The following is a 60,948-nucleotide window of genomic DNA, read 5'->3' on the forward strand; positions in this document are numbered from 1 at the left end:
AGGGAGAAAATACATCTGGGTATTCTGCGTGGAGGAGTCTCGGGCTGCTAGCCATGGTCAGGCCTCCCAAAAATAGAGTTGAGTAGACTCCAGGACGTGCCTGGGAGGAATCTTGGTTGTATCGTGGAGGTGGGAGAGTTTCTCAGAAGGTAAAAAATGATTCAGGTGGCATCCTGGGAGGAGTTTGACGGTGCTACGTGGGATCTTATATGCCTGCAGCAGGGCTCAGTAGAGTCTGGGACATGTCTGGGAGGAATCGTGGTCAGATCCCAGATAAGTGACCATTAATCAGGGAGTTAAAAACATCTGCCTATGTTCCTTGGAGGAGTCTGGATCTCCTACCTGGAAACTCAGGGCACTGCAGCAGCTCTTAGGACAGTCTGGGACATGTGTGGGAGGAATCTTGGTCAGATCCAAGAGAATAGACCATTATTCATGGAGAAAATACGTCTGGGTATCTTCCTTGGAGGAGTCTGGGGCTGCTTCCCAGGATAATGCCTCTCTAAAGCAGAGTTGAAAAGACTCGAGGACATGCCTGTGAGGCATCTTTGGTGGATGGAGGAGTTGGGAGAGTTTCTCAGAAGGTAAAAAATATTTCAGGTGTCATCCTTGGAGGAGTCTGAGGATGCTACGTGGGATCTTATATCCCTGCAGCAGGGCTCAGTAGAGTCTGGGACATGTCTGGGAGGAATCTTGGTCAGATCCCAGATAAGTGACCGTTATTCAGGGAGAAAAAAATCCTGGGTATCTTCCTTGGAGGAGTCTGGTGTTGCTACCCAGGATTAAGCTTGCAAAATCCCTGCGAAAAGACACTAGAATATGCCTGGTGGAAGTGTGGGATGATGCTGAAGCCATAATCTTTCTTTACAGGAGAAAACACATCTCGGGTGTCTCCCTTTGGAGGTGTCAGGGGCTGCTGCCTGTGATGTGATGACCCAGAACCAACTCAGAGAAGAGAGCAGGAGATGCCTTTCAGAATGTCTGGGTACATGCTGGAGATGAGGTTTCCCCGGAAGGTAAAAAATGTTTCATGTGGTGCCCTTGGAGACATCTTGTGCTGTACTTGTGATCTCAGGGCCCAGTATCAGCGTCAGGTCTGTTGGGGACATGTCTGGGAGGAATTGTGGTCAGATGGGTGAGAAGAGTGTGTGTTATCAAGGAGATGAAAACATCTGGGTATCTTCCTTGGAGGAGTCTGGGGCTGCTACCTGGGATCTCAGGGCACTGTAGCAGTTCTTACGAGAGTCTGGGACATGTCTGGGAGGAATCTTGGTCAGGTCCCAGAGAACAGACCAGTGTTCAGGGAGAAAATACGTCTGGGTATCTTCCTTGGATTACTCTGGGGCTGCTACCTGGGATCTCAGGGCACTGCAGTATCTCTCAGGACAGTCTGGGACATGTCTGGGAGGAATCTTGGTCAGATCCCAGATAAGTGACCGTTATTCAGGGAGAAAAAAATCCTGGGTATCTTCCTTGGAGGAGTCTGGTGTTGCTACCCAGGATTAAGCTTGCAAAATCCCTGCGAAAAACACTAAAATATGCCTGGTGGAAGTGTGGGATGATGCTGAAGCCATAATCTTTCTTTACAGGAGAAAACACATCTCGGGTGTCTCCCTTTGGAGGTGTCAGGGGCTGCTGCCTGCGATGTGATGACCCAGAACCAAAGCAGAGAAGAGAGCAGGAGATGCCTGTCAGAAGGTGTGGGTACATGCTGGAGATGAGGTTTCCCCGGAAGGTAAAAAATGTTTCATGTGGTGCCCTTGGAGACATCTTGCGCTGTACTTGTGATCTCAGGGCCCAGTATCAGCGTCAGGTCTGTTGGGGACATGTCTGGGAGGAATTGTGGTCAGATGGGTGAGAAGAGTGTGTGTTATCAAGGAGATGAAAACATCTGGGTATCTTCCTTGGAGGAGTCTAGGGCTGCTACCTGGGATCTCAGGGCACTGCAGCAGCTCTGAGGACAGTCCTGGGACATGTCTGAGAGGAATCTTGGTCAGATCCCAGAGAATAGACCATTCTTGAGGGACAAAATACGTCTGGGTATTCTGCGTGGAGGAGTCTGGGGCTGCTACCTGGGATCTCAGGGCACTGTAGCAGTTCTTACGACAGTCTGAGACATATCTGGGAGGAATCTGGGTCAGATCCCGGAGAATAGACCAGTGTTCAGGGAGAAAATATATCCGGGTATCTTCCTTGGAGGAGTCTGGGGCTGCTACCTGGCATCTCAGGGCACTGTAGCAGTTCTTACGAGAGTCTGGGACATATCTGGGAGGAATCTTGGTCAGATCCCAGAGAACAGACCAGTGTTCAGGGAGAAAATACGTCTGGGTATCTTCCTTGGATTACTCTGGGGCTGCTACCTGGGATCTCAGGGCACTGCAGTATCTCTCAGGACAGTCTGGGACATGTCTGGTAGGAATCTTGCTCACATCCCAGAGAATAGACCATTATTCAGGGAGAAAATACGTCTGGGTATTCTGCGTGGAGGAGTCTCGGGCTGCTAGCCATGGTCAGGCCTCCCAAAAATAGAGTTGAGTAGACTCCAGGACGTGCCTGGGAGGAATCTTGGTTGTATCGTGGAGGTGGGAGAGTTTCTCAGAAGGTAAAAAATGATTCAGGTGGCATCCTGGGAGGAGTTTGACGGTGCTACGTGGGATCTTATATGCCTGCAGCAGGGCTCAGTAGAGTCTGGGACATGTCTGGGAGGAATCGTGGTCAGATCCCAGATAAGTGAAAATTAATCAGGGAGTTAAAAACATCTGCCTATGTTCCTTGGAGGAGTCTGGATCTCCTACCTGGAAACTCAGGGCACTGCAGCAGCTCTTAGGACAGTCTGGGACATGTCTGGGAGGAATCTTGGTCAGATCCAAGAGAATAGACCATTATTCATGGAGAAAATACGTCTGGGTATCTTCCTTGGAGGAGTCTGGGGCTGCTTCCCAGGATAATGCCTCTCTAAAGCAGAGTTGAAAAGACTCGAGGACATGCCTGTGAGGGATCTTTGGTGGATGGAGGAGTTGGGAGAGTTTCTCAGAAGGTAAAAAATATTTCAGGTGTCATCCTTGGAGGAGTCTGGGGATGCTACGTGGGATCTTATATCCCTGCAGCAGGGCTCAGTAGAGTCTGGGACATGTCTGGGAGGAATCTTGGTCAGATCCCAGATAAGTGACCGTTATTCAGGGAGAAAAAAATCCTGGGTATCTTCCTTGGAGGAGTCTGGTGTTGCTACCCAGGATTAAGCTTGCAAAATCCCTGCGAAAAGACACTAGAATATGCCTGGTGGAAGTGTGGGATGATGCTGAAGCCATAATCTTTCTTTACAGGAGAAAACACATCTCGGGTGTCTCCCTTTGGAGGTGTCAGGGGCTGCTGCCTGTGATGTGATGACCCAGAACCAAAGCAGAGAAGAGAGCAGGAGATGCCTGTCAGAAGGTGTGGGTACATGCTGGAGATGAGGTTTCCCCAGAAGGTAAAAAATGTTTCATGTGGCGCCCTTGGAGACTTCTTGCGCTGTGCTTGTGATCTCAGGGCCCAGTATCAGCGTCAGGTCTGTTGGGGACATGTCTGGGAGGAATTGTGGTCAGATGGGTGAGAAGAGTGTGTGTTATCAAGGAGATGAAAACGTCTGGGTATCTTCCTTGGAGGAGTCTGGGGCTGCTACCTGGGATCTCAGGGCACTGTAGCAGTTCTTACGACAGTCTGGGACATATCTGGGAGGAATCTTGGTCAGATCCCTGAGAATAGACCAGTGTTCAGGGAGAAAATATATCCGGGTATCTTCCTTGGAGGACTCTGGGGCTGCTACCTGGGATCTCAGGGCACTGCAGTATCTCTCAGGACAGTCTGGGACATGTCTGGGAGGAATCTTGCTCACATCCCAGTGAATAGACCATTCTTCAGGGAGAAAATACGTCTGGGTGTCTTACTTGGAGTACTCTGGGGCTGCTACCTGGGATCTCAGGGCACTGCAGTATCTCTCAGGACAGTCTGGGACATGTCTGGTAGGAATCTTGCTCACATCCCAGAGAATAGACCATTATTCAGGGAGAAAATACGTCTGGGTATTCTGCGTGGAGGAGTCTCGGGCTGCTAGCCATGGTCAGGCCTCCCAAAAATAGAGTTGAGTAGACTCCAGGACGTGCCTGGGAGGAATCTTGGTTGTATCGTGGAGGTGGGAGAGTTTCTCAGAAGGTAAAAAATGATGCATGTGGCATCCTTGGAGGAGTCTGAGGGTGCTACGTGGGATCTTATATCCCTGCAGCAGGGCTCAGTAGAGTCTGGGACATGTCTGGGAGGAATCTTGGTCAGATCCCAGATAAGTGACCATTATTCAGGGAGTAAAAACATCTGCCTATCTTCCTTGGAGCAGTCTAGGTCTCCTAACTGGAAACTCAGGGCACTGCAAAAGCTCTTAGGACAGTCTGGGACATGTGTGGGAGGAATCTTGGTCAGATCCCAGAGAACAGACCCTTATTCAGGGAGAAAATACGTCTGGGTATCTTCCTTGGAGAAGTCTGGGTCTGCTACCTGGGATCTCAGGGAACTACAGCTGCTCTTAAGAGGGTCTGGGAGGAATGTTGGTCAGATCCCAGAGTATAGACCAGTATTCAGGGAGAAAATACGTCTGGGTATCTTCCTTGGAGGAGTCTGGGGCTGCTTCCTGGCATCTCAGGGCACTGCAGCAGTTCTTAGGACAGTCTGGGACATGTCTGGGAGGAAACTTGTTCAGATCCCACAGAACAGACCATTATTGAGGGAGAAAAAAAACTCTGGGTGTCTTCCTTGGAGGAGTCTGGGGCTGCTACCCAGGATAATGCCTCTCTAAATCAGAGTTGAAAAGACACCAAGATGTGCCTGTGAGGGATCTTTGGTGGATGGTGGAGGTGGGAGATTTTCTCAGAAGGTAAAAAATATTTCAGATGTCATCCTTGGAGGAGTCTGAGGATGCTACGTGGGATCTTATACCCCTGCAGCAGGGCTCAGTAGAGTCTGGGACATATCTGGGAGGAATCGTGGTCAGATCCCAGATAAGTGACCATTAATCAGGGAGTTAAAAACATCTGCCTGTGTTCCTTGGAGGAGTCTGGATCTCCTACCTGGAAACTCAGGGCACTGCAGCAGCTCTTAGGACAGTCTGGGACATGTCTGGGAGGAATCTTGGTCAGATCCAAGAGAATAGACCATTATTCATGGAGAAAATACGTCTGGGTATCTTCCTTGGAGGAGTCTGGGGCTGCTTCCCAGGATAATGCCTCTCTAAAGCAGAGTTGAAAAGACTCGAGGACATGCCTGTGAGGGATCTTTGGTGGATGGAGGAGTTGGGAGAGTTTCTCAGAAGGTAAAAAATATTTCAGGTGTCATCCTTGGAGGAGTCTGAGGATGCTACGTGGGATCTTATATCCCTGCAGCAGGGCTCAGTAGAGTCTCGGACATGTCTGGGAGGAATCCTGGTCAGATCCCAGATAAGTGACCGTTATTCAGGGAGAAAAAAATCCTGGGTATCTTCCTTGGAGGAGTCTGGTGTTGCTACCCAGGATTAAGCTTGCAAAATCCCTGCGAAAAACACTAAAATATGCCTGGTGGAAGTGTGGGATGATGCTGAATCCTTAATCTTTCTTTACAGGAGAAAACACATTTCGGGCGTCTCCCTTTGGAGGTGTCAGGGGCTGCTGCCTGCGATGTGATGACCCAGAACCAACGCAGAGAAGAGAGCAGGAGATGATTTTCAGAATGTCTGGGTACATGCTGGAGATGAGGTTTCCCCGGAAGGTAAAAAATGTTTCATGTGGTGCCCTTGGAGACATCTTGCGCTGTACTTGTGATCTCAGGGCCCAGTATCAGCGTCAGGTCTGTTGGGGACATGTCTGGGAGGAATTGTGGTCAGATGGGTGAGAAGAGTGTGTGTTATCAAGGAGATGAAAACATCTGGGTATCTTCCTTGGAGGAGTCTAGGGCTGCTACCTGGGATCTCAGGGCACTGCAGCAGCTCTGAGGACAGTCCTGGGACATGTCTGAGAGGAATCTTGGTCAGATCCCAGAGAATAGACCATTCTTGAGGGACAAAATACGTCTGGGTATTCTGCGTGGAGGAGTCTGGGGCTGCTACCTGGGATCTCAGGGCACTGTAGCAGTTCTTACGACAGTCTGAGACATATCTGGGAGGAATCTGGGTCAGATCCCGGAGAATAGACCAGTGTTCAGGGAGAAAATATATCCGGGTATCTTCCTTGGAGGAGTCTGGGGCTGCTACCTGGCATCTCAGGGCACTGTAGCAGTTCTTACGAGAGTCTGGGACATATCTGGGAGGAATCTTGGTCAGATCCCAGAGAACAGACCAGTGTTCAGGGAGAAAATACGTCTGGGTATCTTCCTTGGATTACTCTGGGGCTGCTACCTGGGATCTCAGGGCACTGCAGTATCTCTCAGGACAGTCTGGGACATGTCTGGTAGGAATCTTGCTCACATCCCAGAGAATAGACCATTATTCAGGGAGAAAATACGTCTGGGTATTCTGCGTGGAGGAGTCTCGGGCTGCTAGCCATGGTCAGGCCTCCCAAAAATAGAGTTGAGTAGACTCCAGGACGTGCCTGGGAGGAATCTTGGTTGTATCGTGGAGGTGGGAGAGTTTCTCAGAAGGTAAAAAATGATTCAGGTGGCATCCTGGGAGGAGTTTGACGGTGCTACGTGGGATCTTATATGCCTGCAGCAGGGCTCAGTAGAGTCTGGGACATGTCTGGGAGGAATCGTGGTCAGATCCCAGATAAGTGAAAATTAATCAGGGAGTTAAAAACATCTGCCTATGTTCCTTGGAGGAGTCTGGATCTCCTACCTGGAAACTCAGGGCACTGCAGCAGCTCTTAGGACAGTCTGGGACATGTCTGGGAGGAATCTTGGTCAGATCCAAGAGAATAGACCATTATTCATGGAGAAAATACGTCTGGGTATCTTCCTTGGAGGAGTCTGGGGCTGCTTCCCAGGATAATGCCTCTCTAAAGCAGAGTTGAAAAGACTCGAGGACATGCCTGTGAGGGATCTTTGGTGGATGGAGGAGTTGGGAGAGTTTCTCAGAAGGTAAAAAATATTTCAGGTGTCATCCTTGGAGGAGTCTGGGGATGCTACGTGGGATCTTATATCCCTGCAGCAGGGCTCAGTAGAGTCTGGGACATGTCTGGGAGGAATCTTGGTCAGATCCCAGATAAGTGACCGTTATTCAGGGAGAAAAAAATCCTGGGTATCTTCCTTGGAGGAGTCTGGTGTTGCTACCCAGGATTAAGCTTGCAAAATCCCTGCGAAAAGACACTAGAATATGCCTGGTGGAAGTGTGGGATGATGCTGAAGCCATAATCTTTCTTTACAGGAGAAAACACATCTCGGGTGTCTCCCTTTGGAGGTGTCAGGGGCTGCTGCCTGTGATGTGATGACCCAGAACCAAAGCAGAGAAGAGAGCAGGAGATGCCTGTCAGAAGGTGTGGGTACATGCTGGAGATGAGGTTTCCCCAGAAGGTAAAAAATGTTTCATGTGGCGCCCTTGGAGACTTCTTGCGCTGTGCTTGTGATCTCAGGGCCCAGTATCAGCGTCAGGTCTGTTGGGGACATGTCTGGGAGGAATTGTGGTCAGATGGGTGAGAAGAGTGTGTGTTATCAAGGAGATGAAAACGTCTGGGTATCTTCCTTGGAGGAGTCTGGGGCTGCTACCTGGGATCTCAGGGCACTGTAGCAGTTCTTACGACAGTCTGGGACATATCTGGGAGGAATCTTGGTCAGATCCCTGAGAATAGACCAGTGTTCAGGGAGAAAATATATCCGGGTATCTTCCTTGGAGGACTCTGGGGCTGCTACCTGGGATCTCAGGGCACTGTAGCAGTTCTTACAAGAGTCTGGGACATGTCTGGGAGGAATCTTTGTCAGATCCCAGAGAACAGACCAGTGTTCAGGGAGAAAATACGTCTGGGTATCTTCCTTGGATTACTCTGGGGCTGCTACCTGGGATCTCAGGGCACTGCAGTATCTCTCAGGACAGTCTGGGACATGTCTGGGAGGAATCTTGCTCACATCCCAGTGAATAGACCATTCTTCAGGGAGAAAATACGTCTGGGTGTCTTACTTGGAGTACTCTGGGGCTGCTACCTGGGATCTCAGGGCACTGCAGTATCTCTCAGGACAGTCTGGGACATGTCTGGTAGGAATCTTGCTCACATCCCAGAGAATAGACCATTATTCAGGGAGAAAATACGTCTGGGTATTCTGCGTGGAGGAGTCTCGGGCTGCTAGCCATGGTCAGGCCTCCCAAAAATAGAGTTGAGTAGACTCCAGGACGTGCCTGGGAGGAATCTTGGTTGTATCGTGGAGGTGGGAGAGTTTCTCAGAAGGTAAAAAATGATGCATGTGGCATCCTTGGAGGAGTCTGAGGGTGCTACGTGGGATCTTATATCCCTGCAGCAGGGCTCAGTAGAGTCTGGGACATGTCTGGGAGGAATCTTGGTCAGATCCCAGATAAGTGACCATTATTCAGGGAGTAAAAACATCTGCCTATCTTCCTTGGAGCAGTCTAGGTCTCCTAACTGGAAACTCAGGGCACTGCAAAAGCTCTTAGGACAGTCTGGGACATGTGTGGGAGGAATCTTGGTCAGATCCCAGAGAACAGACCCTTATTCAGGGAGAAAATACGTCTGGGTATCTTCCTTGGAGAAGTCTGGGTCTGCTACCTGGGATCTCAGGGAACTACAGCTGCTCTTAAGAGGGTCTGGGAGGAATGTTGGTCAGATCCCAGAGTATAGACCAGTATTCAGGGAGAAAATACGTCTGGGTATCTTCCTTGGAGGAGTCTGGGGCTGCTTCCTGGCATCTCAGGGCACTGCAGCAGTTCTTAGGACAGTCTGGGACATGTCTGGGAGGAAACTTGTTCAGATCCCACAGAACAGACCATTATTGAGGGAGAAAAAAAACTCTGGGTGTCTTCCTTGGAGGAGTCTGGGGCTGCTACCCAGGATAATGCCTCTCTAAATCAGAGTTGAAAAGACACCAAGATGTGCCTGTGAGGGATCTTTGGTGGATGGTGGAGGTGGGAGATTTTCTCAGAAGGTAAAAAATATTTCAGATGTCATCCTTGGAGGAGTCTGAGGATGCTACGTGGGATCTTATACCCCTGCAGCAGGGCTCAGTAGAGTCTGGGACATATCTGGGAGGAATCGTGGTCAGATCCCAGATAAGTGACCATTAATCAGGGAGTTAAAAACATCTGCCTGTGTTCCTTGGAGGAGTCTGGATCTCCTACCTGGAAACTCAGGGCACTGCAGCAGCTCTTAGGACAGTCTGGGACATGTCTGGGAGGAATCTTGGTCAGATCCAAGAGAATAGACCATTATTCATGGAGAAAATACGTCTGGGTATCTTCCTTGGAGGAGTCTGGGGCTGCTTCCCAGGATAATGCCTCTCTAAAGCAGAGTTGAAAAGACTCGAGGACATGCCTGTGAGGGATCTTTGGTGGATGGAGGAGTTGGGAGAGTTTCTCAGAAGGTAAAAAATATTTCAGGTGTCATCCTTGGAGGAGTCTGAGGATGCTACGTGGGATCTTATATCCCTGCAGCAGGGCTCAGTAGAGTCTCGGACATGTCTGGGAGGAATCCTGGTCAGATCCCAGATAAGTGACCGTTATTCAGGGAGAAAAAAATCCTGGGTATCTTCCTTGGAGGAGTCTGGTGTTGCTACCCAGGATTAAGCTTGCAAAATCCCTGCGAAAAACACTAAAATATGCCTGGTGGAAGTGTGGGATGATGCTGAATCCTTAATCTTTCTTTACAGGAGAAAACACATTTCGGGCGTCTCCCTTTGGAGGTGTCAGGGGCTGCTGCCTGCGATGTGATGACCCAGAACCAACGCAGAGAAGAGAGCAGGAGATGATTTTCAGAATGTCTGGGTACATGCTGGAGATGAGGTTTCCCCGGAAGGTAAAAAATGTTTCATGTGGTGCCCTTGGAGACATCTTGCGCTGTACTTGTGATCTCAGGGCCCAGTATCAGCGTCAGGTCTGTTGGGGACATGTCTGGGAGGAATTGTGGTCAGATGGGTGAGAAGAGTGTGTGTTATCAAGGAGATGAAAACATCTGGGTATCTTCCTTGGAGGAGTCTAGGGCTGCTACCTGGGATCTCAGGGCACTGCAGCAGCTCTGAGGACAGTCCTGGGACATGTCTGAGAGGAATCTTGGTCAGATCCCAGAGAATAGACCATTCTTGAGGGACAAAATACGTCTGGGTATTCTGCGTGGAGGAGTCTGGGGCTGCTACCTGGGATCTCAGGGCACTGTAGCAGTTCTTACGACAGTCTGAGACATATCTGGGAGGAATCTGGGTCAGATCCCGGAGAATAGACCAGTGTTCAGGGAGAAAATATATCCGGGTATCTTCCTTGGAGGAGTCTGGGGCTGCTACCTGGCATCTCAGGGCACTGTAGCAGTTCTTACGAGAGTCTGGGACATATCTGGGAGGAATCTTGGTCAGATCCCAGAGAACAGACCAGTGTTCAGGGAGAAAATACGTCTGGGTATCTTCCTTGGATTACTCTGGGGCTGCTACCTGGGATCTCAGGGCACTGCAGTATCTCTCAGGACAGTCTGGGACATGTCTGGTAGGAATCTTGCTCACATCCCAGAGAATAGACCATTATTCAGGGAGAAAATACGTCTGGGTATTCTGCGTGGAGGAGTCTCGGGCTGCTAGCCATGGTCAGGCCTCCCAAAAATAGAGTTGAGTAGACTCCAGGACGTGCCTGGGAGGAATCTTGGTTGTATCGTGGAGGTGGGAGAGTTTCTCAGAAGGTAAAAAATGATTCAGGTGGCATCCTGGGAGGAGTTTGACGGTGCTACGTGGGATCTTATATGCCTGCAGCAGGGCTCAGTAGAGTCTGGGACATGTCTGGGAGGAATCGTGGTCAGATCCCAGATAAGTGAAAATTAATCAGGGAGTTAAAAACATCTGCCTATGTTCCTTGGAGGAGTCTGGATCTCCTACCTGGAAACTCAGGGCACTGCAGCAGCTCTTAGGACAGTCTGGGACATGTCTGGGAGGAATCTTGGTCAGATCCAAGAGAATAGACCATTATTCATGGAGAAAATACGTCTGGGTATCTTCCTTGGAGGAGTCTGGGGCTGCTTCCCAGGATAATGCCTCTCTAAAGCAGAGTTGAAAAGACTCGAGGACATGCCTGTGAGGGATCTTTGGTGGATGGAGGAGTTGGGAGAGTTTCTCAGAAGGTAAAAAATATTTCAGGTGTCATCCTTGGAGGAGTCTGGGGATGCTACGTGGGATCTTATATCCCTGCAGCAGGGCTCAGTAGAGTCTGGGACATGTCTGGGAGGAATCTTGGTCAGATCCCAGATAAGTGACCATTAATCAGGGAGTTAAAAACATCTGCCTGTGTTCCTTGGAGGAGTCTGGATCTCCTACCTGGAAACTCAGGGCACTGCAGCAGCTCTTAGGACAGTCTGGGACATGTCTGGGAGGAATCTTGGTCAGATCCAAGAGAATAGACCATTATTCATGGAGAAAATACGTCTGGGTATCTTCCTTGGAGGAGTCTGGGGCTGCTTCCCAGGATAATGCCTCTCTAAAGCAGAGTTGAAAAGACTCGAGGACATGCCTGTGAGGGATCTTTGGTGGATGGAGGAGTTGGGAGAGTTTCTCAGAAGGTAAAAAATATTTCAGGTGTCATCCTTGGAGGAGTCTGAGGATGCTACGTGGGATCTTATATCCCTGCAGCAGGGCTCAGTAGAGTCTCGGACATGTCTGGGAGGAATCCTGGTCAGATCCCAGATAAGTGACCGTTATTCAGGGAGAAAAAAATCCTGGGTATCTTCCTTGGAGGAGTCTGGTGTTGCTACCCAGGATTAAGCTTGCAAAATCCCTGCGAAAAACACTAAAATATGCCTCGTGGAAGTGTGGGATGATGCTGAATCCTTAATCTTTCTTTACAGGAGAAAACACATTTCGGGCGTCTCCCTTTGGAGGTGTCAGGGGCTGCTGCCTGCGATGTGATGACCCAGAACCAACGCAGAGAAGAGAGCAGGAGATGATTTTCAGAATGTCTGGGTACATGCTGGAGATGAGGTTTCCCCGGAAGGTAAAAAATGTTTCATGTGGTGCCCTTGGAGACATCTTGCGCTGTACTTGTGATCTCAGGGCCCAGTATCAGCGTCAGGTCTGTTGGGGACATGTCTGGGAGGAATTGTGGTCAGATGGGTGAGAAGAGTGTGTGTTATCAAGGAGATGAAAACATCTGGGTATCTTCCTTGGAGGAGTCTAGGGCTGCTACCTGGGATCTCAGGGCACTGCAGCAGCTCTGAGGACAGTCCTGGGACATGTCTGAGAGGAATCTTGGTCAGATCCCAGAGAATAGACCATTCTTGAGGGACAAAATACGTCTGGGTATTCTGCGTGGAGGAGTCTGGGGCTGCTACCTGGGATCTCAGGGCACTGTAGCAGTTCTTACGACAGTCTGAGACATATCTGGGAGGAATCTGGGTCAGATCCCGGAGAATAGACCAGTGTTCAGGGAGAAAATATATCCGGGTATCTTCCTTGGAGGAGTCTGGGGCTGCTACCTGGCATCTCAGGGCACTGTAGCAGTTCTTACGAGAGTCTGGGACATATCTGGGAGGAATCTTGGTCAGATCCCAGAGAACAGACCAGTGTTCAGGGAGAAAATACGTCTGGGTATCTTCCTTGGATTACTCTGGGGCTGCTACCTGGGATCTCAGGGCACTGCAGTATCTCTCAGGACAGTCTGGGACATGTCTGGTAGGAATCTTGCTCACATCCCAGAGAATAGACCATTATTCAGGGAGAAAATACGTCTGGGTATTCTGCGTGGAGGAGTCTCGGGCTGCTAGCCATGGTCAGGCCTCCCAAAAATAGAGTTGAGTAGACTCCAGGACGTGCCTGGGAGGAATCTTGGTTGTATCGTGGAGGTGGGAGAGTTTCTCAGAAGGTAAAAAATGATTCAGGTGGCATCCTGGGAGGAGTTTGACGGTGCTACGTGGGATCTTATATGCCTGCAGCAGGGCTCAGTAGAGTCTGGGACATGTCTGGGAGGAATCGTGGTCAGATCCCAGATAAGTGAAAATTAATCAGGGAGTTAAAAACATCTGCCTATGTTCCTTGGAGGAGTCTGGATCTCCTACCTGGAAACTCAGGGCACTGCAGCAGCTCTTAGGACAGTCTGGGACATGTCTGGGAGGAATCTTGGTCAGATCCAAGAGAATAGACCATTATTCATGGAGAAAATACGTCTGGGTATCTTCCTTGGAGGAGTCTGGGGCTGCTTCCCAGGATAATGCCTCTCTAAAGCAGAGTTGAAAAGACTCGAGGACATGCCTGTGAGGGATCTTTGGTGGATGGAGGAGTTGGGAGAGTTTCTCAGAAGGTAAAAAATATTTCAGGTGTCATCCTTGGAGGAGTCTGGGGATGCTACGTGGGATCTTATATCCCTGCAGCAGGGCTCAGTAGAGTCTGGGACATGTCTGGGAGGAATCTTGGTCAGATCCCAGATAAGTGACCGTTATTCAGGGAGAAAAAAATCCTGGGTATCTTCCTTGGAGGAGTCTGGTGTTGCTACCCAGGATTAAGCTTGCAAAATCCCTGCGAAAAGACACTAGAATATGCCTGGTGGAAGTGTGGGATGATGCTGAAGCCATAATCTTTCTTTACAGGAGAAAACACATCTCGGGTGTCTCCCTTTGGAGGTGTCAGGGGCTGCTGCCTGTGATGTGACGACCCAGAACCAAAGCAGAGAAGAGAGCAGGAGATGCCTGTCAGAAGGTGTGGGTACATGCTGGAGATGAGGTTTCCCCAGAAGGTAAAAAATGTTTCATGTGGCGCCCTTGGAGACTTCTTGCGCTGTGCTTGTGATCTCAGGGCCCAGTATCAGCGTCAGGTCTGTTGGGGACATGTCTGGGAGGAATTGTGGTCAGATGGGTGAGAAGAGTGTGTGTTATCAAGGAGATGAAAACGTCTGGGTATCTTCCTTGGAGGAGTCTGGGGCTGCTACCTGGGATCTCAGGGCACTGTAGCAGTTCTTACGACAGTCTGGGACATATCTGGGAGGAATCTTGGTCAGATCCCTGAGAATAGACCAGTGTTCAGGGAGAAAATATATCCGGGTATCTTCCTTGGAGGACTCTGGGGCTGCTACCTGGGATCTCAGGGCACTGTAGCAGTTCTTACAAGAGTCTGGGACATGTCTGGGAGGAATCTTTGTCAGATCCCAGAGAACAGACCAGTGTTCAGGGAGAAAATACGTCTGGGTATCTTCCTTGGATTACTCTGGGGCTGCTACCTGGGATCTCAGGGCACTGCAGTATCTCTCAGGACAGTCTGGGACATGTCTGGGAGGAATCTTGCTCACATCCCAGTGAATAGACCATTCTTCAGGGAGAAAATACGTCTGGGTGTCTTACTTGGAGTACTCTGGGGCTGCTACCTGGGATCTCAGGGCACTGCAGTATCTCTCAGGACAGTCTGGGACATGTCTGGTAGGAATCTTGCTCACATCCCAGAGAATAGACCATTATTCAGGGAGAAAATACGTCTGGGTATTCTGCGTGGAGGAGTCTCGGGCTGCTAGCCATGGTCAGGCCTCCCAAAAATAGAGTTGAGTAGACTCCAGGACGTGCCTGGGAGGAATCTTGGTTGTATCGTGGAGGTGGGAGAGTTTCTCAGAAGGTAAAAAATGATGCATGTGGCATCCTTGGAGGAGTCTGAGGGTGCTACGTGGGATCTTATATCCCTGCAGCAGGGCTCAGTAGAGTCTGGGACATGTCTGGGAGGAATCTTGGTCAGATCCCAGATAAGTGACCATTATTCAGGGAGTAAAAACATCTGCCTATCTTCCTTGGAGCAGTCTAGGTCTCCTAACTGGAAACTCAGGGCACTGCAAAAGCTCTTAGGACAGTCTGGGACATGTGTGGGAGGAATCTTGGTCAGATCCCAGAGAACAGACCCTTATTCAGGGAGAAAATACGTCTGGGTATCTTCCTTGGAGAAGTCTGGGTCTGCTACCTGGGATCTCAGGGAACTACAGCTGCTCTTAAGAGGGTCTGGGAGGAATGTTGGTCAGATCCCAGAGTATAGACCAGTATTCAGGGAGAAAATACGTCTGGGTATCTTCCTTGGAGGAGTCTGGGGCTGCTTCCTGGCATCTCAGGGCACTGCAGCAGTTCTTAGGACAGTCTGGGACATGTCTGGGAGGAAACTTGTTCAGATCCCACAGAACAGACCATTATTGAGGGAGAAAAAAAACTCTGGGTGTCTTCCTTGGAGGAGTCTGGGGCTGCTACCCAGGATAATGCCTCTCTAAATCAGAGTTGAAAAGACACCAAGATGTGCCTGTGAGGGATCTTTGGTGGATGGTGGAGGTGGGAGATTTTCTCAGAAGGTAAAAAATATTTCAGATGTCATCCTTGGAGGAGTCTGAGGATGCTACGTGGGATCTTATACCCCTGCAGCAGGGCTCAGTAGAGTCTGGGACATATCTGGGAGGAATCGTGGTCAGATCCCAGATAAGTGACCATTAATCAGGGAGTTAAAAACATCTGCCTGTGTTCCTTGGAGGAGTCTGGATCTCCTACCTGGAAACTCAGGGCACTGCAGCAGCTCTTAGGACAGTCTGGGACATGTCTGGGAGGAATCTTGGTCAGATCCAAGAGAATAGACCATTATTCATGGAGAAAATACGTCTGGGTATCTTCCTTGGAGGAGTCTGGGGCTGCTTCCCAGGATAATGCCTCTCTAAAGCAGAGTTGAAAAGACTCGAGGACATGCCTGTGAGGGATCTTTGGTGGATGGAGGAGTTGGGAGAGTTTCTCAGAAGGTAAAAAATATTTCAGGTGTCATCCTTGGAGGAGTCTGAGGATGCTACGTGGGATCTTATATCCCTGCAGCAGGGCTCAGTAGAGTCTCGGACATGTCTGGGAGGAATCCTGGTCAGATCCCAGATAAGTGACCGTTATTCAGGGAGAAAAAAATCCTGGGTATCTTCCTTGGAGGAGTCTGGTGTTGCTACCCAGGATTAAGCTTGCAAAATCCCTGCGAAAAACACTAAAATATGCCTGGTGGAAGTGTGGGATGATGCTGAATCCTTAATCTTTCTTTACAGGAGAAAACACATTTCGGGTGTCTCCCTTTGGAGGTGTCAGGGGCTGCTGCCTGCGATGTGATGACCCAGAACCAACGCAGAGAAGAGAGCAGGAGATGATTTTCAGAATGTCTGGGTACATGCTGGAGATGAGGTTTCCCCGGAAGGTAAAAAATGTTTCATGTGGTGCCCTTGGAGACATCTTGCGCTGTACTTGTGATCTCAGGGCCCAGTATCAGCGTCAGGTCTGTTGGGGACATGTCTGGGAGGAATTGTGGTCAGATGGGTGAGAAGAGTGTGTGTTATCAAGGAGATGAAAACATCTGGGTATCTTCCTTGGAGGAGTCTGGGGCTGCTACCTGGGATCTCAGGGCACTGTAGCAGTTCTTACGGGAGTCTGGGACATGTCTGGGAGGAATCTTGGTCAGGTCCCAGAGAACAGACCAGTGTTCAGGGAGAAAATACGTCTGGGTATCTTCCTTGGATTACTCTGGGGCTGCTACCTGGGATCTCAGGGCACTGCAGTATCTCTCAGGACAGTCTGGGACATGTCTGGTAGGAATCTTGCTCACATCCCAGAGAATAGACCATTATTCAGGGAGAAAATACGTCTGGGTATTCTGCGTGGAGGAGTCTCGGGCTGCTAGCCATGATCAGGCCTCCCAAAAATAGAGTTGAGTAGACTCCAGGACGTGCCTGGGAGGAATCTTGGTTGTATCGTGGAGGTGGGAGAGTTTCTCAGAAGGTAAAAAATGATTCAGGTGGCATCCTGGGAGGAGTTTGACGGTGCTACGTGGGATCTTATATGCCTGCAGCAGGGCTCAGTAGAGTCTGGGACATGTCTGGGAGGAATCGTGGTCAGATCCCAGATAAGTGACCATTAATCAGGGAGTTAAAAACATCTGCCTATGTTCCTTGGAGGAGTCTGGATCTCCTACCTGGAAACTCAGGGCACTGCAGCAGCTCTTAGGACAGTCTGGGACATGTCTGGGAGGAATCTTGGTCAGATCCAAGAGAATAGACCATTCTTCAGGGAGAAAATACGTCTGGGTATCTTCCTTGGAGGAGTCTGGGGCTGCTTCCCAGGATAATGCCTCTCTAAAGCAGAGTTGAAAAGACTCGAGGACATGCCTGTGAGGGATCTTTGGTGGATGGAGGAGTTGGGAGAGTTTCTCAGAAGGTAAAAAATATTTCAGGTGTCATCCTTGGAGGAGTCTGAGGATGCTACGTGGGATCTTATATCCCTGCAGCAGGGCTCAGTAGAGTCTGGGACATGTCTGGGAGGAATCTTGGTCAGATCCCAGATAAGTGACCGTTATTCAGGGAGAAAAAAATCCTGGGTATCTTCCTTGGAGGAGTCTGGTGTTGCTACCCAGGATTAAGCTTGCAAAATCCCTGCGAAAAGACACTAGAATATGCCTGGTGGAAGTGTGGGATGATGCTGAAGCCATAATCTTTCTTTACAGGAGAAAACACATCTCGGGTGTCTCCCTTTGGAGGTGTCAGGGGCTGCTGCCTGCGATGTGATGACCCAGAACCAACGCAGAGAAGAGAGCAGGAGATGCCTGTCAGAAGGTGTGGGTACATGCTGGAGATGAGGTTTCCCCGGAAGGTAAAAAATGTTTCATGTGGTGCCCTTGGAGACATCTTGCGCTGTACTTGTGATCTCAGAGCCCAGTATCAGCGTCAGGTCTGTTGGGGACATGTCTGGGAGGAATTGTGGTCAGATGGGTGAGAAGAGTGTGTGTTATCAAGGAGATGAAAACATCTGGGTATCTTTCTTGGTGGAGTCTGGGGCTGCTACCTGGGATCTCAGGGCACTGCAGCAGCTCTGAGGACAGTCCTGGGACATGTCTGAGAGGAATCTTGGTCAGATCCCAGAGAATAGACCATTCTTCAGGGAGAAAATACGTCTGGGTATTCTGCGTGGAGGAGTCTGGGGCTGCTACCTGGGATCTCAGGGCACTGTAGCAGTTCTTACGACAGTCTGGGACATATCTGGGAGGAATCTGGGTCAGATCCCGGAGAATAGACCAGTGTTCAGGGAGAAAATATATCCGGGTATCTTCCTTGGAGGAGTCTGGGGCTGCTACCTGGCATCTCAGGGCACTGTAGCAGTTCTTACGAGAGTCTGGGACATGTCTGTGAGGAATCTTGGTCAGATCCCAGAGAACAGACCAGTGTTCAGGGAGAAAATACGTCTGGGTGTCTTACTTGGAGTACTCTGGGGCTGCTACCTGGGATCTCAGGGCACTGCAGTATCTCTCAGGACAGTCTGGGACATGTCTGGTAGGAATCTTGCTCACATCCCAGAGAATAGACCATTATTCAGGGAGAAAATACGTCTGGGTATTCTGCGTGGAGGAGTCTCGGGCTGCTAGCCATGGTCAGGCCTCCCAAAAATAGAGTTGAGTAGACTTCAGGACGTGCCTGGGAGGAATCTTGGTTGTATCGTGGAGGTGGGAGAGTTCCTCAGAAGGTAAAAAATGATTCAGGTGGCATCCTGGGAGGAGTTTGACGGTGCTACGTGGGATCTTATATGCCTGCAGCAGGGCTCAGTAGAGTCTGGGACATGTCTGGGAGGAATCGTGGTCAGATCCCAGATAAGTGACCATTAATCAGGGAGTTAAAAACATCTGCCTATGTTCCTTGGAGGAGTCTGGATCTCCTACCTGGAAACTCAGGGCACTGCAGCAGCTCCTAGGACAGTCTGGGACATGTCTGGGAGGAATCTTGGTCAGATCCAAGAGAATAGACCATTATTCATGGAGAAAATACGTCTGGGTATCTTCCTTGGAGGAGTCTGGAGCTGCTTCCCAGGATAATACCTCTCTAAAGCAGAGTTGAAAAGACTCGAGGACGTGCCTGTGAGGGATCTTTGGTGGATGGAGGAGTTGGGAGAGTTTCTCAGAAGGTAAAAAATATTTCAGGTGTCATCCTTGGAGGAGTCTGAGGATGCTACGTGGGATCTTATATCCCTGCAGCAGGGCTCAGTAGAGTCTGGGACATGTCTGGGAGGAATCTTGGTCAGATCCCAGATAAGTGACCGTTATTCAGGGAGAAAAAAATCCTGGGTATCTTCCTTGGAGGAGTCTGGTGTTGCTACCCAGGATTAAGCTTGCAAAATCCCTGCGAAAAACACTAAAATATGCCTGGTGGAAGTGTGGGATGATGCTGAATCCATAATCTTTCTTTACAGGAGAAAACACATCTCGGGTGTCTCCCTTTGGAGGTGTCAGGGGCTGCTGCCTGTGATGTGATGACCCAGAACCAAAGCAGAGAAGAGAGCAGGAGATGCCTGTCAGAAGGTGTGGGTACATGCTGGAGATGAGGTTTCCCCAGAAGGTAAAAAATGTTTCATGTGGCGCCCTTGGAGACTTCTTGCGCTGTACTTGTGATCTCAGGGCCCAGTATCAGCGTCAGGTCTGTTGGGGACATGTCTGGGAGGAATTGTGGTCAGATGGGTGAGAAGAGTGTGTGTTATCAAGGAGATGAAAACATCTGGGTATCTTTCTTGGTGGAGTCTGTGGCTGCTACCTGGGATCTCAGGGCACTGCAGCAGCTCTGAGGACAGTCCTGGGACATGCGTGGGAGGAATCTTGCTCACATCCCAGAGAATAGACCATTCTAGAGGGATAAAATACGTCTGGTTATTCTGCGTGGAGGAGTCTGGGGCTGCTAGCCATGATTAGGCCTCCCAAAAATAGAGTTGAGTAGACTCCAGGACGTGCCTGGGAGGAATCTTGGTTGTATCGTGGAGGTGGGAGAGTTTCTCAGAAGGTAAAAAATGATGCATGTGGCATCCTTGGAGGAGTCTGAGGGTGCTACGTGGGATCTTATATCCCTGCAGCAGGGCTCAGTAGAGTCTGGGACATGTCTGGGAGGAATCGTGGTCAGATCCCAGATAAGTGAAAATTAATCAGGGAGTTAAAAACATCTGCCTATGTTCCTTGGAGGAGTCTGGATCTCCTACCTGGAAACTCAGGGCACTGCAGCAGCTCTTAGGACAGTCTGGGACATGTCTGGGAGGAATCTTGGTCAGATCCAAGAGAATAGACCATTATTCATGGAGAAAATACGTCTGGGTATCTTCCTTGGAGGAGTCTGGGGCTGCTTCCCAGGATAATGCCTCTCTAAAGCAGAGTTGAAAAGACTCGAGGACATGCCTGTGAGGGATCTTTGGTGGATGGAGGAGTTGGGAGAGTTTCTCAGAAGGTAAAAAATATTTCAGGTGTCATCCTTGGAGGAGTCTGGGGATGCTACGTGGGATCTTATATCCCTGCAGCAGGGCTCAGTAGAGTCTGGGACATGTCTGGGAGGAATCTTGGTCAGATCCCAGATAAGTGACCGTTATTCAGGGAGAAAAAAATCCTGGGTATCTTCCTTGGAGGAGTCTGGTGTTGCTACCCAGGATTAAGCTTGCAAAATCCCTGCGAAAAGACACTAGAATATGCCTGGTGGAAGTGTGGGATGATGCTGAAGCCATAATCTTTCTTTACAGGAGAAAACACATCTCGGGTGTCTCCCTTTGGAGGTGTCAGGGGCTGCTGCCTGTGATGTGACGACCCAGAACCAAAGCAGAGAAGAGAGCAGGAGATGCCTGTCAGAAGGTGTGGGTACATGCTGGAGATGAGGTTTCCCCAGAAGGTAAAAAATGTTTCATGTGGCGCCCTTGGAGACTTCTTGCGCTGTGCTTGTGATCTCAGGGCCCAGTATCAGCGTCAGGTCTGTTGGGGACATGTCTGGGAGGAATTGTGGTCAGATGGGTGAGAAGAGTGTGTGTTATCAAGGAGATGAAAACGTCTGGGTATCTTCCTTGGAGGAGTCTGGGGCTGCTACCTGGGATCTCAGGGCACTGTAGCAGTTCTTACGACAGTCTGGGACATATCTGGGAGGAATCTTGGTCAGATCCCTGAGAATAGACCAGTGTTCAGGGAGAAAATATATCCGGGTATCTTCCTTGGAGGACTCTGGGGCTGCTACCTGGGATCTCAGGGCACTGTAGCAGTTCTTACAAGAGTCTGGGACATGTCTGGGAGGAATCTTTGTCAGATCCCAGAGAACAGACCAGTGTTCAGGGAGAAAATACGTCTGGGTATCTTCCTTGGATTACTCTGGGGCTGCTACCTGGGATCTCAGGGCACTGCAGTATCTCTCAGGACAGTCTGGGACATGTCTGGGAGGAATCTTGCTCACATCCCAGTGAATAGACCATTCTTCAGGGAGAAAATACGTCTGGGTGTCTTACTTGGAGTACTCTGGGGCTGCTACCTGGGATCTCAGGGCACTGCAGTATCTCTCAGGACAGTCTGGGACATGTCTGGTAGGAATCTTGCTCACATCCCAGAGAATAGACCATTATTCAGGGAGAAAATACGTCTGGGTATTCTGCGTGGAGGAGTCTCGGGCTGCTAGCCATGGTCAGGCCTCCCAAAAATAGAGTTGAGTAGACTCCAGGACGTGCCTGGGAGGAATCTTGGTTGTATCGTGGAGGTGGGAGAGTTTCTCAGAAGGTAAAAAATGATGCATGTGGCATCCTTGGAGGAGTCTGAGGGTGCTACGTGGGATCTTATATCCCTGCAGCAGGGCTCAGTAGAGTCTGGGACATGTCTGGGAGGAATCTTGGTCAGATCCCAGATAAGTGACCATTATTCAGGGAGTAAAAACATCTGCCTATCTTCCTTGGAGCAGTCTAGGTCTCCTAACTGGAAACTCAGGGCACTGCAAAAGCTCTTAGGACAGTCTGGGACATGTGTGGGAGGAATCTTGGTCAGATCCCAGAGAACAGACCCTTATTCAGGGAGAAAATACGTCTGGGTATCTTCCTTGGAGAAGTCTGGGTCTGCTACCTGGGATCTCAGGGAACTACAGCTGCTCTTAAGAGGGTCTGGGAGGAATGTTGGTCAGATCCCAGAGTATAGACCAGTATTCAGGGAGAAAATACGTCTGGGTATCTTCCTTGGAGGAGTCTGGGGCTGCTTCCTGGCATCTCAGGGCACTGCAGCAGTTCTTAGGACAGTCTGGGACATGTCTGGGAGGAAACTTGTTCAGATCCCACAGAACAGACCATTATTGAGGGAGAAAAAAAACTCTGGGTGTCTTCCTTGGAGGAGTCTGGGGCTGCTACCCAGGATAATGCCTCTCTAAATCAGAGTTGAAAAGACACCAAGATGTGCCTGTGAGGGATCTTTGGTGGATGGTGGAGGTGGGAGATTTTCTCAGAAGGTAAAAAATATTTCAGATGTCATCCTTGGAGGAGTCTGAGGATGCTACGTGGGATCTTATACCCCTGCAGCAGGGCTCAGTAGAGTCTGGGACATATCTGGGAGGAATCGTGGTCAGATCCCAGATAAGTGACCATTAATCAGGGAGTTAAAAACATCTGCCTGTGTTCCTTGGAGGAGTCTGGATCTCCTACCTGGAAACTCAGGGCACTGCAGCAGCTCTTAGGACAGTCTGGGACATGTCTGGGAGGAATCTTGGTCAGATCCAAGAGAATAGACCATTATTCATGGAGAAAATACGTCTGGGTATCTTCCTTGGAGGAGTCTGGGGCTGCTTCCCAGGATAATGCCTCTCTAAAGCAGAGTTGAAAAGACTCGAGGACATGCCTGTGAGGGATCTTTGGTGGATGGAGGAGTTGGGAGAGTTTCTCAGAAGGTAAAAAATATTTCAGGTGTCATCCTTGGAGGAGTCTGAGGATGCTACGTGGGATCTTATATCCCTGCAGCAGGGCTCAGTAGAGTCTCGGACATGTCTGGGAGGAATCCTGGTCAGATCCCAGATAAGTGACCGTTATTCAGGGAGAAAAAAATCCTGGGTATCTTCCTTGGAGGAGTCTGGTGTTGCTACCCAGGATTAAGCTTGCAAAATCCCTGCGAAAAACACTAAAATATGCCTGGTGGAAGTGTGGGATGATGCTGAATCCTTAATCTTTCTTTACAGGAGAAAACACATTTCGGGTGTCTCCCTTTGGAGGTGTCAGGGGCTGCTGCCTGCGATGTGATGACCCAGAACCAACGCAGAGAAGAGAGCAGGAGATGATTTTCAGAATGTCTGGGTACATGCTGGAGATGAGGTTTCCCCGGAAGGTAAAAAATGTTTCATGTGGTGCCCTTGGAGACATCTTGCGCTGTACTTGTGATCTCAGGGCCCAGTATCAGCGTCAGGTCTGTTGGGGACATGTCTGGGAGGAATTGTGGTCAGATGGGTGAGAAGAGTGTGTGTTATCAAGGAGATGAAAACATCTGGGTATCTTCCTTGGAGGAGTCTGGGGCTGCTACCTGGGATCTCAGGGCACTGTAGCAGTTCTTACGGGAGTCTGGGACATGTCTGGGAGGAATCTTGGTCAGGTCCCAGAGAACAGACCAGTGTTCAGGGAGAAAATACGTCTGGGTATCTTCCTTGGATTACTCTGGGGCTGCTACCTGGGATCTCAGGGCACTGCAGTATCTCTCAGGACAGTCTGGGACATGTCTGGTAGGAATCTTGCTCACATCCCAGAGAATAGACCATTATTCAGGGAGAAAATACGTCTGGGTATTCTGCGTGGAGGAGTCTCGGGCTGCTAGCCATGATCAGGCCTCCCAAAAATAGAGTTGAGTAGACTCCAGGACGTGCCTGGGAGGAATCTTGGTTGTATCGTGGAGGTGGGAGAGTTTCTCAGAAGGTAAAAAATGATTCAGGTGGCATCCTGGGAGGAGTTTGACGGTGCTACGTGGGATCTTATATGCCTGCAGCAGGGCTCAGTAGAGTCTGGGACATGTCTGGGAGGAATCGTGGTCAGATCCCAGATAAGTGACCATTAATCAGGGAGTTAAAAACATCTGCCTATGTTCCTTGGAGGAGTCTGGATCTCCTACCTGGAAACTCAGGGCACTGCAGCAGCTCTTAGGACAGTCTGGGACATGTCTGGGAGGAATCTTGGTCAGATCCAAGAGAATAGACCATTCTTCAGGGAGAAAATACGTCTGGGTATCTTCCTTGGAGGAGTCTGGGGCTGCTTCCCAGGATAATGCCTCTCTAAAGCAGAGTTGAAAAGACTCGAGGACATGCCTGTGAGGGATCTTTGGTGGATGGAGGAGTTGGGAGAGTTTCTCAGAAGGTAAAAAATATTTCAGGTGTCATCCTTGGAGGAGTCTGAGGATGCTACGTGGGATCTTATATCCCTGCAGCAGGGCTCAGTAGAGTCTGGGACATGTCTGGGAGGAATCTTGGTCAGATCCCAGATAAGTGACCGTTATTCAGGGAGAAAAAAATCCTGGGTATCTTCCTTGGAGGAGTCTGGTGTTGCTACCCAGGATTAAGCTTGCAAAATCCCTGCGAAAAGACACTAGAATATGCCTGGTGGAAGTGTGGGATGATGCTGAAGCCATAATCTTTCTTTACAGGAGAAAACACATCTCGGGTGTCTCCCTTTGGAGGTGTCAGGGGCTGCTGCCTGCGATGTGATGACCCAGAACCAACGCAGAGAAGAGAGCAGGAGATGCCTGTCAGAAGGTGTGGGTACATGCTGGAGATGAGGTTTCCCCGGAAGGTAAAAAATGTTTCATGTGGTGCCCTTGGAGACATCTTGCGCTGTACTTGTGATCTCAGAGCCCAGTATCAGCGTCAGGTCTGTTGGGGACATGTCTGGGAGGAATTGTGGTCAGATGGGTGAGAAGAGTGTGTGTTATCAAGGAGATGAAAACATCTGGGTATCTTTCTTGGTGGAGTCTGGGGCTGCTACCTGGGATCTCAGGGCACTGCAGCAGCTCTGAGGACAGTCCTGGGACATGTCTGAGAGGAATCTTGGTCAGATCCCAGAGAATAGACCATTCTTCAGGGAGAAAATACGTCTGGGTATTCTGCGTGGAGGAGTCTGGGGCTGCTACCTGGGATCTCAGGGCACTGTAGCAGTTCTTACGACAGTCTGGGACATATCTGGGAGGAATCTGGGTCAGATCCCGGAGAATAGACCAGTGTTCAGGGAGAAAATATATCCGGGTATCTTCCTTGGAGGAGTCTGGGGCTGCTACCTGGCATCTCAGGGCACTGTAGCAGTTCTTACGAGAGTCTGGGACATGTCTGTGAGGAATCTTGGTCAGATCCCAGAGAACAGACCAGTGTTCAGGGAGAAAATACGTCTGGGTGTCTTACTTGGAGTACTCTGGGGCTGCTACCTGGGATCTCAGGGCACTGCAGTATCTCTCAGGACAGTCTGGGACATGTCTGGTAGGAATCTTGCTCACATCCCAGAGAATAGACCATTATTCAGGGAGAAAATACGTCTGGGTATTCTGCGTGGAGGAGTCTCGGGCTGCTAGCCATGGTCAGGCCTCCCAAAAATAGAGTTGAGTAGACTTCAGGACGTGCCTGGGAGGAATCTTGGTTGTATCGTGGAGGTGGGAGAGTTCCTCAGAAGGTAAAAAATGATTCAGGTGGCATCCTGGGAGGAGTTTGACGGTGCTACGTGGGATCTTATATGCCTGCAGCAGGGCTCAGTAGAGTCTGGGACATGTCTGGGAGGAATCGTGGTCAGATCCCAGATAAGTGACCATTAATCAGGGAGTTAAAAACATCTGCCTATGTTCCTTGGAGGAGTCTGGATCTCCTACCTGGAAACTCAGGGCACTGCAGCAGCTCCTAGGACAGTCTGGGACATGTCTGGGAGGAATCTTGGTCAGATCCAAGAGAATAGACCATTATTCATGGAGAAAATACGTCTGGGTATCTTCCTTGGAGGAGTCTGGAGCTGCTTCCCAGGATAATACCTCTCTAAAGCAGAGTTGAAAAGACTCGAGGACGTGCCTGTGAGGGATCTTTGGTGGATGGAGGAGTTGGGAGAGTTTCTCAGAAGGTAAAAAATATTTCAGGTGTCATCCTTGGAGGAGTCTGAGGATGCTACGTGGGATCTTATATCCCTGCAGCAGGGCTCAGTAGAGTCTGGGACATGTCTGGGAGGAATCTTGGTCAGATCCCAGATAAGTGACCGTTATTCAGGGAGAAAAAAATCCTGGGTATCTTCCTTGGAGGAGTCTGGTGTTGCTACCCAGGATTAAGCTTGCAAAATCCCTGCGAAAAACACTAAAATATGCCTGGTGGAAGTGTGGGATGATGCTGAATCCATAATCTTTCTTTACAGGAGAAAACACATCTCGGGTGTCTCCCTTTGGAGGTGTCAGGGGCTGCTGCCTGTGATGTGATGACCCAGAACCAAAGCAGAGAAGAGAGCAGGAGATGCCTGTCAGAAGGTGTGGGTACATGCTGGAGATGAGGTTTCCCCAGAAGGTAAAAAATGTTTCATGTGGCGCCCTTGGAGACTTCTTGCGCTGTACTTGTGATCTCAGGGCCCAGTATCAGCGTCAGGTCTGTTGGGGACATGTCTGGGAGGAATTGTGGTCAGATGGGTGAGAAGAGTGTGTGTTATCAAGGAGATGAAAACATCTGGGTATCTTTCTTGGTGGAGTCTGTGGCTGCTACCTGGGATCTCAGGGCACTGCAGCAGCTCTGAGGACAGTCCTGGGACATGCGTGGGAGGAATCTTGCTCACATCCCAGAGAATAGACCATTCTAGAGGGATAAAATACGTCTGGTTATTCTGCGTGGAGGAGTCTGGGGCTGCTAGCCATGATTAGGCCTCCCAAAAATAGAGTTGAGTAGACTCCAGGACGTGCCTGGGAGGAATCTTGGTTGTATCGTGGAGGTGGGAGAGTTTCTCAGAAGGTAAAAAATGATGCATGTGGCATCCTTGGAGGAGTCTGAGGGTGCTACGTGGGATCTTATATCCCTGCAGCAGGGCTCAGTAGAGTCTGGGACATGTCTGGGAGGAATCGTGGTCAGATCCCAGATAAGTGACCATTATTCAGGGAGTAAAAACTTCTGCCTATCTTCCTTGGAGGAGTCTAGGTCTCCTAACTGGAAACTCAGGGCACTGCAAAAGCTCTTAGGACAGTCTGGGACATGTGTGGGAGGAATCTTGGTCAGATCCCAGAGAACAGACCCTTATTCAGGGAGAAAATACGTCTGGGTATCTTCCTTGGAGAAGTCTGGGTCTGCTACCTGGGATCTCAGGGAACTGCAGCTGCTCTTAGGAGGGCCTGGGAGGAATGTTGGTCAGATCCCAGAGTATAGACCAGTATTCAGGGAGAAAATACGTCTGGGTATCTTCCTTGGAGGAGTCTGGGGCTGCTTCCTGGCATCTCAGGGCACTGCAGCAGCTCTTAGGACAGTCTGGGACATGTCTGGGAGGAAACTTGTTCAGATCCCACAGAACAGACCATTATTGAGGGAGAAAAACAACTCTGGGTGTCTTCCTTGGAGGAGTCTGGGGCTGCTACCCAGGATAATGCCTCTCTAAATCAGAGTTGAAAAGACACCAAGATGTGCCTGTGAGGGATCTTTGGTGGATGGTGGAGGTGGGAGATTTTCTCAGAAGGTAAAAAATATTTCAGGTGTCATCCTTGGAGGAGTCTGAGGGTGCTACGTCGGATCTTATACCCCTGCAGCAGGGCTCAGTAGAGTCTGGGACATGTCTGGGAGGAATCTTGGTCAGATCCCATAGAATAGACCATTATTGATGGAGCAAGCATGTCCTGTCAAACACCCACAGGCTTTTGTTAGCCTCTAATGGTGCTAACACCCTTAGGACTAGTGCAGTGGCAGCTCAGTGGAAACCCCTCTTGCAGACAGTTTCTGGGGACTGTTTAGCCAGGGCTGCTCTGCAGCACCATCATGTGTCGACTTTGAAGACAGTTGCAGAAACAAGGTGCTAAAGCTCTGTGTATCCCAGGCTCATTCTGACCGAGAAACGGACAAATCTCTGTCTTCAGTTCTCTCGGTGATGTGTTTCAGCCTTCTCTCAACCTGGCAGCAAAGGCACCACCTGTCCCTGGTGCCTGCTAGCTGATGCCTGCAAGCTGCTCGTTGCTGTACCAGGAGAAGGGACTGGCAGCGCCATGTGCCGAGGGTGGCCTTTCAAGCTTTGCTTCCCTTGTTACAATGCCTTTTTTAACTTTGGGGTTTAGTGTTTCTTTTTTTTTTTTTTTTTCCTTTTTCTAAGTTTCCAGCCCGCCTCCCCTGCAGGATACAACCAATCTCAATGTGCACAGGTTAACGTGCTTTGAAAATGATCCCAAGCTCCTGCTCACAGCAGGGCTGGCTTCTACCGGGCGTAGCGTGTTCACAGATGGGGAAGAGAGGTAGGGGACATTTTCCTGTTGCCGGAACTTGTCATATCAGTAGGTTATCCTGACTCTAGCGTAAGTAGCTGTTTAGTTCACCGCTCTCACAATGCTTGTGCGAGGAACTTGGACGTGCTGGGATGCAAGGTTTTGGTTCAGAAGGCACGTTGGGCCACTGCTTTAATTCTTTACTGGTATGAGACAAAGACTTGTGAAAAAATCATGCAATAAATAGAAAGACACGCATGCACTCAGGCAATTACTTTGCTAACTCTTTATTTGCAATGTGGAAAAAGCACTTTTTTCACCTTTAAATAATCTGTCTAGTGGTAGTTTGTTGTAGTCTCAGAGAAGAAACAATTGTCTGGTTTCTGGTTCCATGTTTCATCTGCCTTTGACGTGCTCCCTGTTCTTTAGAAGCTCTCTCAAGGGTTTTGTTCCAGGCTTCTTTTTTTCTTCTCTTTTCATTTCAAAAAATCTTCCTTCCCTCTAATCATATCCAGTGCCTGAAATCTTTTTCTTTTTCTTGTTCTTTTCTTCCTCAGGAGGATGCCTTGGAATGAACCGGTTATACGTTACCCGATAAAGTAGAATAGTTTGGGTCCTCTCATAGTCAGGTGGTGGGAAGAGAATTTACTCTGCTGTTGATCTCTCAGACAGAGGATTAGTATACAAGCATGATGTGTCGGAACAACTTCCAAGAGCTGAGCCCCTTTCTTTCTGTGACCATGTGGTTGTGCTGTGATTGTTAGTTTCTTCGGTGTGATTTTCTGATTCCTCTTCATAGCTCTTAGGAATTGCCACATGATTTCTTTGTGAATCCAGAGAGGGAGGTGCAAATGGTGCAGCTGCAGAGTTCTTTCCGTGACACTGGCAGGAATTACAGGAGAGTATTTCCTGCAGCAGCCCTGTAAACCTGGAGAAGTGCAGGACTTGCGTCCCGTCTGCTTGGAGCAAAGGGAAGTGAGGTCTCTTGCAGCTGAAGCACCTTTCCCTTCCCTATTTCCCTTCCCTCCCAAGGAGACCGTTATTTGCCGGAAAGGTCCGGACTCTTTCAGCTCTAAAGCCACCTTCGAGGACAGCCATCACAAAGGTTCCAAGCGCTAACAGGATTTTACTGTATTTTTCTCGGCCCGTTTCAGAGCAGACGCTCACAAGCATTAACGTGGTGCACACGTGTAGCCAGGCGCGGGCTGAGGCGATCCTCGGTTTAGCTGGAAAAACCTTCCCTGGAAGCCTGGCAAAGGGAAGGGAGGGCCACAGAAAGTCACGACTGCCCTGCGTCGTGTGGAGGGACAGAGGCATGAATGTTCTGGTTAAGAGGAATCTTTGCCGGGAAGAGGAAAGCAGGTAAGTGACGGATGCAGCAAGAAGGTGCTCTTGAGAGCAAACTGCAAAGTTTGAAGAAAGTGACTTTTCTCTCTTTTTGGGGGAATGAACTATTTTCGCATGAATTTTCATCTTGGCATCCAAAAAAACCCCCGACCTTCCTGCACCTTCTTTGAAATTCTTTTTGTAATTATTTTTATCGTTATTTTTATAGTGTTATTTTTAGAATGATATATTTATATTTTTATAACTGTATTTTTGGAATTATTTTATCCCTATTTTTATAACACTTTGAATGGCTATTTTTAGGATTATATTTTCTCTTGATTTGTTATTCTTGGGTTTTTATATTCTTTTTCTCATTAGTTTTCCTCAATTGTTTGTTTCAGTCTGTAAGGACAGACTGTGATCAGAGCCACGTAACTGGCAGCAGGAAAGCAGGCCGGGTAGTGCCTGTTTCCTGAAGAGGGAGCATCAGAAGGAGGAGGAGCAGGACCGATGCCAGCCTTTGAAAAGAGGAGGAGCTCTCGAGCAGGAGGTGCGTGGAACTTTTCCAAAGTATTACACTTGTCAAGGCTTGTGAACTCTTCTCACATGAATTCTCATCTTGGCACCCAAAAAACCCCCCAAAAAATTCCTGCCCCTTGTTTGCAATTACTTTTTAAATTATGTTTATCATGTTATGTTTAATATGTTATTTTTATAATTTTTGTAATTGTCTTATGATAATTGTATTTTTGGAATTATTTTATACCTTTTTTTATAAGTCTTTGGGTATTTTTTTGGTATTTCTTATTTTTTTTACTCTCGAGTTTCTGAATTCTGTTTTTTCATTCTGTAAGGTCGGACAGTGATCGATGCCACGTTTGACTGTAGGATGACAAAGAGTCAGCAGGAAAGCAGGCCGGGTAGTGCCTGTTTCCTGAAGAGGGAGCATCTGAAGGAGGAGGAGCAGGACCGATGCCAGCCTTTGAACAGAGGAGGTGCGTGGTATTTTCCAAGGTATTACACTTGGCAAGGCTTGTGAACTCTTTTCACATGAATTTTCACCTTGGCATCCAAAAAACCCCCAGACGTTCCTGCACCTTCTTTGAAATTCTTTTTGTAATTATTTTTATCATTATTTTTATAGTGTTATTTTAAGAATGATATATTTATATTTTTATAATTGTATTTTTGGAATTATTTTATCCCTATTTTTATAACACTTTGAATGGCTATTTTTAGGATTATATTTTCTCTTGATTTGTTATTCTTGGTTTTTTATATTCTTTTTCTCATTAGTTTTCCTCAATTGTTTGTTTCAGTCTGTAAGGACAGACTGTGATCAGAGCCACGTAACTGGCAGCAGGAAAGCAGGCCGGGTAGTGCCTGTTTCCTGAAGAGGGAGCATCTGAAGGAGGAGGAGCAGGACCGATGCCAGCCTTTGAACAGAGGAGGTGCGTGGTATTTTTCAAGGTATTACACTTGGCAAGGCTTGTGAAGTCTTTTCACATGAATTTTCACCTTGGCATCCAAAAAAACCCCCGATCTTCCTGCACCTGCTTTGAAATTCTTTTTGTAATTATTTTTATCATTATTTTTATAGTGTTATTTTTAGAATGATATATTTTTATAACTGTATTTTTGGAATTATTTTATCCCTATTTTTATAACACTTTGAATGGCTATTTTTAGGATTATTTTTGCTCTTGATTTGTTATTCTTGGTTTTTGATATTCTTTTTCTCATTAGTTTTCCTCAATTGTTTGTTTCAGTCTGTAAGGACAGACTGTGATCAGAGCCACGTAACTGGCAGCAGGAAAGCAGGCCGGGTAGTGCCTGTTTCCAGAAGAGGGAGCATCAGAAGGAGGAGGAGCAGGACCGATGCCAGCCTTTGAAAAGAGGAGGAGCTCTCGAGCAGGAGTTGCGTGGAACTTTTACAAAGTATTATACTTGGCACCCAAAAAACCCCCCAAAAAGTTCCAGCACATTGTTTGTATTTACTTGTTAAATTATTTTTATCATGTTATGTTTAAAACTTTTTTTATATAATTTTTGAAATTCTATTATTATAATTTTATTTTTTGAATTATTTTATACCTTTTTTATAAGTCTTTGGGTATTTTTTTGGTATTTCTCATTAGTTTTACTCTCGAGTTTCTGAATTCCTTTTTTTCATTCTGTAAGGTCGGACAGTGATCGATGCCACGTTTGACTGTAGGATGACAAAGAGTCAGCAGGAAAGCAGGCCGGGTAGTGCCTGTTTCCTGAAGAGGGAGCATCTGAAGGAGGAGGAGCAGGACCGATGCCAGCCTTTGAACAGAGGAGGTGCGTGGTATTTTCCAAGGTATTACACTTGGCAAGGCTTGTGAACTCTTTTCACATGAATTTTCACCTTGGCATCCAAAAAACCCCCAGACGTTCCTGCACCTTCTTTGAAATTCTTTTTGTAATTATTTTTATCATTATTTTTATAGTGTTATTTTTAGAATGAGATATTTATATTTTTATAATTGTATTTTTGGAATTATTTTATCCCTATTTTTATAACACTTTGAATGGCTATTTTTAGGATTATATTTTCTCTTGATTTGTTATTCTTGGTTTTTGATATTCTTTTTCTCATTAGTTTTCCTCAATTGTTTGTTTCAGTCTGTAAGGACAGACTGTGATCAGAGCCACGTAACTGGCAGCAGGAAAGCAGGCCGGGTAGTGCCTGTTTCCTGAAGAGGGAGCCTCTGAAGGAGGAGGAGCAGGACCGATGCCAGCCTTTGAAAAGAGGAGGTGCGTGGTATTTTCCAAGGTATTACACTTGGCAAGGCTTGTGAAGTCTTTTCACATGAATTCTCCTCTTGGCATCCAAAAACCCCCCAAAGGTTCCTGCACCTAATTTCAGAGGAGCCCTGACGTGGGACTGTGCTCAGTGCTACAGAGGACAAGCAGCAAGCCCTGGTGGGCACCCTAGGGCCCACCCTGGGAGTCCAGAAAGGTTCCTCCCCCCGGATGCGGGGCACGAGGGCCGTCTTGGTGGAGCAGGAGCAGCAGGCACCTGGCCAGCATGGCCCAAAGGAGCCCTGGCCAGGGGCCGTGCTCAGCGCTGCAGAGGAAGGCAAAAAACTCCCGGGGACACTGGCTAGCCCACCGTGGGGGAAGAAAAGCCTTCCCCCCCCCAGCTGCAGAGCACGAGAGGCCATCTTCGTGGTGCACGAGCAGCAGGCAGTGACCCGGCCAAAAGGGACGGGAGGAGCCCTGACAAGTGGTCATGCTCAGTGCTGCAGAGGAAGGCAAAAAACCCCCGGGGGCCAGCGCCAATGTGCCCCGGGGGAAAATTCCTTCCTGACCCCAGCAATGGCGATCGGCTACTCCCTGAGCAGGTGAGCAAGACCTGCCTCCGCGTCCCACAGGCTGGTCACGCCTCCCAGGAGATGCCCAAGCCCTGTTCTCCCGCAGCCTGGAGTCATGTCAGGGGCTTCCAGGAGTGGTCAGATGCTCCCGGCCTGATCGACCTTGGGGGCAAGAATCTTTCCTGTGCCTGTCTAGCGGGTGCTCCAAAGCACTGGGAGCCCTGGCAACATCCCTGCATCCATCCCATTGCTTACGGCTGCTGCCCCTGGCTCCGCAGGGGAGGAGGCCGGCAAGCTCTGCAGTGCTCCTCACGGCGGCACTCCCTGGGTCTGGCCACGGCTCTCCAGCGGAAACGGCCTGAGAGCCTGAGGCACCTCCAGCGCTTGGTGGTTCTTCTCCTCTCCTGAGGGACTTGCATCTGCTCCCGGAAGGCTTGAAGCAGGATTTCCATCCATCCATCCATGCAATGAGATTTGTGGTGGCCCTGCCAGGAGCTGGCCTTGCGTGAGAGAAGCTCCAGCAGCCTCGCCCAGGCTGCAGTCTTCTTCCCTCAGCCCCCTGCCATTAATCCCATCCTCTCCTCAAGGGCTTCCTCTCGGATGTCCCCGGGGCAGCTCTGGCAGCTGGACACTGGCGGGTGCCCCCTTTTTTACTGCCCCGGCGCACGGCGACTGCTGCGTTGCCAGGGGTGGCATTGTGACATGGGGCTGGTTGGCATTGTGCCATGGGGGTGGCACTGTGACCTGGGGGTGACTGACAGGGCCCCCCATGCGCAGCCCCGCCCAGCCCCCTTTGGAGGAAGCCTTTGGGGTGCTGGCCCCGAGGCAGTCGCTGTGCCCAGGAGGCCCCGGGGCTGTCCCTGCCCTTGGTGGCCATGCGCTGGGCACAGCTGAAACCACCTGCAATGGTGGGGGGGTGAAGTTCCTGATGCGCTTATTCAGCTGCTTTTTGAGGTTTTCTTTGAAATTAATAAACGGCATGATCCAAATCAATCCTCCAGCACATGCCTGGTCCTGAATCGGTCTGCAAAAGTAGTGAAATGAGGGCAGAAAGCTGCCAGGCTGTGTCGACTCAGTGAAAGCATCCCAACATTTTGATGCCAGCCAGGTGTGAAGAGACAGGCCCTCGCCCTTGTGCAGACGTGGCTCTGCTGGAGCAGCAGGCAGAGGGAGGCTAGAGACGAGTTCCCTTGCCAGGAGTGCCCCCTCTCCAGAGGCTGTTAGGAAGAAGACAGCCTGTCAGGAGCCAGGACTTGCAACCCTAGCTACTCGATGAGCTAAAACCTGCCTTGTGAGTCACGCTTGGAAACGAAGCACTCCAAGGCAGTGCATCCTCAGAGCATGCCTTCCTCTTTGCATGGGCCCTGCCAGGCCAAGAGGTGCTGAAATAGCACATTCTGAGAGAATGAACTCTGGCTGTACTAATGGCATTCCCCTAGAGTGCTGGTAAAGAAATGCATGCTAATGTCCACCCTCAAGCTCCCCGCGTGCAGCTTGGAAGCGTTCCCACACAGCCTCTCCCTGGACACCAGGGAGAAGAGCTCAGCACCTCCCCCTGCCCTTGCTCTCCTCAGGAAGCTGTAGAGAGCAATGAGGTCCCCCCTCAGCCTCCTCCTCCCCAAGCTAGACAAACGCCAAGTCCCCAGCTGCTCCTCACCGGACATTCCTTCCAGGCCTTTCGCCAGCTTGGTTGCCCTCCTCTGGACACATTCAAGGACCTTCACATCCTTCTCAGATGGTGGGGCCCAGAACTGACGGCAGCACTCGAGGTGAGGCCGCACCAACGCTGACTACAGCGGGATAATCCCCTCTTTTGCCCGGCTGCTTCTGCCGTCTTTGATGCAGCCCCGGGTGCCGTTTGCCCTCTTGGCTGCCAGGGCGCACGCTGCTGGCTGGCACTGAGCCTGCTGTCAGCCAGCGCCCCTGCATCCCTTTCCGCAGGGATGCTCTCCAGCCACTCCTCTCCCAGGTATGCTTGTGCCTGCCATAGCCCCGTGCCAGGTGCAAAATCCGGTCTTGGGAGTTGTTAGATGTCGTCCCATCGATGACTGGCCAGTGCTCCAATCTGTCTCGATCCTTCTGCAAGGCCTCCTGTCCTTCAAGAGAGCCATCAGCACCTCCCAGTTTGGTACCCTTGACAAACTTGCTACTGGTAAAGAAGAGGAAACTCTATTGGTTTTCCTCCGCTTTTGTCTCCTAAGCTTCTCTGATAGAAAGGTGTTAGCCCAGGTGAAAGACAGGTCACTCTGAAAGCATGTCCTGTCAAACACCCACAGGCTTTTGTTAGCCTCTAATGGTGCTAACACCCTTAGGACTAGTGCAGTGGCAGCTCAGTGGAAACCCCTCTTGCAGACAGTTTCTGGGGACTGTTTAGCCAGGGCTGCTCTGCAGCACCATCATGTGTCGACTTTGAAGACAGTTGCAGAAACAAGGTGCTAAAGCTCTGTGTATCCCAGGCTCATTCTGACCGAGAAACGGACAAATCTCTGTCTTCAGTTCTCTCGGTGATGTGTTTCAGCCTTCTCTCCACCTGGCAGCAAAGGCACCACCTGTCCCTGGTGCCTGCTAGCTGATGCCTGCAAGCTGCTCGTTGCTGTACCAGGAGAAGGGACTGGCAGCGCCATGTGCCGAGGGTGGCCTTTCAAGCTTTGCTTCCCTTGTTACAATGCCTTTTTTAACTTTGGGGTTTAGTGTTTCTTTTTTTTTTTTTTTTTCCTTTTTCTAAGTTTCCAGCCCGCCTCCCCTGCAGGATACAACCAATCTCAATGTGCACAGGTTAACGTGCTTTGAAAATGATCCCAAGCTCCTGCTCACAGCAGGGCTGGCTTCTACCGGGCGTAGCGTGTTCACAGATGGGGAAGAGAGGTAGGGGACATTTTCCTGTTGCCAGAACTTGTCATATCAGTAGCTTATCCTGACTCTAGCGTAAGTAGCTGTTTAGTTCACCGCTCTCACAATGCTTGTGCGAGGAACTTGGACGTGCTGGGATGCAAGGTTTTGGTTCAGAAGGCACGTTGGGCCACTGCTTTAATTCTTTACTGGTATGAGACAAAGACTTGTGAAAAAATCATGCAATAAATAGAAAGACACGCATGCACTCAGGCAATTACTTTGCTAACTCTTTATTTGCAATGTGGAAAAAGCACTTTTTTCACCTTTAAATAATCTGTCTAGTGGTAGTTTGTTGTAGTCTCAGAGAAGAAACAATTGTCTGGTTTCTGGTTCCATGTTTCATCTGCCTTTGACGTGCTCCCTGTTCTTTAGAAGCTCTCTCAAGGGTTTTGTTCCAGGCTTCTTTTTTTCTTCTCTTTTCATTTCAAAAAATCTTCCTTCCCTCTAATCATATCCAGTGCCTGAAATCTTTTTCTTTTTCTTGTTCTTTTCTTCCTCAGGAGGATGCCTTGGAATGAACCGGTTATACGTTACCCGATAAAGTAGAATAGTTTGGGTCCTCTCATAGTCAGGTGGTGGGAAGAGAATTTACTCTGCTGTTGATCTCTCAGACAGAGGATTAGTATACAAGCATGATGTGTCGGAACAACTTCCAAGAGCTGAGCCCCTTTCTTTCTGTGACCATGTGGTTGTGCTGTGATTGTTAGTTTCTTCGGTGTGATTTTCTGATTCCTCTTCATAGCTCTTAGGAATTGCCACATGATTTCTTTGTGAATCCAGAGAGGGAGGTGCAAATGGTGCAGCTGCAGAGTTCTTTCCGTGACACTGGCAGGAATTACAGGAGAGTATTTCCTGCAGCAGCCCTGTAAACCTGGAGAAGTGCAGGACTTGCGTCCCGTCTGCTTGGAGCAAAGGGAAGTGAGGTCTCTTGCAGCTGAAGCACCTTTCCCTTCCCTATTTCCCTTCCCTCCCAAGGAGACCGTTATTTGCCGGAAAGGTCCGGACTCTTTCAGCTCTAAAGCCACCTTCGAGGACAGCCATCACAAAGGTTCCAAGCGCTAACAGGATTTTACTGTATTTTTCTCGGCCCGTTTCAGAGCAGACGCTCACAAGCATTAACGTGGTGCACACGTGTAGCCAGGCGCGGGCTGAGGCGATCCTCGGTTTAGCTGGAAAAACCTTCCCTGGAAGCCTGGCAAAGGGAAGGGAGGGCCGCAGAAAGTCACGACTGCCCTGCGTCGTGTGGAGGGACAGAGGCATGAATGTTCTGGTTAAGAGGAATCTTTGCCGGGAAGAGGAAAGCAGGTAAGTGACGGATGCAGCAAGAAGGTGCTCTTGAGAGCAAACTGCAAAGTTTGAAGAAAGTGACTTTTCTCTCTTTTTGGGGGAATGAACTATTTTCGCATGAATTTTCATCTTGGCATCCAAGAATCCCCAAACGTTCCTGCACCTAGTTTACAATTATTTTTTAAAAGATATTTTTAAATTTTGATAGTAATCTTTTTCTATTTTTAAAATGATATTTTAATATTTTTGTATTCTGTTTTGCATATCTTGTCATTATTTATATATCGATTTGAATGGCTATTTTTCTTTGCATTTTTGCTCTTTATTTTTTATTGTTGTGATAGGGGTTTTTTTATTCTTTTTATCATTAGTTTGCTCTCGTGTTTCTAACTTCTTTGTTTCAGTCTGTAAGAAAGAACTATGATCAATGCCACGTTTGACTTTGGATGACAAAGTGGCAGCAGGAAAGCAGGCCCTGAGGTAGTCCCTGTGTCCTGAAGAGCGAGAATCTGAAGAATGAGGAGCAGGAGTGATCCGACACTTTGAAAAGAGGAGGAGCTCTCGAGCAGGAGGTGAGTGGTATTTTCCAAAGTATTACACTTGGCAAGGCTTGTGAACTCTTTTCACAGGAATTTTCACCTTGCCATCCAAAAAACCCCCAGACCTTCCTTCACCTTCTTTGAAATTCTTTTTGTCATTATTTTTATCATTATTTTTATCCTGGTATTTTTATAATTATATTTTTCTATCTTTATAATGGTATATTTGGAATTATTTTATATCTATTTTTATAATTCTTTGAATGGCTATTTTTAGAATTGTTTTTGCTCTTGATTTGTTATTCTTTTTCTTGTGTTTTTATATTGATCATTAGTTTTGCTCTTGTGTCTCTAAATGTTTCACTCTGTAAGGAGAGAGTATGATCGATGCCACGTTTGACTGTAGGATGACAAAGAGTCAGCAGGAAAGCAGGCCGGGTAGTGCCTGTTTCCTGAAGAGGGAGCATCTGAAGGAGGAGGAGCAGGACCGATGCCAGCCTTTGAACAGAGGAGGTGCGTGGTATTTTCCAAAGTATTACACTTGGCAAGGCTTGTGAAGTCTTTTCACATGAATTCTCCTCTTGGCATCCAAAAACCCCCCAAAGGTTCCTGCACCTAATTTCAGAGGAGCCCTGACGTGGGACTGTGCTCAGTGCTACAGAGGACAAGCAGCAAGCCCTGGTGGGCACCCTAGGGCCCACCCTGGGAGTCCAGAAAGGTTCCTCCCCCCGGATGCGGGGCACGAGGGCCGTCTTGGTGGAGCAGGAGCAGCAGGCACCTGGCCAGCATGGCCCAAAGGAGCCCTGGCCAGGGGCCGTGCTCAGCGCTGCAGAGGAAGGCAAAAAACTCCCGGGGACACTGGCTAGCCCACCGTGGGGGAAAAAAAGCCTTCCCCCCCCCAGCTGCAGGGCACGAGAGGCCACCTTTGTGGTGCACGAGCAGCAGGCAGTGACCCGGCCAAAAGGGAAGGGAGGAGCCCTGACAAGTGGTCATGCTCAGTGCTGCAGAGGAAGGCAAAAAACCCCCGGGGGCCAGCGCCAATGTGCCCCGGGGGAAAATTCCTTCCTGACCCCAGCAATGGCGATCGGCTACTCCCTGAGCAGGTGAGCAAGACCTGCCTCCGCGTCCCACAGGCTGGTCACGCCTCCCAGGAGATGCCCAAGCCCTGTTCTCCCGCAGCCTGGAGCCATGTCAGGGGCTTCCAGGAGTGGTCAGATGCTCCCGGCCTGATCTTTCCTGTGCCTGTCTAGCGGGCGCTCCAAAGCACTGGGAGCCCTGGCAACATCCCTGCATCCATCCCATTGCTTACGGCTGCTGCCCCTGGCTCCGCAGGGGAGGAGGCCGGCAAGCTCTGCAGTGCTCCTCACGGCGGCACTCCCTGGGGCTGGCCACGGCTCTCCAGCGGAAACGGCCTGAGAGCCTGGGGCACCTCCAGCGCTTGGTGGTTCTTCTCCTCTCCTGAGGGACTTGCATCTGCTCCCGGAAGGCTTGAAGCAGGATTTCCATCCATCCATCCATGCAATGAGATTTGTGGTGGCCCTGCCAGGAGCTGGCCTTGCGTGAGAGAAGCTCCAGCAGCCTCGCCCAGGCTGCAGTCTTCTTCCCTCAGCCCCCTGCCATTAATCCCATCCTCTCCTCAAGGGCTTCCTCTCGGATGTCCCCGGGGCAGCTCTGGCAGCTGGACACTGGCGGGTGCCCCCTTTTTCACTGCCCCGGCGCACGGCGACTGCTGCGTTGCCAGGGGTGGCATTGTGACATGGGGCTGGTTGCCATTGTGCCATGGGGGTGGCACTGTGACCTGGGGGTGACTGACAGGGCCCCCCATGCGCAGCCCCGCCCAGCCCCCTTTGGAGGAAGCCTTTGGGGTGCTGGCCCCGAGGCAGTCGCTGTGCCCAGGAGGCCCCGGGGCTGTCCCTGCCCTTGGTGGCCATGCGCTGGGCACAGCTGAAACCACCTGCAATGGTGGGGGGGTGAAGTTCCTGATGCGCTTATTCAGCTGCTTTTTGAGGTTTTCTTTGAAATTAATAAACGGCATGATCCAAATCAATCCTCCAGCACATGCCTGGTCCTGAATCGGTCTGCAAAAGTAGTGAAATGAGGGCAGAAAGCTGCCAGGCTGTGTCGACTCAGTGAAAGCATCCCAACATTTTGATGCCAGCCAGGTGTGAAGAGACAGGCCCTCGCCCTTGTGCAGACGTGGCTCTGCTGGAGCAGCAGGCAGAGGGAGGCTAGAGACGAGTTCCCTTGCCAGGAGTGCCCCCTCTCCAGACAAACGCCAAGTCCCCAGCTGCTCCTCACCGGACATTCCTTCCAGGCCTTTCACCAGCTTGGTTGCCCTCCTCTGGACACATTCAGGGACCTTCACATCCTTCTCAGATGGTGGGGCCCAGAACTGACGGCAGCACTCGAGGTGAGGCCGCACCAACGCTGACTACAGCGGGATAATCCCCTCTTTTGCCCGGCTGCTTCTGCCGTCTTTGATGCAGCCCCGGGTGCCGTTTGCCCTCTTGGCTGCCAGGGCGCACGCTGCTGGCTCGCACTGAGCCTGCTGTCAGCCAGCGCCCCTGCATCCCTTTCTGCAGGGATGCTCTCCAGCACCTCCAGCGGTTGGTGGTTTTTCTCCTCTCCTGAGGGTCTTGCATCTGCTTCCAGAAGGGTTGAAGCAGGATTTCCATCCATCCAATGATATTTGAAGATGGCCCTGCCAGGAATGTCTCTCAGGAAGTGGTTGCTGGATTGAATTTTTGTCCTCACTTGGCCTCTCACTCTCTTCTTGCCGTTTCCCTGAAGAGATTGTCCACTGACATGGAATTTGGACCGACATTGTTTGGCAAAGTGCCCTATTTTCCACAGTGCCTTCACTTTAGTCCTCTGGAATTGCTGGAGTAGTTTCTTGGAGGGTTTTTTTTGCAGGGGTATTTGTTTTAACATGTCCCTCCTGCCCACATCCAAAACCCTGGAGAGCGGATTTAGCCTTCATGGCCGTAGCTAGTGCTGCCATTTTATGCTCCACAGTGCCAAATTTAGAGCAGGCAGCAACCACATCAGGTATAGAGGGATCTGCAGCCATGGCTTCCATAATTTTTGGCAGTCTTCATTAGCATTATCTTTTGCGAGTTGCTTACACAACATCTGCCACAGTCCATTATCGTCTTCTTGTTTTTCTAAAGCAGCAGAAATTTTTTCAACAAACTGCAAAAAGGTTCTCTGTGTCCCTGCCGGATAAGTAACATATTTCTGCTTGGAGCTGCTAGCTCCATGTTTCTTTTTAAGGCATTTAATTCCTAATTGTTGGGATTGTTCTAAAATAAGGGGGTGCCATGTCCCTGTAATTGAGGATTAGTAAACAGTCCTTCTCCTAGTAAAGCATCTTCACAAACGCCAAGCTTTGGTTCATCCAGTGGCAGTCCCATATTATTAGTCTCAACAGCTCGAGCCATTTGCCTCCAGTTAGACTGAACGACCGTAAGCTGTATAGGCAGAAATAACACTTGTGGAAGATGAGTAATACTGTAAGGACATAACAAGTCAGTACTGATGATTCTACTTAACTGCATAACCTCAGGAGAGTTAATACCAAACTGTGCTGATTTTGTTTGCAAATCTTGCACCACCTTCCACGAGATAGGATTGTGTTCCTCATGTTGATTAGTGCCAGCCGCTGCCTTATAAACAGGAAATGTTCTTGGGGCCCCGGTACCACCTTGAGTTTTCTGACGACAGGGGTCGAGTTTCTCAACTAGATCCCAGTTTTCCACTTCGGCCGCTTTCTGTCTCACCTGCACCCAAAGCCGAGCAGGGTGACGAGGTGTAACAGTCACAATAGCAGGGGGCAAAGTCCATGGGAGGGCGGATTTGCTGACTCGGTCAGGGTCTGCAATCTGTAACACTGCAGTTGCATTTTGTACTGCACCTGCTCCTCCCTCCTCCTCATCAGTACTGTTCCCCCAAGAAACACAAAGGGATCTGAGAGGGATTCACTGTTGATTCTGTTTCTATCTCTTCCTCTGCAGGGGGTGCAGTAAGTTCTGTAAAGTTAGAGCTTTGTTTCATCATCTGTAACTGCTGACTAGGGGTGTGATATCGACTAGGTGGAGGCAGAGGAGGTCGTCATGAATGATGTTTGACAAAGCCTGTGCAGGGTTTTTTGCCTGCTACAGAGGACACAGCGGAACAATCTTTAACTTGAGTGGGCTACAGCGAGCATTTATCCTCGTGATTTGGTAAAGGAACGTGCATATGATTAATGGAAGAGAAGTGAGGTAACTGGAACTCCTCTTTTCCCACAGAGTGGGTACTGGGTACAGTAGGTTTGCCTTTATCAGCAAATTCTTCTGGCTGCTGAGCGGGGGTTTTATGATTAAACCCCTGGGAATAGTCTTTTGATGACTTCCAGGTGTTCACAACTTTAATCTGATCAGCAGGTGATGGATTACTAGAGGATTTGTTTAGTTTTTTATTTAGATCTTTAGTTGAAGAATTAGGCAAATCAGGCTCTGCAGGGAGTTGTAACGCTCCCAGTTGCTCGGTTACAGTTTCTATGTCAGAGTCTTGATCAGACCATTTTTCGTTAACAGAGCATGTTTCTTTTGTCTCAGCAGTTCCTGCCTGTAGGTCCCTTTCCTTACTGTCCCGTTCTGCTTTTCATTCTTTTAGAGTCTCACTCAGCAGTTGCCAAGTAGTAACCAATTCTGCTGCTTCTTTTGACCCTTTAGAAATTTCATCCCATAATTTTTGCCCTACTGCCATGCTGATATACTAAATGCTGTGGCAGCTGTTGCTTCAAATCCGTGCCTTTTACTCCAAGCAAGCATTACCTTAGCCCGTGTTCACTAGTCTTAACACCCTTACATTTAAGTAATGCTTTCCATGTGGTCAGTGTTTTTGCCTCTTCTTTTGTTAAATGCTGTCCCATGGCTATAGTCCCTTTCCCAGTGGCTCACCTTCCTAGGTGTCGAAGTTCCAGGTCCGGATCAAGCAGATTCCCACTGCTCTCAGCTTCACTGGGCTCCGTCTCCACTGCACGTTGTCCTGCAGCCCACTTGTGCTAAGTTGCAAATCCCAAATCACATCCTTCCAAGTCTCAATCTCGGCCTTGTTGCATGTTGTTTTTGCACGGCGGCGGTGTGCATCAGGGTCACCAGATGTCACTGTAGAGACAAAATGACACACACGCTCACATGGGTAAGTGGCCAGATGTTTTATTAATAAAAGCATGCATTTTTATATATTTCAGGTGCCACAGTGTCACAATATAGTTGGTCAAAAAGCTGTTTTTAACATTCTCATTGGATAACCTTTGTCAGTTTCCTCCCTGCTTACTTCATCCTGCTGTGTAGTCAGCAGCTCCTTGACAGTTATTTGCTTGAAGCAAAGCTTCCCTTTTTTCAAGGGTACACCAGAATCTTGTCAAGGTCAAATTCTTCTTCAATCAGGTTGTTAGCAGACCAGCTGCCTTCCTCAACAAGTGGAAGGATGATGGTGGATTGTGGAATGGTGGGTTATGGGAAGGTGAATTGTGGGATGGTGGATGGTGGGAAGTTGGATGGTGAATTGTGAGATGGTGGATCATGGATGGTGTTGGTGGGAAGGTGGATAGTTGGAAGGAAGATAGTGGAGGGTAGATTGTCAGATGGTGGATGATGGATGGTGGATGGTTGGGAGGTGGATGGTGGTGGGATGCTGGAGGGTGGATACTGGGAAGGTGGATGGTGGACTGTGGGATTATGGATGGTGGACGGCAGATGGTGGATTGTGGGAAGGTGGATGAAAAATGGTAGATTGTGGCATGGTGCATTGTGGGATGGTGTATGGTCGATTGTGGGATGCTGGATGGTATAAGGTGGCAAGGTGGATGGTAAATGTTGGGTGGTGGATTGTGAGATGGTGGATGGTGGCTTGTGGATGGTATATTGTTGCATGGTAGATGTTGGATGGTGTGTTGTGGGATGGTGGATCGTGCATGGTGGATTGCGTGATGGTAGATGGTGGACAGTGGGAAGGGGGATGGTTTATGTTGTTTGGTGTGAAGGTAGATGGTGAGTGGTGGGAAGATGGATGGTGGATGCTGGATGGGTGATTGTGTGGTCGTGGATAGTGGATGTTGGGTGGTGAGAAGGTGGATGGTGGACGAAAGATGGTGGATTGTGGCATGGTGGATGATGGAAACACGGATGGTGTACTCGGCTGGGGAGCACAACCCTCTTAAGAACCAACCCCTACACCTAAGGGACAGCAAGGGACTATGGGATATCTGGCAGTTCGATTATATTGGTGCTTTCTGGCTCTCTGAGGGAAAATGCTATGTATTGGTGGGGGTGCAAATCATGTTGGGCCTAACCCAAGCAGAAGCTGTATCTTGAGGAAGTGCAGGAAATATGGTGAAGGGGTTAAAACATTGGTTCAGCTGCTTGACTAAACTCAACTGAACATATCAGACATTGGGAGTCAATTTACTGCTGGGGTGGTTCAAGAGTGGACTTGAGATGAAGGAATCCAATGGATTTTCCATATTTCATGCTATCCCCGTGTGAAAGGGATTTTGGAACACACCAATGGACTTCTAAAGCAGGCCCTAAAACCCCACAAACAGGGATGGTCACAACAGGTTCCAGATGTGGTAATAAGGGTAAACAGCCCATGGGGAATGAATGGATGCCCACGATTTACTGCGTTCTGTCCTAAGCCTCCATCCATACTCGCCGGGAAAAAAGAGACTCAAGACCCTGCAAACCCACTCCATTAACCTGGACAACCTGCTCTAGTAGGCTTGCCCACTGTGGGGCAAGTACCCCTAACCCTAAAAACTCCCATCAGTATTTGATCATGGGTGACTACTGATGCCCATGGGAAAGAATACCATATCAATACCACGTGGATTGTCCCTTCTTTCTAACTATTATCGTTTTGTAATGTAAATATTTGTTTTATAGAGCATTGATCCTAGATGACAGGGGACCTGTGTTACTTTTAGCTTTTTCAATAGTTACAGGCATTATTGACTAGTTGTTATTTGTAATTCGCCTTCATTATTATATGGAAAAGATGTTTTGGGAAGTCTGGTGTTCAATCTTTGTCCTTGCAGTGGTGGGACCATGGGGAGATCCCTCAGTCTATCCTGGGACCTAATAGGAGGATTCATGGACATTTGGAACATAACATTACCAACGTCTGTCAGAGATGGCTTGAAATTCACCATAAACCCAGTCAATCTCACTGCACTGGTTCTGCAGATTTAACCCAGGTGTTCCAAAACGTCACGGGAATTGATGAGGCTCCATCAAATGTCATGTGGGAGAAATTGTGGAATCATACCTGCTGGGTGTGAAATAAATCATTGCCAACCAATTACAATCAACAGTGGTATCTATATCCAGGAAATTTTACAGGTACATTTAATGAGTCCAGTTATTAGAAGGCTAACCTGGAGTTGTGCCTTAATTTACCTTATTGGGAATCGCCTCCAAAATTAGAAAAGCCTGTGAGTCACCCATGACTGCACACTGGTGCTGGCAAATACCAAACAGGTTTGGGGATCTAACCAGTTACAGTGCTAGCGCGTATAACTGTATGTGGTCCTAACAACACCACACGCACCAATAGCAAGATGAAGTAATCAGAAACTAGCTGGAGGGGTCTGATTGCACAAATTAAGCATTAATGAGTTGTTCCTGAATATTAAATTATATTCCCATTTAAATCCTTATAGACCTGCTAATGTGACTGTATAACCTCAAATAGTTTTAGAAAATTTAACTTAGCAATTATATGTACTAAATAACTGAACAAGATATGCCTTTAGGGAATTAAAGGTGGAGACCCAACAAGCATCTAGGATGGTGCTGCAGAATCTGGCTGGCATTGCTGAAGGAACACGGACTGTGCGGTGTGCTGAGTCTGACTGGGGGAGAACGCTGCATCCCCATCCACAACGCCACCACCTCTACAGAGGAGACCTGTGCCAAGATGAAGGAGATCGTCAACAGGACCAGAGAACTTCTTCGACCGACAGACTGGTTTGATGGATGGAACCCTGGGTCATGGGTCACATCACTGGGATCCTCAGGACTCACGGGGTGGGGAAGATGGCTGGTAAATATCGGTGTTATGATATTAGGTAGTTTTTGTTTTTAATAGTATGCCTTGCAGCAGTTAGATATCTGCTCTCTCACCTTCTGTCTTCTTTTTCCCTTTACCTTTTTAAGATCACAATGGTCAAAGAACAACTTTTAAATGTCTTCAGAGGGAAATGAGAGGTCGAGTTTGTTAAAGATAGTGAGAAATTTAAATACCAACATGCAGGTGACTATTTGAAGATTGGATGTTTAAGCATCTGTTGGGGTCAGTAATCATCTAAAATGGCACCTTCGTTTAGTTGGTTGAAAGGTTCTTTAGACTCCATTGACTGTATTGGCTAAGATCTCATATAACTTTGTACACTTCAAGGCTCAATTAAGCTGCCCAGTAATAAGTAACGAGTGGCAACTGAGATACTTAGTATATTTAACATTCAGAGGAGGCTGGCAGGTATGAAACATGGGCACTAAAGGTGTGCCAGGTTGAGGTTACCTGGGTAAATGGAACTAGATTACTTTGGGTGGGCAAATGAATCAAAACCGAAATTCAGATAAGAGAAATCCCAGCCAGAATAAACATCTGATTTATTCTGACTTTAAGATTAATCCCATGCTATGTGTTTCTCAAAGATGATTTGAATTACAACAAGGACTAGCTCCACTCCTTTACCTAAACCTGTTTTTCATGCCATCACAAACTGTTTCTCCTTAGGATGCTAAGCTTCTTGTATGGTTGTATCATCTGATTATACTACACTTCATCAATGATTTAACTTCTTTTATTTAAAGCACCCCCTTCAATCTCACCTAGAAATTTTATCCAATCTTTTGCTGAGGGGAAATGATAATTAGATTTTTGTTACTTTTTTGTTGTATTGCTGTATTTTACAAGGAACCACATCACTAAATTTCATACTATTCATAGCTGTACTCGCAGTAAGAAAGGAATGATGTCCATGACTTTGTGAGCACACTGCTAGTCCTTTCATATATACTAAGGAGTCGAGAATGTGTAAAGTGTCCCAAAGTTAATTTGCTTCTTCAGCTTCCTAGGTGTGGTAAAATACCTGCTCATAACAGAATGTGGTTTCTGTGGCGGTTTTAAAGATGCATGGATGTCAATACAAACACTAGCTGTTGAAAAAGTATTGTTGATGTTATTCATTTCTCTTCTTTCCCAGTTCTAATGATCCCAGTGCTGGTACAATGCATTAAGGCTATTTGAAACAAGCTTTGGAAAGGTAGATGGTTAGGAGACCGGGCCTGTCACAAGAGCTGTATCAGAAGATCTGTGGGATCTACAGAACTTTTCTGGCAGGGGCAAGTCAGAGTACTCTGTTATCAAAAATTATGGTGGAACAGTTGTTGCTGTGCCTTCCTTTTACTCTTCCCATTAAACGTAAGGAAATGTAGTAAGCTCTGTTACGGCTATACACCAAGAGAAACCTTTCTCTGAACAATGAATAGAAGACTGTCTTTCCACCATTATTTTTTCTAAACAACAACAAAAAAATTCCTGATGTGTTCCAGTTCTTCTGCTATTCAACATGGTCTTCTTGGCATCTCTCCCTAATCCCTCAGCTTTATGGAAATATCTTACATCACTCAGCTTGACCCAAACCCCAAACTGATGAGAAGGGCTTTCTGAGTTGAACCAGGTCCAAAGCTTACATCTGCCTTAACAAATCACAATGGGCAAGGGCCCATTCTGTGGCTGCAAGAGCAAGTGGTAGAGATGGTTCCTGTCCACATGGTTAACTTTCCCCAAGAAAGAGACCAGACTCATCGTTGCCATCCTTTGGAAACAGTCTCTGGACTGTGCTATCACCCGAGTTGTAACTAGACATGATCTAAAAGAATGCTGGGCCAAGCTATACCAGGTAGTATGCTAACAATGAAACAACATAGGTGTCAACACATCAGTACTTCTGTCTATCCCTGAACCTCCTTATTTTCTTGTTTTCATGCCATGCAGATAGCTCTGCTCTGAAGAAAATGCCTCCCCAGTCTGGCACTGGCAGAAATGAGTACAGAGACTCAAAAGTGAGACTGAACCAGCTGCAGATCCTTCAAAGCCTGTGGCTGAAGACAGAGGAATACAGTGAGCATTATAGCAAGTGTGTGTGCTGTGACCACCCAGACAATTAACTCAGACAAACACACCCATGTGTTTTCAGGACATGGTAAGGGTGCAGATATATGCACGGAAGATTTTATTGTCTAGAAGCGACATCATTTTCGGGAGGAAGAGTATATAGAAGGCCATACATGGGTGTGACGCAAACACCTTATGTGTTCGATGACTTGGCCAATTTCTTACTAGTCACAGGACAGTGTAAGTAAGAGCCATCTAGGAGGAGGATTAGCTAAGACTTGGTTACCTTTTGGTTAGCTAAGACTTACACACAGAACAAGATTGAAGTATGTAAACACATTATTTTTAATGACTGGATATTAGAAAAAGAATACAAAAATATCAAAATAGCAATAAATACAAAGAAACAACTCTTGATATATATTCAACTACCATCTCTAGGTGATGAATTCATCCCTGATCCTAGAAAGTATGAGGTTCTTCCCACCTACTTTAGGTTTTTATGGTGTAGATATGTACAACTGAGTTTCTCATGCTATAGCTTTATTTGTAATGACAGAAGAAAGAAAGGCAGACATACTTAAGTGTATTTTTTTCTGATTTTTGCTTATATTTTTATTTTAACATTAGACCAATTGGATCCCATATGCCATTGGCTATACTGATTAAGTGAATCCAACATATAAATCCTTTATGTGATCTACCCCCTGGAGACTCATTATTCTGAGTGCTGGCATTTTGGAAAAGGAGAACTAAAGAAAAATTAAATCATAGCAGGAACCAAAAGCTTTCCTGTGAGGGAATCATTGTGTGCTCAAGGCCAATCACTGCAAGCCATGCGTAGGGGGAAATCAGCTGACTCCAGTTTTAGGAGTGCAAAATACCGTAGCTAAAGATTTCTGAGTCACAACGCTCAAATGGGACAAAATCAAGTCTTCTAGGGATGAAACTTTCTTGTAGGTCTTCCAGCTGAAGTCGTAGTTATCAGAGCACTAGTATTTGCCCTAAAAAGTAAATACTTCAGGAAAACAGGAGGGCCATCAACCTCTACGATTAAACACAGAATTCTTTTGTTATCTGTGTAAAACATATCAGCGTGAGACTACTCCCTTCAACAAACATATTTGTCCTATGGAAGGAGAACTGTGGAATAACTCAATTTACATTAATCCAGGATGAAAACCTTATGAGAGAGACTCAGTCCCCAGGAATGCCTATGTCAGGCTTCTGCTCTGAACTGCTTTGTGGAAGGGCATCTCTCCTTTTCTGCTGACTATGGGGTACCTACGGAGATCCTTCCCTTACATAATGTAACTGAAGTTAGACGAAGTGGATGCCGCAAATTATATTCCCTAGATGCTGCCCTGAGGAACATGTGTAAGTAACTGCCCAATCTAAGCTACCACACATCTGCAAAACAGCAGTCCCTTCAGACTCTTTGGAGCTGAAGTGTTTCCTGTTTCACAAAGAGTATCTGACAGGTTAATCATGAGAAAAGATCAAATATAAAACATTTTAAAACCACCATCAACTTTGGCTATGTAAAGTACTACAGGGAGACTCTTCTTTATTTCTACTTCCCTCCCTACCCTTCTTTATCTTTCCTTTTCTAATATGAAAGATTTCCCCTCTCCAAAAGAGATTAGATACGTTTATACTTGTACTGAGCTTTCTGCTACAGCCACTGAGAAAAGAATCAGATATTAATGCTTTACACTGAATTTTACCACTGTTTTCATGCTCTTAAGCTTTAGAAAAAAGAAAAAAAAGCCCCAACAACCAACAAGCCAACATACGTTCTCATTTTAAACATTTCAGGACTGGAACATTGATTCCACTATTTGAATAAAAGTAATAAACTGTTATTACAAAGTTTACCATTAAGACGCCCTGAATTTTCTCCAAGATATTATTAAGGAAAATAACAGCTTTTGATGCAAATATTAACCAGCAAATCAAATTAAAGAGAAGCAGAAGGTAGGTGAAGGTGAATGCACAAAACACAGGCTTTTCTGTATTGTTAGTTTATCCTTAGAATTGCTTTTCAGGCAGGCATGAAAATGGTGGGAATTTTATTTGTTTTTGCACTGAGGCACTGTTTCCTCTATCCAGTTTGTTGGGGGTAGTTGGGGGAAGACCAGAGGAATAGACATGTTTTAATTAGGGGGAAAAAAGGTTCTGTCTTTATACTGATATGTGGTATTCTTTGAGATGAAAGGTCATTCTTTGAAAAATTATTTGGATTAACTGAATCATTTGGTGAAATAATGTTAACTTCATAGTTGTCTTTCAGCTGAATAAACATGCAATTTAAAAGTAAAGAATAGAAGTTTCTGACATTTTAAAATCAAAACCAGGTGTTTCTTTAATTTAGAATAAGCTCCAAAAATTTTTGGTTTGCAATCTTTGAGGACTTTCAAACCTTTAGATTTGAAGAGATCAAGAAGACCTTTAAATAATGTTTATTATGCAACCTTTCAAACGTGGAAAAAAATTATCAGGTATATTCACATTTGACTTTGACTTTAAAACCAACACTTTTCCTAATTTTTCAGTAATGAAAACTGAACACAGTTATTTACATGGCTATATTTGCACACACTGAATAAATACCACTGGGCATAATATCAAATTTTCTTCTCAAGTCCTAAGAACAGTTGTTTTGCCAATGATCAGGCCTAGCATAAAGGACACAGCCAGCATAAAGATGAACCAATAACCAAATTGTATTTGATACAAAAGGGTCAGTACATGGGTGAGTGCTGGGGGTACAAACACGTCAGTCAGATTATACATAACCCACATCAATCCGACTGACCCCAACAACGACACCGCATGACCAACAATGGGTGGAATAAATGGTGATATGCAGTCTCCCATAGAAGGGACGGGAGATAACCGAGTCAACAAACCAAACACATAAGACCAAGGAAGCCACACACTGAATCTCTACACAGCCCACGTTTACAAAGGCCAGAGCTGACTGGAGCCCAGTCCCAGGGAGGCGGGAGGTCCTTCCCCAACAGGGAACTCTGCACAGGGCATCCCCCTCACACACAGACACTGCCCCTCCTGCAAGGGGTCCCAGCTTTTATCCCCCAGTGGGACACCTGACCTTTGGTCACTTAATGCAGACACCCGGGGCTCCTTTACCCCATGGCTCTCCCTGCCAGGCCGGCACCACCCTGGAGGGAAGACTGAAGGCAAACTCACCCCCCTTTGGGAAGGGCTGTGGGAATCACCCATGTGTCAACCTTGATTTGGGGCTTGGGGTTGAAACCCCAGCATTTCAACAGTACATCTGACCTCTGCCTGCCTATAGGGCTCTCACACAGAAATGCTTGTACATCTTCATGATTATTGGAAATAGTCACAGATTTGGGAATGATCTGGCTCACACTGAGCTCGGTGACTTTTGCTTCTCTGCGTAATGTCGCTGCTTCAGAGAATGGAGGGAATGTGCCCCTGACACAGGGCAGCACACAGCCAGGGGCAAACCTCCTTCACTGGGAAAGGTCAGTTTGCTCCAGCCCGAGGAGATGCTACTCTGGATTATCTTCCAGTATGGGTGAGTGCTCTGAATATGCATTTCTGCGAACCTGCACCTCCACAAGCCCACTGCATCCTGCCTCATTAAGGGCCCTCAGAGAACATCTGCAAGCCCACTAGGAGACTCTGAGAAAGATGTCAAGAAATTCCAGCGTCAAAGAAGTGTCAAAGAGCTGTCAGGTTTGGGGTCTGAACTGGACATTACTATGAGGAAGGCTAAAATTCCCTCAACCGGGAAGGCTAAGTGCTTCTAGGAACCAAAAGACTAATTAAAAGCAGGAAAGAAAAAAAAAAATAAATATGGATTTCTGTCTCATTCTGTGCAGAGATTTTTTTAGAACTGTGATTTAGACTTTAGTACTTACATTTTTCATAGTTTTTCTTTGAAATGTAGTGCTGTGAAACACACCTAGGATACTCAACTCTGGTGAGGGGACCTCAAATACCCAGCCTTGCTCCCATTAACTTCTCGTCTTGTGCTTTCCACTAAAAGACCAGAGCTCTGCCCTCAGCTTAGAAAGCTCAGCCCCAGCGGTACAGTGCTCCTGCAAGCCAAACAGTATCTCCACTCCTTGGAGACACCAATTATCCCTTGCAAAGCTGGGGGGGAAAAAAAAAAAAAGACCTGTAGCTGCAATTCTTTAACAAGATTTTTTGAAAGAGCAAACCCCCTTTTATTCTTGCCAAGACGTGCTTCACACCCCAAAGCATTTTCTTGTGGTATTTCCTTTGATTTCTGCCTCTTTGCTGACCCTCTCCCTCTTTGGCTGTGTGACACCAGACGGAGCTGTGCATCTGCTGAAGGCACCAGGCTCCACCTCTCCTTCTGCCCACAGAGGGCATCCAAGCTCTTCGCAGGTCCTGTCCTAGAAAAGGTTGATTCGGTCTTGTGCGTCAGGGATTTGGAGAAGTCAGAAGTCAGAAAGGCAACGGGTTTGATTCAGTCCCTCTGAATGACGATGGTCTCGGGGGAGGAATTTTCTAGACTGAGTCTTGGCAATCCATGTTTCTGGAAGTGGGCAGAGATGGAGACAAGCAAAAGGTGAACAGCAAAGAGGTTGTGAACGTAATGTATTTGTGATAAACATGGCTTTGGGATGCTTTCCCAAGCTTAAAAATGCAAGAGGGGAAAGCCAAGACAGGATGGCTCAAACCAGGGCTTTCCAGAAGCTGCATCTTTGCAGAAGTGTGGGAGGCAGACAAATCCCTCCTCTTTGCTTCCCACCACTAGCACGGCAGGGCTCAGCCCTGAACTGCCATCCTGACGCCTCTGATACTCCATCCTCTCTTTTTTTTGTCACCTTCCACCAAACTACAGAGCCAACTCATGCAACTCTGTGGTTCACCCTCAGCTCCTTCACCTGTGTACAAGGTTTCAAGAAATTCCAGGTACTCTCCCAGCCAAATATTGAGCCATCCCAGAACTGCCCCATTTCAAGAGGAAATGTGTTTACCTGACCACAGCTGCTTATCACTCAGCTCCATTTCTAGTCTCCCTACCATGCAGTTAATAATAAAAGATAAAACAATGGAGCAGCTTCAGCAAAGCAGACACAAGGTGGTCAAAGCTTCCAGGTACTGTTCTAATAACAACCCGCATGGTGATAATAATATACAAAATGACAATTCTACAGCAATGTTTAAAGTTTATTTCCTGTCTCCAAAGTAAATTAGACAGATGCGTTTCTCTCTATCAGATGACAAAATCACCATGAAAAAATTTAATGGCAGATGACCCAACTAAGTCATTCACCTTGTGTAGTTATCTAGTATATAGTTAAACAACTGTCAGTGCAATGAACTTCTCAATCATCTTCTCAAATCCACCCCTTTATAACCTGTAGTGCTGGTTTGCATTGACTTTCACTTGACTGAGGCAGGAGGAAGAAAAGCCACACAAGTGGCAAACTCCTAGACGAGAGTATTCTTGCACAATGTAGCAAAATTCAGATACTGCAGAAAGAGAGAGGTAATAAATCTGTAAGCCAGATGGGAACTAGTGACCAGGAACCATGATGGGACCCCCTTGTTTTAGCAGCAAAAGATGACAGGCATTTACAATTTGAGCTAGAGGAAACATTCACAGGCTTCCACACAGTAAATGTGGTTTATTCCCTGTGTTCCAGAAGTAATTCTCCTTTACACAGGCACTCCTTGAGAGTACTTCTATTGCTATAAGGTGAATAATGTGGTTATAAGCTGGTGAACCGAGACACGGAAACCCAGTCTAGTTTCCAAAACACTAGTTTCCAAATTCACTAGTGAATTCGGCAAATGTTTGAAAACAAATTCCTCCTAATCTAGTCTATTCAGTAGTGCGTTCCCATATAAATACTGGGTTTCAGTAACACTTGTGGAAAGTATCAACAAAGCTTATGTCCCAGCTTACTCACGTTGGTTGACAGGAGTCTTCATCAAGCTTCCTTCTTCAGACTGTGAGAACTGTGACATTAATCATCAGGGTGGTTTGCTGATTAAGCATACCGATTAAACTCAGACACCAGAGTGAAAAAAAGTAGGCGTATTTTACTCAAAATAACTAAATAATGTAACAAAATAATACAGAAAACATACAGTAAGAAAAGACAGAGTAGTGCACTCAAACAAACAGGAAAATACAGGGTAATGCATCAAATCATTACTAGCTGAGAGCGAGAGAATAGTGATTAAGAAAAATCCATCACCCTTTGCACACGTTACCATCCCCCAGCCCCGCAGTGGCTGGGCAGCCCCGGTCACAGTGAGGGTTTGCAGAGCCTGTCCCGGCAAGGGGGAAATCCTACGCGGTGCCTCCACCCGTAGCTGAGGCTGCCAGAGTCGCTGTGAGCGGGCCCGGCCTTGTATACCAAAAATCAGCAAGCCAGAAGAGCTGGCACCTTTGTTTTGCGCAGAACATCTGGTTTCATTCTCACATTAGATTCCCCCAGAGGCTCAAGGGAGAAGCTAAGGGAGTTTCCCTGCTTATCTAATTTATTTCTGTTCTTTTTAGAACAAGGCCACACGTCTGGTCCCAAGGCTGGACAGCTGGCTTCATGGCTTTGTTAACTTGCTTCTATGCAAAGAAGAAGAAAGATACATGTGGGATAGACATGTTTTCATTACATTAATCATCAGTAATGGGTCTATGATACCTAAGCTACATCTTTCACTAGTGAGCACACGTATCTTGTTCATGACTACACACTAATTTAGCAGCTTTGGCTCAGGGCCTGTTGTTCAGGCTTCAATACTTCAACGCTTCAGCACTTTTTACATCAGTATAGGTGGTTTGTTATAACCTAGTACAAGGCCTACTAGCACAATGGTTATCAGTTACAAAATATACAGGATTCATCTACAGGTCAACCCTGGCTTGGGCCTGTTGTCCAAGCCTTAGCACTCCACAGGGTCTACTGTGAAGTCAATCATTCTGTTGCCTCCCAAAGTAGGTGAATGTGTCCTCCATGTTTTCTGAGCTCCTGTGCTTTTTGTGGTCCCTGTTCTGCTGTTGGCCAGGACAGCATCACTGGAGTTGGTGACCTAAAGCAGACGAGTTGTCCTAGCTTAATTCACCGCTGGTCACCTTCTGCCATACCCGCTTTTTGTCCCTTTTCAGGTTCCCTAGGAAGGATACAGAGACACACGGATCCACGTGGAGATCTGGCTATGGCAGAAAACTCACTGAACAGAATCTCCTTTCCTTTCAAACTAAATCGATAAATCACCCTCAGAACTTACTCTTCCTATGACTTTTTGTCTCAAAAGCAGAATCCGCAACTTCAAATTGTGACACCTTCCTTATGCAGGATAGAGGTTTTGTCCATGTAACAAATGTGACTCTAATTGTTGGGGTTTCCTCATCTTTGCACAGATTTCCTTACAGAAATATTGGAAGGTAGCGACAAAATAGGGACCAGTATGTTTTAGTTCGGGTTCGTTCTTAGGAAGTTTCCACCATAGTCTTCCAAATGTCAACACAGGGATTTCCACCTGTGTAGGGAGGTGGGAGTTGCTCTTTATTGTTATTCTGTTTCATAACAATAGGCTTCGATCTGTTCTTTATTCTCTTGCACTGCAGCTGTTTCCAAGTGTTTTTTCCCCCAGTCATTGCCATTGCTCATACCTTTTGGTCCACACATTTTCAGTCCCAGTAGTACTTTTTGTGAGAGATGCTATCATGTACCTAATCCTGGACTGCTGCATTTTTTACTTCTGAGGAGATATGGCCACATTATTAATTTATGTACGTGGGTGATGCTCTGTTATGTTCCTGTTCTGCTAGAAGGCAAACCCATTGCCATGAGTTGGTTTAAAACATTTTCACTGGACGTACAAAATTGATGGGCTGAACCACGAAAGATGTTAATTAACTCCCAGGAGTTTTTGCTACATATTGCTGACAACCCGATTGTCATATATACTAAAAGAATACATAAACCTGCAGCTTCTTTTGCAAGACAAATTGTCCCCACTGGTCTGTCTCTCTCCCCTAATAAGTATCTGAGTGCTCAGAGAAGCAACAGAAGTAAACAACAATTCAGCAGTCCTTTGCTGAGAAACCTTGTATGTAAGTCACTGCAGAAGCAAAGAACTTCAAAGCTTCTCAGTTTGTATCTCTGTGTGGTAGAAAATCAACTTAAGGCCTCTCAGAATACACCTTTATTAGATATTGGTTGTGATTATGGGTTTCTCACAGGAAGAAGGAAATTAAAAAAAAACAACTTTATTGTTTTATGGCACTAGGAGTGCCAAGACACCTAGAGATCAAAATAAGCTGTGTGAGACCATCCTTTCCTTAAACCTTTGATGCCCCTGCTCTAGTAAGGAGACCAAAGAAGTCACATTGACATTCACAGAGTCTTTGTATGTAAGAATGGAAGAATTAAATGAGTCTAGGATGTGTAAGAGGAATCTTGGCAGACACACCTCTCTGCTGAAGATAGGCATTAAAAAAAAAAAAAAGTTTTTGTCAAAACAAGCTTTAATTTTTAGTTAGTAGCGAAGTGATAAGAGTAATTCCTCAGTAATTGGCATGGCTAGGTCATAGAAACGTCAATACTGTTACCTACACCCAAACTGAGTTAGGTGAGCCCTTCTGTTCAAGTTTTTGAGTTTCATGGAAATTAACTTATCTTGAGACCTGAACAGCAGAGAAGAGCAGATTTGGGACCCATGGTGGGATATGTACTGATCACAGAAGCTGGGTGTATTTCATATAGTTAGCTTTGCTGATCAGCACAGTTCCTATCTGTAAATTACTCTGGGTCTCTGCTGAACTGGTGCGGGAGAGCTGAGCACGCACACGACCAATGGGATCAAGCAATGCCCCTTTATTGTAACTAAGAAAGCCCTTTTATAACCTTCTCCCGCACACGTGAGTAACACGCAGTACAAGTCCTCAAGACAGGACAGTTAACTTAGCCCGCACTTTAAACCTTCTTATGATTGGATAAAAAGTTCCCCATCAGCCTTGCCAGGCTGCCTGCCTTGTGGAACCTCCTCTTCCATCCCAACCCCTGCCGGGGGTTGTTTGTCTCGTCGAGTTTCTCCCCCGTCATTCAGGGTTACGTCCTTATCGCATTCTTGCTCGGCTGAGGCTCTTATCAGTCTTGTTCTCACGCAGGATTGCTCACGTGTCCATTCTCTCGCAGAAAGCCCTCTAGAACCCCAACAAACTGGTACTTCAGTCTACGTTCTTCAGTAATGCACTAGAAAGGATCACTGCAAATACACACCACTTTCTCCCTCTGCAATGCATTATAAAGTCATTTTACTTCATCTGTGACCCTATCATGCCCTTTCAAAGGACAACACCTAAGACACCAAGTGAATTGGAATCAATTTATTTCAAAGAGTCATGTCTGAGTTGACTAAGTCTGGGAGTTTCAAAGGACCCTAAATAAACAAAGAATACAATTTCCTTGGTATTTCAAGTGGGACTTTGAGAGTCTGAAATTTCCAAATCCTGTAAATGATCAAAGATATGATCCACCACACCTTCTACACTTCAGAAACCATTGGAATTATCTCTTGTGTTATTTAATTTAAAAAATGTACTAACACTATAGTCATTGCCTGCAAAACTATCCACTATACTATGGATATTTTTGTTGAGGAAATTCTCTCACCGGTTTGCTTTAAGCTGTAGATGAGGATGCTGTCTATACCCTAAAAGAAAGGAGGGTAACCTGGCTGGCAGTTCAATTCCATTAGATATTCTTGCAGGTAGATAGATTTCTCATCCTGGAAGTCTTCAGTTTTTGAAACAGGTTTTCCAGCTCTGGGGATGAAAGAGAATGAAGTCTGTTAAAATAGTGCATATTTAATAGCAATGTTTAATTCTGCATATTAGAGCTTTTTGTTTGCTTTAATTGATTCCATATCATCCACAGGTTAGAATATAAAATTTTGATGACTATAGTATCATATATAGTACTTACATGTCTGTATTGTCAAATCTCTTTCTTTTCAGAGACCTCTTTTCAAAATTGTTTTCAGCTTAACTACTTGATTGAAGGACTAATTTGTCTGCAGGTCTAATCAGTTTCTAACAAAACGTTAAGAGATGTGTGCACTTGTAGGGGGATTTTTTAATTTATTTTTTTTCTAGAAACACACAGGGGCAGCAAGATTTCATATGAATCCTAGAACACAACAAAGAGAACTGAAATATTAATAACTCATGGAATTTATATTGCACTGTTCATTCTCAAAGCACTTGGCAAACATTGTGGCTAATTAAATTCATAATACTACTGTGGAGTTACGGAGTAAGTATTGTCTGCTGAGGACATGCAAGGGTATATGATGGCAAGATTAGGAGAATGCTACTGAAGGAGGACAGAGTCCCAAGCCTGATCTTGCAGCACTAACATGTCCTTCTTTGTCCCAGAAGTCAATCGGGATCAGAAGTCAGGAAAATTATTTTGCAGTTCAGTGTATTGTGGCCAGTTAGCTTAAATAATAACAGCACTTCATCAGAGGTGTGTGGTAGGTGCCAAACAGCCTGGAACACAATCTATCAGTAATACTGAAACTAATGATTTTGCAATTAAGATTAAATAAGGACTGAAGATGAGAGATGCGATGGGAAGGTCCATGTTTTGGCTTCCCTGTGCAAGTTATGCATGACACTGCCTTTGATCACCAGGGCTTTGGAAAGCAAAAATCAGGATCCCAAAGGTATTTAGGTATGTAAGGGCTAGGTACCTAAGAACATTCAAAACTCTTTCAAACATAGTTTAGCTGTTAAAATCCTTTCCATGAGCTGTAACTGATAATAATGTTTTATGTGGGTTCAAAAAGTGACTGTACAATTTCAGTCCTGAAAAGGCTATTAAATATGGAGTTGCTGCCAGGGCTCAGTAAGTCTGAGTCACAAATCGCTGGAGGATAGAGGAATATGCTGGGAATGTATCACTGCATCATTTCCCGGCTTTGATATTGTCCTGCACCCATGCACTATGGACTGAATGACGAAGAGAGACTAAGAGGTGAAGCTATTTTTCTCATTCCTGAAAAAATCTATGACTACAGTTCTTATACCAAATGACTGAAATCATCATTCGGCTGAAAAACAGATACCAGAGTATCTGCAGCTCATTACACCAAATTCACAAATTTAGCTCATGTAAGCTGGCATGATGGTCTGGGCCTTCCATCTGGAATACACAGTCCTGGATCTCCTATTTTACCATAGCTCATCCAGGCACAGGGTACAAGAGGAGGATATGCAATGAAAGCCTAAAGTTTCATGTGAAGAGTTTCACAGTTCTTTCATTTCAGTGCCCGGGAAGCTGATGGAGCAGCTCATCCTGAGCACCATCCACAACACATGAGGGACACCCAGATGCTCAGGCCCAGTCAGCATGGGTTTAGGAAAGGCAGGTCCTGCCTGACAAACCTGATCTCCTTCTGCGACAGGGCCACCTGTTTACTGGATGAGGGAAAGGCTGTGGATGTAGTTTACCTTGGCTTTAGAAAGGCCTTTGACACCGTTTCCCACAGCATTCTCCTGGCGAAACTGGCTGCTCGAGGCTTGGATGGGCACACGCTTTGCTGGGTAAAAAACTGGATGGGCGACCAGGCCCAGAGACTTGTGGTGAATGGAGTTAAATCCAGTTGGCGGACGGTCACAAGTGGTGTCCCCCAGGGCTGGGTGTTGGGGCCACTCCTGTTTAACATCTTTATTGATGACCTAGATGAGGGGATCGAGTGCCCCCTCAGTCAGTTTGCGGATGGCACCAAGTTGGGTGGGACAAGCTGGCCCTGGGACAGCCCCCCTCTCCTCCTTCACAACTCCAGGCACCTACTGCAACTGGCCAAGGGGTCAGAGATCCTGCTTCCTTCCGATGCATGAGACCACAAGAGTAAAGAAAGGCTGAGGTGCTGGGCTGCAGGCACAGGAGGGATTGTTCCTCCCTGGAAGAAACATGATGCAAGAAATTCGACAGGTTTGTAGTTGGTCATGACATCATCATGGGGTTTTTTGTGCAACAGCACATGGATAACCCGTAAAATAACACATACACAGGCTAGTGAATATGCTTCATGAAAAACAGCAACTGTATCTACTCACCTGTATGTCACCAAGCCTATAAGACTAATGATAAAGTCATTTTCCTTAGTGTTTAAGTGATTAACCTTCAGGGCTTATGTTCTGGATTTACTGCATTTTCTTACCATGTCTTTGAACCAGGTCTGTCGAGTTGAAGAGTCACAGTTCCCCCTCTGGCCACCCAGCAGCTCCTCAGGGCAAAGAAGCACATGGTAAAGTGAGCAGACCCAGTTATTTATCTGACAAGCATCAAGATATATTTGCCCTTGTTTCACCCAATTTGCAGGGTGCTCGCGGACTTCTGAATTTCAGGGGTGTTCTCCATTATGCAACAAGGAGCAGTCCGCACTCATCTGCCACGGATTCATGGCAGCATGAACATTTCTCATTACTAACGCCTTGCCAGGCAGCACCTCCCACTCCCATCTCCCAAAGCACTCCTTGGTTTCCAAGTCAACTTGTTCAGCTCAGAGAGCTCTGAAACGGAGAATACTGAAGGGTCGCTACTGCAGTGAGGAGTCAAAATTTGAGAATAAGGTGTTTAAGGAATGGAACCATCAATAACAGGATCCACAGTGTGCACCTGCTGCAAAAGGCTTGTGTTTGGCATCTCAGATGCAACACCTCTCCAGGCAGAATGCAACACCCAAAGTGCTTCTTAAATCATCAGACATGCAGATGTCTGACCTGGGCCAGACTTAACAATAAGATTATACAAGCAGGACCTATTTTCATGGCAGCACACAAGTGTGAAACTAAAGGAAAGAGGGACCTTTTGAGCTACTCCATGCAGATTCATACAACACAGATGTGCCACCTGTATGAAATGAAAAGGGCAGTAGAGAAAAGCCACCATCTCCAGGGCAGAGGTCAGGCTTTGAAAGGTCAGGCTGGGAAAGGGTATTGTAGGGGACAGGATATGTGGGCTGCTCTGAGACACGGACCTCACTCATGGTGGAAAAGATGGGCAAAATAGGGTTTGGAAAATGTTGATGATCAAAGGAAAAAAACCGTGATTGCTTGGGCTGGGGTG

The 60,948-nt window shown here is 47.4% G+C and overlaps 1 long non-coding RNA gene across 1 annotated transcript; it reads left to right on the top strand.

Annotated features, from left to right (window-relative positions):
• Positions 1 to 34,392: 34,392 nt before the first annotated feature.
• On the top strand, positions 34,393 to 37,689 carry LOC141964635 (uncharacterized). Its single transcript, XR_012634358.1, has 3 exons — positions 34,393 to 34,711; positions 36,619 to 37,139; positions 37,526 to 37,689. It is a non-coding gene; the product is annotated as an uncharacterized LOC141964635 (long non-coding RNA).
• Positions 37,690 to 60,948: the final 23,259 nt, after the last annotated feature.

Source organism: Athene noctua, chromosome 11, assembly GCF_965140245.1.
Source record: "Athene noctua chromosome 11, bAthNoc1.hap1.1, whole genome shotgun sequence".
Classification (NCBI taxonomy): domain Eukaryota; kingdom Metazoa; phylum Chordata; class Aves; order Strigiformes; family Strigidae; genus Athene; species Athene noctua.